The 56,014-nt window shown below is 39.3% G+C and overlaps 4 protein-coding genes and 3 non-coding genes across 7 annotated transcripts; 2 read left to right on the top strand and 5 right to left on the bottom strand.

The window, feature by feature from the left end:
* The first annotated feature begins 1,111 nt into the window (after positions 1-1,111).
* Positions 1,112-9,857, top strand: LOC119744483. Its single transcript, XM_038220419.1, has 5 exons — positions 1,112-1,674; positions 2,183-2,233; positions 2,651-2,715; positions 3,653-3,736; positions 7,933-9,857. Exons 1-5 carry the CDS (start codon positions 1,593-1,595, stop codon positions 7,972-7,974), a joined length of 324 nt encoding a protein of 107 aa, XP_038076347.1. The 5' UTR covers positions 1,112-1,592; the 3' UTR covers positions 7,975-9,857.
* A 1,768-nt stretch (positions 9,858-11,625) lies between these two features.
* LOC119744422 lies at positions 11,626-24,582 on the bottom strand. Its single transcript, XM_038220347.1, has 5 exons — positions 24,328-24,582; positions 21,115-21,183; positions 15,215-15,276; positions 14,721-14,801; positions 11,626-13,905 (listed from the first exon to the last, which is right to left on the bottom strand). The coding sequence occupies exons 1-5, from the start codon at positions 24,419-24,421 to the stop codon at positions 13,873-13,875; spliced, it is 339 nt and encodes a 112-aa protein (XP_038076275.1). The 5' UTR covers positions 24,422-24,582; the 3' UTR covers positions 11,626-13,872.
* Positions 24,583-34,084: 9,502 nt separating this feature from the next.
* Positions 34,085-41,750, bottom strand: LOC119745616 (60S ribosomal protein L4-like). The gene is made up of 10 exons (XM_038222104.1): positions 41,645-41,750; positions 39,721-39,898; positions 39,299-39,405; positions 38,592-38,730; positions 37,963-38,087; positions 37,334-37,463; positions 36,566-36,722; positions 35,905-35,988; positions 35,102-35,264; positions 34,085-34,614 (listed from the first exon to the last, which is right to left on the bottom strand). The coding sequence occupies exons 1-10, from the start codon at positions 41,645-41,647 to the stop codon at positions 34,534-34,536; spliced, it is 1,167 nt and encodes a 388-aa protein (XP_038078032.1). The 5' UTR covers positions 41,648-41,750; the 3' UTR covers positions 34,085-34,533.
* On the bottom strand, positions 35,727-35,800 carry LOC119718939. Its single transcript, XR_005269873.1, has one exon. It is a non-coding gene; the product is annotated as a small nucleolar RNA SNORD18 (small nucleolar RNA).
* Positions 36,348-36,421, bottom strand: LOC119718933. Its single transcript, XR_005269867.1, has one exon. It is a non-coding gene; the product is annotated as a small nucleolar RNA SNORD18 (small nucleolar RNA).
* LOC119718931 lies at positions 37,196-37,264 on the bottom strand. Its single transcript, XR_005269866.1, has one exon. It is a non-coding gene; the product is annotated as a small nucleolar RNA SNORD18 (small nucleolar RNA).
* A 470-nt stretch (positions 41,751-42,220) lies between the features above and the next one.
* On the top strand, positions 42,221-51,427 carry LOC119745874 (protein zwilch homolog). The gene is made up of 14 exons (XM_038222522.1): positions 42,221-42,381; positions 42,938-43,106; positions 43,514-43,647; positions 44,076-44,308; positions 44,504-44,583; positions 44,787-44,954; positions 45,106-45,177; positions 45,833-45,967; positions 46,128-46,325; positions 46,526-46,682; positions 46,954-47,125; positions 48,168-48,263; positions 49,194-49,303; positions 50,448-51,427. The coding sequence occupies exons 1-14, from the start codon at positions 42,332-42,334 to the stop codon at positions 50,531-50,533; spliced, it is 1,860 nt and encodes a 619-aa protein (XP_038078450.1). The 5' UTR covers positions 42,221-42,331; the 3' UTR covers positions 50,534-51,427.
* Positions 51,428-56,014: the final 4,587 nt, after the last annotated feature.

Consider the following 56,014-nt stretch of genomic DNA (forward strand, 5'->3'; position numbering starts at 1 on the left):
CCGGAAACCAAGACATGTTTTTTTTCAAATTGCAAGGGCAGGCTCGCCAGACGGAAGTCAATAAACATCAGGAAAACAACGACAGGAAACCAGATGTTAATTGTTTAACCAAAGCAATGTTTCACTTGCAGTTAATTGTGTATATACAGTTCGAAATGTAAAGTACGGCGCGTGTGATCCGCTCGGCACAAAAAGTCGCTTTTTAAAATGTATAAATCTTTGTTTTGAAAATTTACAAAAGGAAGATTTATCATTTCACCGTTTATCTCAAATTACTCCGAAGAAGATTTTTGTTATTATTGAATGTCTTTTTCTTAACTTTTCAAAACATTAACGATTTTCTGTTGGGGAAGCGAGAACCGCTCAATTACGACTCTAAAAGGAACGTTTTTTGTTTTGTTTATTTTTTACGAGAAGAGGCCGTTCAATAACAATGAAGAGAAACCTGTTGTAATAACAAAAGTGTATTTTATTGCCCATGTGTCTGGGCTACATTGAATGGTAATACATAGGGCCTACAATTGAAGTAGCGGAACCATGGGCGTCGTCAGGATTTTTTTCCGGGGGCAAAGCACATTTCCCCCAAAAATTCCTTAACTTTTTCTACATATTCTCAATTTATCATTTTTTCAAGCGTGGGCAGGGGAACATTTGCCCTAACAACCTTCCCCCAATTAAATTAACGGCAATTATGGCTTCACATCTCTTTTCTATTGTTTTCCCTTTTCCAGGGAGGGGGGGGGGCGCAATTCCTCCTTACCCCCACCCCTCGCGACGCCCATGAGCGGACATTATTTATTCAGGTATTATTATAACTTGTTTTTGAAAGATTTAGGGGAACTTATTATTAATTAATAATTCATCAGATTTAGTAGAAAATAACGCGCAAAATACAAACCCTGCCCTGAGTGCAGTCGAGCCCTCAGACTTACACTCGGCCTCAGTGAGATTTGGGAAGAAAGAACAGTTCTAGAAAAAAAAAAGTCTTATCCTTCAGAAATTTTGTTTGGGTCATGCGCATGCGCCGTTGTATCTTAGTGATCATTTCAAGAGAAATTTGGTCCCACGCAGAATATACGCGTTGAAGTGTCGGGAGCCATGCCATGCACACCCGCAGCGTATTGGTTTAGCAGCCAAGCTTGGGAATCCACTAATTCCATATCATCATCAGAGAAGAGGGAAAACAAAACGATCTACTATCACAGGCTAGGAGTGACATTTCTCCAGCTATTATTCGTCATACCTGCCATCAATCAATTAGTCATCCTCCAGTGGGCCAACCTGCACACATCTTGTGCCGTGCTGGGAGTGTTTATATTTAAACCAATCACAATCGGAGATAAGTTGTTCGGTCCGTCGTTTATTTCGCCTGGGTGCGTCCACGCCTGCCACTGGCTGCATAGATCTCGCCAGCCATTCGGCGCATACCCACTCAAGAAATTACTGAATTTTGTCCGCCAGACAAGATATTTTCAAGTTTATGAAAACTTCTCTGCTGTTTCCCTTTCTGTCTCTTTGATAATAACGAGGCTCGGATAATTTCCATTACGTTTACGGGAGGACTTGTGCCCAGCCTTGGGGAGGACATTCCAATGGCGTGCAGCAGATTGTCTTACGGTATTTTGGCTGTCATGATGTGTCTGGCTCTGATAACATCAATAAGTGCAGCACACAGTAAGTAAACGACTTAGAAATCGACAGTTCGCTGATTGTTATTTCCTAGAGAGAAAACTCCGTCCTTTTTTTTCAAAGAAATGAAATTGTCAAATTCAGTGAAGGAAAACATTGTTTGACTTGTTGCTCAGAAAAATTAAAAATCGTCCCCTAGAGAGAATATAGTTGTATTGAATAGTGCATTAATTTATAAACTGCATGATTTACTGTTTTTTATAAAGATTTTTTTGGCGAGCCATTAAAGACGATTTTACCGTTATTAAGATATGTTTAATTTAATATCCAGATCTTTCGTGTCTATGTAGTGTTCTGTGAGGACTAAGTAATTGCAGAAACCAAGTCTGTGACTTCAGTTGTTTGCTTTATCCAGAGTTGATTAATTAAGGGTTGTTCACGGAATGTATAACCAAAAAAAGAGAGAAAAATACAGAGGAAACATGTTGCCCTTGTCACCCGTTTGATTTACGGAGGTGAGGTATTTATAATCACATTTTGTTTTTAACTCCAGGGTGCGATACTTGCAACAATGCCCGGTGCCAAGAAGTATGTGGTGGTTCACGTGAGTATTGACATTAATTATCAAAATAATGAAGAGAAATGAAAACGTAAATTTAAATGTAAATTATGCTGCGTTCTGGAATCTTCATATAGATCAGTGTACTTTTATTTTTAGCCATATACCTGAAGAAGAAATCTCATGACAAAGCAGACATAATGGCCTATGAAAAGGGCCTTTGTTGTAAATATTTTTTTGAGAGTTAGAGTACCGCAAAACATGGACTTAAAAGTGTCTAATAGAGGGGTGTATCCGCGGCATGCGCCGTTCTTGTATTTGTATTGCCCAAAGGCACTTCACTTACCGTGGTTTCAAAAGGCCATTGTGGCAATGGTCTACTTTCCTCCGAGGGGAATACCCGTCAGAGCATAATGGAGATAGATATCCTCGGTAATTCTAAACTCACGTGTTTTATTGCAGTTGGAGTGGTGGGCAAGCGTACTTTGCCCAGGTATCCAGACTTCGCTGCCTATATTCAAGATCAGGTAAGCTGAGGCTTATATACCTTTATCATGCTGACACCATTTCAGCCATGTTCCCTGTATCAAATAAACGTACTGAATTATGTTTTCTGTGCAAAAAGGAACCAGACTATTTTTCCTTCCAGCCTCGCTTTGGTTACGTTAATTTGTGTGTTAAAAAATCAAGATGGCCGACACAAGATAATGGTCTATTGGCTGGTCCCAGAAGGCCAGCCGAGTGTCACGTTTGTACCTATCGCACTGACTGACTGACTGACTAACTGACTGACTGTCACTTAATGTGGTTGTAGACTGATGAAGATAGCCGGGCAGTGCTATCGAATAGGTTCACTCCGCAATGAATGGTCAAATCCTGCCAATTGTAATGCATAAAAAGACTTCCAGTGAATAGACATTCTAAATCATCGCTCTGGGGCTGCTAAGATTGTCTTGTTAGTGGATCATCGACCCATATCTAGTTTGCATTTCATCCTATTAATTCTGGAGGAAATCCTATATTATTTTTATCAGTTCATTGCAAATTATCATCACTCGAGGTCTTGCATTCTGACGTCACAATATTTTGTTTTGTAATTTGTATAGATCTCTTCAATATTCGACCAATGTCTAATACCAAACTATTACCTGCCGATTTACTTAAACGAGCTCTTGACTGTATGTCTACTCGAATTGTCATCTACAATAAAATACACTACTCTGCCAACCAGTCAAGAAATCGACTTAGCATTAATTTTCTTACAAGTTCCAATTGTACTTTGAGAATCAATGTGAGGTTATTCTAAGGCTTTTGTAGCCGTCCTTGTACATCGTCTTGTGGGCTAAGTTGACCAAGTCTCATAAAGGCGTTTAAATAGCATAAGCATAACCAAAAATAGAGACATTTTTTGTTTTTACCTCTGGTTGTGATTGATATTTTCGTTATTGGGCCGATTTTCTTCAGATTCAAAAGCGGGAACCAGAATCGTGTGGAATGTTGGACATTTATCGTGCAGTTCCTCCGTCCTGCTATGCCAAACTGGACTGGGTAAGCTCTCATCTTTTTATATTTTAAACTACGACCAAACCCATGGAGAGCCCTCTAGAAATTTAGGCTCCTCAAGCCCCCCCCCCTTCAAATTGGGCCCTTGTTATGCCGATGCAGTACATCGGCTTACATGTTCCTTTTTAAAGTACAAAATGTATACTGTAGGGCCTACTGCTTTATTGCGTATAGTGAGGATTCCAAGGTTTCTCTGAGCAAAACAATGGGCAGAAAAATAGGGACATTACATAAAAAACTTTCACAAAATCCCATCCTATTTGGAAGGATATGGAACTGCTTGAATTAAGAACATAACAAAATTTCACAAAATACCTTATGAATATTGTATCATTGATTAATAATATATAATTTTACTGATGAAAAATGTCAGTAAAACAAATAATTCATGATACAAAAATTATAATATAACCTTGCTCAAGTATGTTTCTTCGTTTAAATACACGCATGCACTTGGCATGATCAACGATTATTGCAAATTATGTACAGAGTAGAAATCCATTTGGTATTGTTTGATAGCTGCATGCATGGCTGATGCAGCACAACAGGCCTACGGCTTGTTAACTAGCTGACTCTAGATGGAGCGTTGGGGCCACATTTCGCCTGACTTGCCCAGACCACTCATAGATCAACACAATAATCACAAGATAACTACAAAAGGATTGACCTAACTTTGGGGTGAATGTTTTGCTTGCTAAATATTTTCACCCACGCTCTTTCGTAGCATCAGTTTGATAGACGGAAATTTGATAAAAGCTTGACGCACGTTGTGCTGTGACATCCAGCGTTTTATTGCATTTCTGTTTTTAATTATAAATTCGTCTCTCTTTTCAGCACAAGGCGTTACATCATAACAATCTTTCGTAATTCTTAAAATAACCAAAGACGAAATAAACAACACGTTTACCAAAACAAAATAACAAAACAAAAACTACAGGATGGCAAAAGTAAATGCAAAGACTGTGGTTCTTACCCAAACTACATTTTTAAAATTTCTTTCCACAAAGTAATACATTTGAAAAACAACCCTACTCCCTTGTTGAGTTACCCTAAGAATAAAACGTTATAAGATCGGTTTAATAAAATGTAAAGTTTTTCTCGAGTAGTAAAAATAAAAATTGGGGTACATGAATCGAAAATCTTTTTTTTTCTTGGGGGGGGGGGGGGGGGTTAAAAACATGGGACCGCGGTAAAGGCTTGAAGAATAGGAAGTCCTTAAAATATGAAATATATGTGGACTGATTTTTACCGTCAGGTAACTCTCGTACATGCAAACGCCTCATTCCTGTGTGTTTTTAGTCCTTGAATTCAAATCCGTTGTTTCTTTTAGAGAGAAAAATATCTCTACGACTCCAAAAGCATCGAAGATGGAAACCCGTAGTCGAGTGCTACGTGTATCTCAGTGAAATGACAGTGTTTATTGTCAGTTTGATTGTCACCACTTTTTACAAATCAAATTAATTTTTTCTCACATTTATATCGAGTTATCTTCGCAAGTTGGCAAGTTGTGCATACATAACCATGCAATGAATATAGTACATCTCTGTTATTTTTTATGATGGAGTAACCTTGACTGTCCAAAAAAATGTTTAAACAATGAAAGGAGTGCACATTAACATATATCCTACCTATTGTATTCAAGGGCGGATGCAGAACTCAATTTGTTTTGGGGGCCAAACAATGTTTGGTCCCCCAAAAAGTGGGTCCAAAAAATTACGGCGTGGGGTTCGGGGCCCGCTAAAGCCCCTGTCACACTTGTCCGAATCGTCACTCCGTTCATGTTCCGAGTAAAACATTGTGGATTCGGTGTTTAATCGGTTTGAACTGAACTCAAACGGGTTTCCCTCGGTTTTCCTCGGTTTTCCAACGCTATATACTCGTGTACGTTCGGTGATGCACTGAGGAACTCGGAGAAATTATTGAACCTGTTTAGTCATTTCTCCGAATTGTCGCGGCAACCTCAATACGGACGGTATCCGGTATACACACGGAATATGCACGGAATGCACGGAATACACACTGTACTCATTCGTTGCCATTCGTTGCAATGCGGAATAGGTACGGAAGAGTACGGAACAGGCCTCCGATTCCGATCGATAACCGTATGTATTCAGAGTTCATTCCGAACCCATACCATTGTAATGCCGATCAAAAAAAGGACGCACCGAATATAAACGGAATGCTCGGAAAGCGGTCGGTCTTGAGATCAATGAGTTTATTAGGCATGTCCGGTGATGATCGGAGAGGTTCTGAATATAAACGGATTGCAATCGGAATAGCAACTTATTAGATCCGGAATAAGACCGGATTATGATCGGTGTATTTTCATTTCTGGCTGGTTTTTGACATTTCTCTCCGAACGTGTCCGAATTAATAATATTTCAGATCGGTTTATGAACGGAATTATAGATTCGGACAAGTGTGACAGGGGCTTAAAGGGCCGCTAAAAAGCCCCGAAATTTTTTGGTATTCTAGATTTCTGTGGTGCGATCTGAGGCAATTTCTGACCACTTTGATAAACTATTTTTGAGGACAAGATGGTGTCGTACGCAGAGCCTGCCTTTAAAAATTGGGTTCTTTTGGGGGTTTGGAGGGGGGGCGGGGCAATGGCCCCCGTTGGCTCCCCCCCCCCGATCCGCCCTTGATTACATCGAGTTCCCTTCTTGAATGATCCTCCTTAGTGGGCGTTCGCCTACGAAGCCGCCTCCCCCGCGAAGCAGGCGAGGCAAACGACACCTCCTGACACAAAACATCCCCTCTCAAACAAAAGGCGGGGGAAGGAATTGTATAAACTGAATAGCTCTAATTTCGCATTCTTGTCGCTGTAATTTTGAAAAATTGTCGATTGTCAATCGATTCTGTATAATTCCTCCATACGACACCGAGTCCTCAACTTCTTAAAACATTGCCACTATTATTCAGAATACAAGTCAATACACTAACTGAGTATGTACAAATTCTACACTGCGCTGTAGCCAAAGAGGAGTATTCACCATTCTAAAGCTTCCGCCCTTGTATTATTTACCCACAAAAATCAAACGACTGACATATTTCCACAATAAATTTGAAGGACGTAGTGCACTGATCCAATCAGATAAGCCAACTTGGAATCCAGCTTTGACCCTTCACCTTTCTTGGGATACAGTGAAGATAAAAAGACTACTTCCTTAAAAGCACAGAGCTTGACAATTCCTGCGTCTTAGCCTGTTAATTAAATTCATCGGGCATCGATTTTGTGGCTTTCCCTCGTGCAAACCCCTCCGTATCAATGTTGCTTGATTCACTCACAACCAGAGGCAGTTTGGACACCCCTTCTTCACTCCCCAAGCATCAGCTGCCGACAAATATCTCAGGCATCTTGCAAGACACTCAATTTATATCAAGGCGCTGCATCTGCAACCTGCTGACCCGTGTATTGCACTATTGCTTGATAAGGAAAAAAACACATCCGCTAACTCAGTGTACACACAAATTATGTTATACAATAGTGGGTAATTTCTTCCGTAAGGGTTTCAAATGCAATTGGAGGCATTCTCCAATGCAACACATTTTGTTGCCAGCTTCACTTCATCTTCAGCTTCGATATCATTTAGAAGCCTTGCGTGATGAAGTAAAAATGATATATTGTTTGTCCCCATATCATTATAATTTTATGTTCAGCAGCAAAACAAAATCCCTAGTACGCATTCCGTGTATTTCTCACCAGGCATCTTTGAATGCACCTAGATTTTGAAGAAAAAAAAGGTCACAAAAAAGCGGGTTAACGCCATAAAAGAGACAATCGCTATTGATTTTTCAATGGGAAAAAACGAAACGAGTTGTAGTGTTGAATCAATTCAAGATGTATTGCTAAAATGAAACTGAAACGGATATCCATAATATTGCTTTTCCTTTAACAGAACTTGTATGGCAAATTTGCTGGTCAGAAACACCCGTTCAAAAAAATTGGAACGGTAAACTTTTTTATTTGTAGAAAAACACTGTCTGAAATGAGATATATTAATAACATTGGCCTTCTTTTCTTCCATTGTGCCCTTGCCTACTTCATTTGACTCTGTTTTTTTTATTGGATTTATAGTCTTTCTGTTTCCTTTTCCTCCTCCTCCTCCTCCCTCCTTAATTCTCCTCATATTTATTTCCTCCTGTTTTTGATTTTTCCTCTTTTGGGTTGTCACTTGCAGTTGGTGAGCAAGGCAGAGGATTATCTTCTCCATGACGAGTAGGAGGAAACGTGCTGAAAGCCTGCACGATGCACTGACGAATCAACTACACCTTGCGTGCACACATCGACAATCTACTGATCAGAGAACGAATTTCTCGATTCGAAAACTCGTCTTGAATGGAAGGAAAAATCTTTCATTTGATTGAAAAAATTATAGTTTCATTTACAACTCTATCAAAACGTCTTAACGGAATGTTGTTTCGGATTTAGGCATTTAGATTTTAGAATTTCGATCTATAGGTATTAGTCAAGATTCATGATTTTCAAAAGAGGTTTGATGTTTTGGATTGTAGATTCATGTAAACTTGTTCAGAAAAGATCCGACCCATACTTTGGGTGGTTTTAAATCTGATTAATGTATATTTTGCTAAGGTTTGTTTAAAGGTGCTCTACCCATACTCTGGAACATACTCGGTTTTTTTTTCTCCTCACGAATTGGTAGGATTTATCTAAAAATATTTTTTTGATTTTTCAACCCTCTGAAAATATGCTTTTATTTTTGATTGCTTTTACGCCCATATCGCAAAAATATGTGTCTGGATTATTATCATGCCGAATATAATATGAAATGTGTAAAGCACTAAGTCCGCAATTAAACGTTGTTGGATGAGATTGCTAGATGTCTTATTTAAAAATTAAAAATAAATAACTTTTGGTTTGCTTGGAAAAAAAGACAATTAAACAGACATCTATCCACGGAAGAGCAACGTTAAAACAACTTTTGAGTTATAAGGTGGATTAAGTCTCAAGCTTATCTTTCCGTTTTAACATTGTGTTTTGCTAATATTGCTAAAACTAAAGTGCCTTTGTGAATTATGTACAATACAACATGCACAGAAAATATAGATTTCTGCACACACACAAATTGTGGCCTGTCTGTGGTGAATAATAGACTATATAGTTCGAACGAACAACAAGCAAGAATTCCTGAATTTCTTTTGTTCGTGTAAATTATTTATTTTGTTCTTTGACATCATTTTCAAATTCAATGAATTCATTAGTGCGAAGAGCTGCATGGTCACACGTTGTCATGATAGATATTAATTTACAGTAATTTATATTATAAACTGAACTATTGACACGATTGAGGCTCCAACAAGTGTGGCGGCCTGATGATTGGTATGGTTCACTGCGCCGCAATGGTTACACAGGTCGATTGCAATTATCAAAATAACGATTCGACACAGTCATATCGAGCTAAAGTATTTTTTAACCTTCGTTCTTTTATTGCCTTAAAAAAATAATATTTTAACAAAAATACGAAATCATCACACAATGAGAAGTGTCCCTATTTGGTTGGTGCCAGACTTTAAAACATGGAGGGGGGTGCATGGCAAGGGAGGGGCAAAGAGATAATTTGGGTGGGCAACAAAGAAAAGTCACCAGCCGTGGGAAAAAAACCCGAAAATCGGGGGAGCCTAATTGGTAAATCACCCATTAATGGGCGATTTGTACACGATATAATTTTTTTCAACTATTTTGTTTACTTTCTAAATAAACATAATAACATATAAATGTAAAAACTTACATGTTCTGGCAAAATATCGTAATCATGTGATCAATTTCATCTCATGACTGGAACAAACTTTACAACAGAAACCTCAGCACAAGCAGAAAATCATTAGTTTCTTTATCATGAACAGTTTAAAGCTGATGGTATTTCTGTTTGCCTAAATTCTTATTAAACTTTTTATCAAAACAATTATTGACGAGGTGTATTGACGGGGGATACCCCGAGCGGATCCGCTTATCCCCCGTCCGGATCCGCTAATGTGGATGCATGACAGTTGATATACATGCCAAACATTGAGAACAACAGAAGTGTGCAAATGTTTCGATTTGACTTTCGAACCTTAATGAGCCTGACATCGTCATAATCAGGCTGATACAAAGTGCATGTCGTTGTTTTATAATGCGTCAATGGACTTTTCTCATGAGCATTAATTATCTGACTAAAATACACGTCCAACTAACTAAAAAAATGATGTCACAGGGTTTCCGTCATTATTTTGTTTACTGTATGCCAAAATGAATCATCGAACCGAGACAATTATTGGCTTTAATTATGTGTTGTCCTATATTTTTTTCTCGTGAGGCTCCCGTAATGGCTCTAGATCTCCCGAGATCTCGAGAGTTTCCATCGATTCTTTACCAAATCTCGACACTCGATCCACTGCCTAGTTAAATCAATTCTGTCCATTTGGGTTTCCAAATGAAATAACATCAGTGCACTGCCAGCCTAGTCCGCGGTAGCTTTGGTTTAGGATTACTCGTAGAATATCGCATAACCATCAATGATAAGACGGGAAATCCAACCTGACACCTGAGGGCGGGCTATAGCCTAGAGGGGGTTCAACAGATCAATAATAAACAGAAAATTGCTCTGTGTTGTCCATGATGGGACGTATGCGGATTACAACCGCTCGAGAAACTTAAGCATTGCTAAGTACTTGTCTCATTGCAGTCCCCTCTGAAGATTGAATGAAAAATCGTTACAAGACCAACGTTCCCCCGCACCTTGTGAATCAAAAACGAAGGGAGAGAATTCAACAATAAAAAAATCTTTATTTATTTAAATTGATGCAGGCGTCCGTGTTGAAAATGATAGCGCGCGTGACGTAGCTGAAGACTCCAGAGGAAAACCTACTCAAAAAGTAACGAGTGAGGGCGGTATGTACACTCACTGATTTTGCACTGGAGATCATTTCGTGGAATTTTTGGCAGGAAATTATGATTTGCCTCATGACAGGACAGTAGCCCTTTGGTTCATTATACGCTATTGGATCCATGTGCGCTTTTCTATGGGCTCCGCGCACAAGTACCCCCTCAACGATAACAAAGTGAAAGTTGGCGGAGACTACTCGGAGGGTCAATGGAACGCATTGCCGACGACACCTGAAGCTCATCCGAAGACGCCATGGCTTGTGCACATTCAGAATAAAATAAAATGTGATGCGTACAATGACAAGTACGCGCACGTCGCACGAGATGTGTCTCGTCAATGGCGCTCTCGAATTAGGTTTTTTTTTTCAACCTCGTCCCAGGGCTTACCTTATTTTCAACCTCGTTTCCAATAGTAAGCGACGGGATGGGCAGTTGCTTCCTGTATCCTGATTCGATAGCGCAATTAGAAGATTTATATCGTGAACTTGGTGTTCAAATTTCCTACGTGTATTACGTGTTTTCACGTTCTTTGTTGTTATTACATCCACACCTTCGCAAAAATAATCCTTTTATTTCCAATTTGCTCATATTAATATGAAATGTGATACTGCATATTGGCATGATAAGATTGCAACATTTTAACTTAACAAAAAAACCGCGACAAATTGAAAGGTTTTTTTGTACCCAGACACCTCATACAACAAACAAACGCTGATGTAAAGCACAGTCAGGAACCAGACTGTTCCTCATTGGCTACGACACCCCGGGAACGAGGTTGACAAAGATTTAATAACAAAAAGGCGTTCTTTAAAGAGAAGAAGTGACGTCATTATGTCACAGGTTTTATCAGAAGGGTCGAAGGACAGTGAGTAGGCATTTAGCATGGCTGCATCACCCAGTACGCTATTAGCATTACCTTTGACATAACTGTGACTCCATACCGTTTCAAAAAGGGTGTGGCGTTTAGAAACGTAGTCAATCAAAGATATTAGTTACATTACCAAAAATGCCAGTCCGTCAATAGTGGTCATACTTTATTCAATAAATCAACAGATACTTTAATAATATGCGCAACAGAAGTAAAGTCACAATAGCATTTCGATAATCGTCTTAAGATAGGCTCATTTAGTGTTCAATCATTGAAAATGTGAGTCTATAATATCTAGGCACGCATATGATATGAGGGCGCCCTCATAAACGATCGAAGCGTTATTGTTAAACCCTTACCCTGTTTTATACCAAAAACCACGAGGCGTATGAAACCATGATTTTTTGACGATGACTATTTCAGAGGCATTCGAAAAGCCGAGCCTTAGGCATACGAACACACCAAAGACTTGGTTTACATCTACTTTTTAAATCACGAAAATTCGTTAACAACTACTGAATAGCGCCCTCTATCATCAATTCAAGAAACACTTGTTCAAGCTACTAGCTCGTACCTATACCACCAATCATAGGGCAATGGTGACGAGCTCGTCATTTTGAGGTCTCCCATTAGATATATATATTTTTATCTTAAACTTTGACTCGGATTCAGCACTTTAGCGTGTCTATGGATTTACATGGCTGTGGTGGTTTGCTGCCCATAATGCTCAGTAGCGGATCGGGGAGGGGGAGGGGGGTTGGCGCACCCCCCCCCCCCCCCTGCAGCCGCTGACTAATGTTATGATACTTGTAAAATTTGGCCAAATAATAAACGGATTGAAAATTGACCCCCCGGAAATCTAGATCCTCCCTGACTGCTGCAAAGTTACGTTTCCGCCGCAATATTTTGTAATTATAGTGATTTATAGCCGCCACCATGGGGCAATGGGCATTACATTGGAGAAACTAAAATCACGACTGCACATTGACGCGTGTATTTTGGTGAGGGCAAGGTACATTAAGACACTGCGGTGAGTTCCGTTTTCTGTGCACAGTAATGTCACTTCTCTGAATACAATTACATCAGACTAAAAGCTAAACTATATAAGTCATATTATTATAATTCCTATCTGTAGAAGTCTTCAAAGCCATGTTATAAAGTCAATGTCCAAGACAGTCCAGACACTAGACAATATTATATCAATATATAATGGCTGCCTGATAGCCGTCCTATGACGCATGCGATTTGAAAAGTGATTAGGTTGTTCGATTAATAGGTTTAATGTGCTTAATATCAATATAATGCTGTCATACTACATGGCACATAAGCATTCAAAGATTTACATCACAATTTGACAATAGTCACATTATCTACATAATAAGTCTACACTTATACAGAAATAACTTCGATTTGTTTTCGGCATAAAGTAGCAATAAAAGCGGAGCACGTCGTCCAATACAGTCTTCGTCTTGAAATATCTATTACACATCCATAAAATAACACTGGACATCTGAAGAATTGGTAGTAATGCAAAATCTTTATGTTACCTATAACAGAATAATTCTCAGTAATTTGATAACACGTGACGTCAATGTTTTGCTGTTGTCAACTGGAGTTACTATATTTTTTTCAATGGCGGCGTCCTTCGTCTTCACGTCATGAATGACGATTTGTGACGTCGTTAAGCTTTCTAAAATGCATTGCGTTTATGCTACATGCTAAAAATTTTATATCATATTTTAAACGTGAAGAATAATAATGTGATTGACAGTACATGCAATAAGAGCTTTATAATTTTTTTAAAATTAAATTCAGACATCTTTTCTTTACTTTGTAGAGTCTCATTCAAACGAATTTCTATCGAAAAAGACCAAAATAGTAAATTATATGAAGCCCTTCTATAAACGAGTCAGCTTTCAAATTACCTTACAATGAATTTATAGGCGTAAACAGAATTGATTGTCATTTCTTGTTGGTAAAATTTTTCAACAAAGTCAAGTTGTTCATGAGCAGTCTTTGTCATCACCTGTGATAAAACTTCACACATATTGTAACTCTAAACAACAGTGTTCTTTCATTTCATTTTTCAAAAATAAAATCCCAAATTAAAGTAAAACACATTAGCGTCATAGTCTGCTTGGCCACTCGTCTTGTGATTTCACATTAATAATTTTGACGTTGTAGTCATTTCTGATAGTTTCCAAAAAGTAATTTCATTGCTTAATTCGTTAATTATTTAAGTTGTTATGCTTAAACCATAAAAGTTCAAGTTTCAAATTGATAATTGCAACTGTGTGAGTTTATTGTCTCCGTGAGGAAAAACGTGGGTCCTCTCTCCTTGCTGTTCCCATTGCATCAAGAATTGTTCTATCGGTTCATGCTCAAGACCAGCTCTAAAACCTGAAGATATAAAATAAGAGACATCTTAATTTAAAAAGTCACAGTGTTTTTTTTTTAATTTCCCTATCTTATTAACCTTAATTTCATTAATTAGCTTCAAAGTATTATTTTGTTACTGGTGGTACTTACCTTCATTCTTTTTCTTTAGTTAAATATGACTTTATTGCACTTATATTATCCCACTTTGTATTTAATGAATGAAAGGTTTGCGGAAACACCATGTGGGAATAATTTCTCAAACTAAGAGAATGGTTCTGAAAAGAACTACAGGTATAAACTCTGATTCTTTGTATTGGTTTATTGGAGAAAATATATTTCTACTGAATTGCATGTTTAAAGAAAGGTTGTAAAACAAAATGCACTTATATAAAGAACGCACTTCTACACATCCGCATTTTCCACTGCTTATGGACGCTATTAAGGCAATTGTTTATTTGTTTCTTTCTTCTCTTTTTTCTTTTTCAAGCAAAGGCTAGGGCCCTCTGTCTTTTTGCTTCTTCGGTGTTCAACTGCGTATCTAGTCAAGGAACCATTTTGTGGGCCTTTAATGTCCAGACCAAAGGTGGAATCCAAACTTTGGCTTCAAATAATTCGGTTGATGTAATTATAGCAGAAAATGAACCCATGCATATTGATCCGGAGGCCCCCCCCCCCGTCATGTACCACGTAGTGGTGCAGATGTAATTTTTACTGACAAGAGCGATGTACGCCTATTGTGTAAGGACGTCATTACAGTTGTATTCATTTAACAACGTTTTTGAACATTATAACCATTAGGAAGTAACGTGCGGTGGATAAGGAGGGTTGTGAATCACCTCGAAAACTTGCTCTTGTAGGTCATGAGGCAGGCTGCCGATCACTGCATCCAGATAGCACTCTTTCGTCATCAGTCCTCTCTGAAGGAAAGTAGGTGAAAATAGCCAGTTCGTTACAGGACTTTGTAGCCTAATTACACTGTTTAATGACACCGCGGTAGCTTTTTGTAAGGAGAAAACTTGCACAACGTTTAGCAGACAAGGGCCCGTAATTTGCCAAGAACGATAATGTGCTTAGCAAAAATAAGTTGCCATCCAATCGTGCTTGTGACTTCTCGGCTGGCAGCATTTCTGCTAAATAGCTCCACGGGATTGGGCCATCTCAGCTCTAAGCAGCTCATTACTGCCCGATTCTTGTCCTAAACATCAAATCCAAGATCTTTACGTGTCCAACTTTAAAGCAGATGCATTTTGAACTCGGCTGAGCGATATAGCTAGTAATTTGCAACACTGTTTAAATAATGATTTGTATAACAAAGAAACAACATCATTACGTCATTCAAGTTGTTTGAATCCCTGTCGTCTCTCCATGCATTGTTTTCTGTCCTCTTGCCGACTAAAGACAAAGAAAGAATGACAAAAAAAGCAACCATAAAGTGGTGATGAGTCCTCCAATAAAGTTTAGTAACACAATAATCTAATTGCTTAACAATGCTGAAAGAAAGTGTTATTTTTTTTGTATCACTCCAGCACAAGTTGTTGACTGATGATCGTTACTTTATGTGATAGGCCAATGAATGAATGAAGTATATACATCAGTCTGTAGTCATCACTAAATACCATTCTGTACAGTATGGTAAAATAGAAACGAAACGTTTGAGGCAAGACATAAAGTTTCAATGTTACGCTTTTATATAAAATGTTTGAGGATGTTTATTCACAATCGGATAAAGAAGAATTAAGAGAAATCGCAAACTTTCTGGACGTTTGCTCAATTGTCACATTTGTGACCAAATAACCAAAAGTAGCTTTTAGTGGAAATCGGTAGGTGAACTAGTTTGAGATATTGCTCATCCATCCAAGAAGATGTACCGCGCCTACTCTATAGTGGCTTTCTTCTCCACGGGAGTAATAACATCGTCAGAGTCCTGGCCTCGGATATCCAACCTGATGCGCGCCCTGTCCAACTTGAAAGCTCACTAATTAAATGATTGAAAGTACATGGTAGAGGCATTGAGTCAGCCACCCTAAACGCTTGTAATTTGTGATTCGATTCCCATTTCCGGGCCGCACTGCATTACCAGAAAACCATAATGATAGAACCGAGTGATGCCTGTTTTCTTCTTTACAAATCACACTGCTAATGTTAAGTGATGAAGACTTTCCGCACGCTATATGCGTACTGGCGGCAGCATGACGAAGTAGGCTTGGCTCTTTAGATTTTTTAAAGTGTAAATTGGGTTCACTAGGGGGAAAAGACATTATACATTTACTGGCCATGTACTGAGAAGATAAGATTTGATGCGGAAAGTTAGATGTTCGTATGGCTTATGTCAATGTATTGGAGTCAAATACGAGTCATTTGAACGAAAAACCACGGTTCCTTTTAATAAATAGTTTACTTTTTAGTATGAAATGTTACCATCAAAATTTACGATCCACTGATTGCAAATTTATCTTCGGCAAGTTTTGACGAGAAATGAAAAGGTCGAGGTTGTTTTACCAACACTCTAAAGTCAACGCTACAAACCAAAGTGATTGAACAAGATAAGTGTAGCTAACTAGTTACCAATAGTTAACTCAAGCTCTCGAGCTCTGAATTGAAATGTGGTTGCATCTAGAGGAGATCGCTGATGGTTTTAGCTTTCTAATTTGTACAACCATGATCTCAAATGCTCGGGCAAGTTTGATTTTTTCTATTCACATGACTACATTTTCAAAAAGTGTACATCCAGCGTACGCACACCTATATTTTGTATATTAAAATTAGATCTGGGTCTTTAAAGAAAAGTTAGTTTTAGGCATTAATAGGCCTACAGATGGAATAAGGCAGGCCTGCACTATTTATGCAGAGGGAAACGCAGAGGTCGCGATCCGATCGATAACTTCATGCTTATTAAACAGCTGATGTGATTGGCTATTGCTTCATCAAGTTCATGGACGCACTTCAAACAGTGTGATTGGTTTATGATGCCTCATTTCATTTGTCCTTGGCCAATCAGATAATCATTCCATTCGCTTCTATTCTCCCGTCTACTTTAAAACACCCGACAAGAAATGTCAAATGTCATGTGGGGGGTCATTTCCTATAAACATGACAGCGAGGCAGCTTTTTGTTGGTGAGATGATGCGTGTTACTACTATAGAGCCTGAAAGTTGACCCCTGGTGGCGTGCTTCCAGAATTTCTCGAATGGGAAAGTAGCGGAAAAAAGTGGGAGTTTTAAAAACAGTTTTAGTACATTGATTTCTTATGAAAATCACCCTGGGAAAAGGCCTTTGTAAAATTGTTACTTGCATCTCAATCCATGGAAACTGAAAAATCGCATGACGTGAAAGAGAAATATCGTGCCAAAAACTGACCTCCAACTTCTAAAATACATGTGGACTATTGGAACTCGGTGCACTTGTACAGAGATGAAATTTTTTAGTCATTGGGTAAAAACTGAAACTTAAATAGGAGACTAACATGTCTTTTGGGACACACTTTTTTTTTAATAACATTGAAGGACTAATTGACATTTGCAAACAAATCTAAAATGACCGTTGATAAGAACTGTATTCAAGCAAGCCTGACTAAATCTAGAGTCCATCGGATGTACGTACGTACATCTTCGTGTCGTTATCATTTTCGTTCTTACGCAAGTACGCGATATGAAAACAAACGTAAACGAACAAAGAGACCTATAGGTACGAAAATCCGGATTTGAAAGGTTGTAAGAAAATTCGTTTTTACCCATCTCCAACTGATTTCTCATCATTTTTTCTTGTGGAATGCCGAGATAAAATTCCAACATGAATGTTTCTTAGGGTGATTACGGTTAGAAATAATTCTGTCAAAAATTATAGCAAGAGAAAGAGCAACCCCGTGTAAAATGCCCATAGAAGGGTCGCGGAGGGGTCCGGAAGCTCAAAGACAGAATGGCGTACTTTCGGGCTTTATTCTTGTGTTTCTGTCTTTGTTTTTGTATTTTGTTATTTTGTCGTTCTTGTGTATATAACACTTCAGACTTCGAAGAAAGTCGCAAGTTCTTGTTGCAGTTGTGAAGGGAAACTAAGATACCAAAAACACAATTTACAATCTCGCATTGCAGTTTTTTTCGGAGAAGGTTGCTTCCTATATACCTTATTGGAAAATTCAATGTGTTGACAACATTTAAGTCGTGGTAATTCACGCAGCAGATAACGTAGGTGCATCAATGATAAAATACACAGAAGGGAGTAAAAAACGTGTGGTCACCGAGAACACAGTGAGTTTTATTCCTTAATGGAAATCTTGGTGTTTATCTGCATATTGTTGACCCGTTTGGCCTCCCATCCAGCGTCTTGGAGTCCCTACCCATCCGGTTTTGGATCTCTTCAGACCTCGGCACGAGGGAGTCCTTGGGATGGTGCTATCGAAGAAAAACACGGTACCACAAGTCTGCGGTTACGGTACACTCACGTCAGTAAAATCCAGGAATTTCCTAAACGCAATCATTTAAATACTGAAGAAATATAACGGCTAATGCAAACCACAATGACGAAAAATAATGACGCAACTTGGCGTTTATGACGGACTTTGCTTAAAAGACAAATATAAAGCAGGCGCCCGAAGTTCGTGTCTATTAAGAACAGTTTCATCTCAAGGCATTGTGAGGATTCTGCTACAGTAAAGTTGTCTTAATGCTAGTTTGTCCGAATCCTATCGTTTTCCTTAGTTTGGCAGTGTCATCGGTTAGGCTTCTTTCAAACAACCTGTCTTGAAGTTGAATGCAATCGACCGTTTAAATATAGTGATATTATTAAACATCCTGACAACACATGAAGAGACTAATGTCATATTAATAGAGATTAATGTGTCATGATCAATGACCAGAATAATTATGTGCATGCAGCTTAAATTTGTTATAAGTTTTTTAAACAATATTCCACTCAACGTTTCACATCATTACATTTCCCTGTGATATGAAGATTGTCGTATTGTCCATCAGAATTCACTTTCAATAATGCATTTTCTCATTACATAAATTGTATATAATAAAGAATTTTACAATTTTACAACATAAAAGATAAATGTGATCACGAACAAAATGGTCGCAACTATACACGCGTTGGATAGGAATACGTGCAAGAGGACCAAAAAAGAGAAAAAAGATGGCCCCACCTGATGAATTGCAATTGAGTCATTTTGCTTTAATCACCTTCATAAATCAGTAAGGCTTTCAAGCACTTTGGTTCCTACCCATAAAACCGACCATCCTCGATACTCGCGCTCGTGTTCTTTATTATCTGGTCAGACAGTTATACAGAGGCCAAGCGATTCATTCATTACGAACGGACTCACTCAGGGGAACTACAGGATTCCTACGTGGCTTTGCAAATCATGCGATTGGCCTATATAATAATATACCTAACAAAGTTTGGCCGCAACTTGAGCCGTGTTTGTCTCGGTTTGCGATGCTGGCTTCTGGCGAAACGACTGTTGTTTGTGGGCCCTCTTGTAGCCGCTTATTATCTGCACTAAGTGGCAAGTTGTTGGCAGCGCGTCGCAGTTGATTCTCTTACTGCTAGAAAGGCCTGTCGATTAACTGCATCCTACAAGACAGTAATTTGTCAAAGAGGTCTGCTCAATGTATAATGCGTCCTTGGAATATCCTTGGCACCATATGAATCCTGCGTTAATATATGACAAATGGAATTATCGCAAGTTCAATTTCAAATCAGATAAATATTGTTCGTTTATCTCTAGTGAAATCATCTCAAAATGAAAGGATTGGGAAATTTTACTCTGACTGTTCACCCAATATAATTATTCTCACAGTTTAAACATAGGCCTACTGGTCCACGGATTTCCTTTTCCTTGGTGTACTAGTCTGGCCACAGTTCACCTATCGCAATACAATTGACTAATCCAGCAAGTCTTTCTTAGACAAGCAGAAGAATCTGATGTCAGAGATATAATGCCTCAGCAGCCTCTCACTAAGTCGAAAGCTAATCCTAAAGTACAAGTACCCAACTTGGTGTAACGAAGTCTTTAATTTGTCTCTCAGAAATCAGCCAGAGATTAAGTCCTATACAAATGGCCGTGAAGTGAAGGCTAGCTTGACTCATGGATGAATGGAGTCCCCTTGCCAGAAGGTTCGAGTCGCAAGGATATTTAGGAAAGGTTGACGTGAAACAACTAACTTTATTTACCTATATGTGCATGCATCCAATAATACGATTCCACAGCCTCTACACCCTATCACTCTGACTATACATGCGCTTGGTCGCTTACTAGACTTAACCAGGCATATTTTCGCTGATGGGTAGACATTTCTGCGGAAACCAAGCTATCCTTGATATAACTTTGGTAAGTAAATGAACTGACAGTCGTGTACAAAGACACAAATCATGTACTTTCGGTGCAGGGACGTGCAGAAAACCGATTATTCTAACATAAGAGGGAGAATTTCGGATGACTTGCATGGTAACCGGTGTCTTATGAAATCCGGACTCAGTCATTATACAGACCAAAACGTGACATTTTGTGCTTTTGATGTTTCTGTGTACTGAACGTGCGCAGTGTGGTAAAGGATTGCGTTTTAAATTGGGTCCAGACTTCAAGACATACCATTATACACCAATCGGCTTAATAATAAACCTTTGGAAGGAAACTGTCGTGCTTAAGAAGGGCTTGAAATCCCTGCTGAACGACATCAACCTTGAAATCCACTTCCAAATAAAATAGCCGACATATCCCAGACGGAAGTATTTTTATTTATTGCCGACGTCTCTTCCAAAAAAAAAATTCATATGTGTACAGCACAATACCTTAAGATGTCTTCAATCCAATGAAAAATAGTTCAGATCAACAGGCTTTGAAGGAGTAAGTGCTGTTTACTCGATACGCATTATGTCTTGAAGTGGAAAACCCCATCACAAATGAAATCGACCATACGGAAAACCGTGCGTGTAAAAAGGCTTTTTATTCTGATCCCCCAAGGCAGAGCTGAGATTTTGTTCCAACGGTTAAGTTTGGTAGAGTGATTTCTCTCACTTCGGGCTTTTATACGCATTTAGGTCGTGTATAGTGCTGCTTATTCGTCGCAGCCGCAGTTTTTTCCCAGTCTCTGTTTTGCAGTAAGCATGAAAGGGGATAAATCGTGGATATGACGCGTGTGAATAAATCCATTTTGTACCTCTTTCAAAATGTCTGTTTGAATTTTGTAAGATTTACTGGAAACTGAATCTAAAAAAAAAATGTCTACTCACCTCTTCGGTTGCAAACCCTACAAATGGGCGTGCTGACGTCTACACATTCGACATTTGAACACGAAATTCCTGAAAATTAAAAAGATGATTATTTATCAATTTATGTGCTGCATGTAACGAGACAAATGTACTTGAACTTGTGGACCAATAAATGAATATTGAAATTGAAATTGAAAACAAAAAATCAGTACCTAATAAATATCTCAGTTAAAATACTTAAAAATATTAATGGAACCAGGGTACCTCAAAAGGGCACTGTAATTTGCCAAGCCCTAAAAAAGATGGAAAGAAAAACGACGAAGAATCGTTCAGGTTTTTAGAGGAAGTTGGGAGGGGGCAGCCCGCCGCAATTATATGCCAGGGGATTCATTTTTGGACTAGACACCAAAACTGCATTCTGACCTGGGAAGGTGGGGGGGGGGGGGGTATTCGAAACCAAGATCGTAGAAATGAGAGACCGGGAACTTAAGCTGAGTCAACAAAAAGGGATAATTTGGAGTTACATTTTGGATCACTTCTTATTTGCTATAATGCCGTCTTTTCTTATTTCGTTCATGGAAAATTTAAGGGAGACCGAGTCAATTTATAGGGAAGTTTCCATAGATATCGAAAACAATGGGTCCAAATAAGCAACCTCGTATTCATGATTATTTCCTTTGAAATAAACGAAAATCAAATAAAAACGATCAATTCCTCTCTAACAGTCTTCGTTGCTATGCATTAATGCAGAGGCGTCAGCTCATGGCCACAAAAGTGACAAATTGGAAAATGATTTGTGAAAACCGCCACTTTGCAGATATTCAGAGGTAAATAACTGCTGCATTACGGGGCTTATTGGGGCATATTACCGGGCTTATTGGATTATTGTTTTCAAAACTCACGCTATTTTTGAATTTTTTTTTCTTCAATTTTGTAGCAGTTTTTCTGATACCAGTACCATAGAGTGTAAACCTTTTATTAATGCCATTGCTAATACCATGCACTTTTTCAGTACTAAAAGCTTCTTTCCAGTCGACAAAGTAAAATCGACCTTGAATCTTAAAAGCTAATTGTTGATATTGCTGTGCTACCTTTAATGTTCCTCTATATAGTCATTTCACGCTAAAGCGTATTTTCCTCATTAAATGCCTTAACATCTATTGTGCTATGAATGGATGGTATCGACATTGGCTCGGTACTCACGGGCATAGAGTCATGATGGATCGAAATTAATTTTGGCACAGTAGATCGAACCAAGGTTGTCTTGCTTGGAATAACGGCGGAGTCAGGAATAATGGCAGTTAGGGAATAAGTTGGGTATCCTTATGACGTTAATGCACTCTCCAATTTCCATTTTTATTTTCACTTTGGGGGCTATAGTTCTTGATTATCTGGTTCTTTTCTCGCAGTTTGCGCCTCCCTTCTTCCACATAATGTGTCCATCTGTCTCAAGCCTTTTTTATCATCGACAAACACATTTTTATTTTAAACACCAGCATCAAAATTTGTGTAAATTGTCTTAAGGTAAAAAATTTAACCGGAAAGTCAGCATTACATTATAACTATCCATATACATGAAACATTATCTTGGACTTAGAGTTACACCAAGTGACATGTTATGCTGAAAAACAGGATCAATTTCCTCGATGCAATCAAATCAATGCGGAATTTCCAAAAATTGACATTAACAACAAATGATGAAAGAATAGAGGGCATTTTCGGGTAACACCATGTGGAAAGAAATATCTTCTTGGAAGAAGTGTGGTTCTGAAAAGTCATAAAAACAGAAGTACGTTTGCATGCCTCAAGGAAAACTGAAATTGGAGCAATATCTGGCAGACCAAATACTTATATATGACATACGAGAATATGCCCTCCTCTTTAAAACGCGATTAAGTTGCATTTGAATTTCACGATGACATCTCAAATTCAGCAAGTGATGGACACTGAGTGTCCTCTCTGCCAATCACAACAATTCAATTAAAGAAGCCGCCGACTATACAGCGAGCCGCTGGTGTGTGGTGTTTGCACGGTACATCAGGGTTAAATATACCCGCCAGGAGTGTCCGACGGCTCTACGAAAACATTCTAATTGGTTTTGCAGCTTTGATTTGGATTTCCCGTTTTCGTCTCGTTTTAATTTCCGCAACTCGAAGAGGTAAGAGTAATTGATGGAGTTACAACTTTGTATTTAAAGGTACCTTCCTTGGGGAAAACATCTTAAGGCGTTCCTTTTTACCCTTTTTACCAAGGTTCATGTTACGAATCGACATGCTCAATGAATAACTTAAATCCTTATACCATCACTAATATTCACTTGATACGACACATTTACATGAAAATGAACAACTTTGTATCATTGCATACGAGCATCATTAAAAGCAAAAGGTTTGCTCGACAAATAAGGAAATATTAACCCAAGGAACGAGACTGCCTGGACTTTATTTCCTTTGAAAAGTCGTTTACACAAAATTAAAATGCTAATAAGTCTTCAAATTTATTTCAATATGTTTTTTTCTACGTAATTTTTTTTTGGTTTTTACTATAGAAAGCTTTTATAAATTTACGGAAAGGCTTTTGGATGATAAAGTTGATTGTCAAACAAAATGATATGATCACATCCGACATTTTCTGTAACCCAATTTGATGTAAGCCTACTCTGAAGTTATTTTATTTTAATGGTATAAAGGCAACTAAAGATTATTTCTTTTCAAATGGCAGAAAATCGTTTGTTATCCGTTAGTCCAAAGAGCCACCGCGGTAAATCTAAGCACACTTCAAAAATAGCGATGCTATCCACATAAGACCAGCAGTATAACATTTAATACGCCACTGGTTCTTATAGGGATACCGCCGGTGTTAAAATTTAGACATCACATTTAGCGAAGTGTTGTCTTAAAAATCTAATCGATTTGACTATAGAAACGGTCTAAGTAAGCCAGAGTGTAAGTAAAAATTAGTCAAAATAATAATTCACTCTCCGTGATTATTGAGATAAAAAGTTTGCGCCTGAAGGAATTTAAGTCTTAATCTAATCGAAATCTAAAACGATCGCCATGAGTTTTCTAAAACTAATACATGTATGACATTCCATCAGCTCTCAAGAAACCAGTCAGTATTTTGACTACGGTTTGAAAAGTGGTGTGCACAAATCAAGAATGCTTATGTGATCTCATGGGGCCAGTGGGCAAGCAAAATTGCATTTTGAACGGATAGGAAAAGTGACATCCTTACCATTTACTGTCGATGTGTTTAGGACGAGGGCCGCTGCCAAAACCACCAGCACAATCATCTTGAGAGAAGGCCACCTCATTGTCATACAGCCCATGACTACCAAACACTTGGCACTTGCAATCCCTCTGAACCAACCGATCCGTCTGCAAACACCAACAATTGGCTGTGTTTTGTTTTGGTTGTTTGGTGACGTTCAAAAACGCAAATTGCTCTATTTCAACACTGAGCTCAGATCGTAATGAGCACTGTTGCGTCTAACGGCCGTTTATGTACTGAGCGCAATCGGAAGGCGTGAATTTTATTTGTACCCTTTTTGGGGTATTAACAACCATACGCATGCGCAAACGCATTTCTATCAGCCATTTTATAGTTCCAATTACGACATATTGCTTGCGGAAACGATTTGAAAGAGAAGGGATCAAACCTGCTTGTTGAAGTTAGCATACCTGGAGACTTATTACCCGACAGTAATCACGTGATTGAATTTAAAAAAAACCCAAGAGAGATCGTTGGTGTCCAGTTCAACCTGATTAAGCTTATTGCCGCATGCCCTCGGACAACACCGAGTGTTCAGTGTTAATGAACTTGTGTCGGTGATGCAAATCAAAATTTGATTTAATCTCGTGTTGCACATGTATATACCTTCGACCACGTGGTAAGCGTTTAGGCATGCGCGTTTCGCTTGTAACTGAACAAGGATGCAGGAAAAAAAATCGGTTTGCCTGACCACATGCAGATCTCTTTAAGTTCATCCATTAATCTTCGGTTTCGTTCATTGTGGTGACGCGAAATAATGAAGACTGAATTTGATTTCAAAGAATATGTCAGCGGTAAGCTCTATACGTGATCAGTTTTTGGATTCTTTGGGCCGTTTTACGCAGGCATAGATATATGAACAATGATAGGAGAATATGCAACAGGTGCCTGATAACTGAACTCATGTAACATCATAACAAGTGGTGTAAGTATAGGGCCACGGGGGACGAGTCTTCCAGTGGACACCCCTCCCCCATGCACCCATTTAAAATCTTGAGTTTTACAAAACAAATGATGTGAAATATTGAAATGATACGTTTCATTGTCTGAAAGAGTCTCCGTGAAAAATTAAAGCACCCGGTCCCCCGCCAGATGTTTGCTTCTAGTTAGGCAGCTGCAGATATAAGTCAACTAACATGTACTTATTCTGTATATGCGTGCATAGCAACTTCACTTGTGAAGTACATGTTAAACTGGTTTTGGGTATGGCCATCGCAATGCTTAGGACCAGCAATGCATTTTATTTTAGGTAAACTAGTTTTAAAGGTGTATGCACACGTACCACATTAACTTTCCCTGGGAAAATGAAATTTGATCATATTTTCTGCCTATATGCCTTAATCTGTTAGTTCAACAACAACTATGTATTATACAAGTTGAAACGATTGAATTCCATTTACAGTTCGAATGTCCCGTGCCTACGTGCAAATGCAGCCGGGTTTTTGGTATGTTTGATTGGTTTCACGTAGCCTTTTATATCCGGATTTTTTTCTCGAGCCAAAAACAGTTAAGTATGTAAGAGGATATACGAAAACCATATCAACGTTCAGGCTTGCTTATACTGCAGTCGATCTAACTCTTTTGACAGCCGTGAAATTAGGTAACCTTTCAGAGAAGATAATGGTAACAACTGGTGCAATTCGGGCGTGGTGAACCTGAAAAAAAGGGTAAGCCCCGATTTGGGCAGTGAAATGATTATTTTAGGAAAAAATGCCATCGTATGCCTAATCCAGTCACGGCATTCACAACCAGACTGTGAGTCTAGCAAACGAGTGGATGCCAGGAGAGTAGCTGACGTTCGTACGTCATCCAGATAATTTGCATAATAGAAGAAGGATTTGGGTTGAAAACGGAACTTTAGATTGGGTAAAACGTTGGGTAATGTGCTGTTTTTAGTATTCCAATCAAGGGCGTGTACAGGACCGTACTTTATTTTCCACTCACACCGCAGGGCCGTAGCCAGCCTGGTGGAGGGGGAGGGTAGTTTTTGCTGACACTTTTTTTTAGGGGGGGGGGGTCATTCGACCCGCGACCCCCCCCCCCGGCTACGGTCCTGCAACGTTGGCAGTGATTCATTTAGTTTTCCATGATGATGTACTGTGATAACGGTTCCCATGATTTCTCAAAAGTGTTGTTTTAATCGTATTTGGGAAAATAGAGGAAATGGCTTGTCAACTTGAGCCGGAAAATCATTAAAATTAAGAAGACATCTTTATCTCCACTGAATTTCACGGGCTAAAGGGAATTTTGGTCCACTTTACGATATTTTGCGCTACTTTCCATGATTTTTAATACTTAATTTATTATTATTTTTAAATGTTTTGTATGATGAATAAAAGGCAGATCACCATTTCAGTGACGAAAGGGAAACTTTGTTTCCTTTTTTTTCGTTTTTTAAAATATTTTGTAACATGGTGAAAATGAATGACGCCTTCATGCTCTTGAAATGGTTTACTCGTATATATGAGGAGTTGGAAAAGACTCCCAACACTAACAGTCAATTTTTTTGTAGACACTGAGTCCGAGGCCCAAAGTGGCTAAGCAATCGTCATTTGATATCCAGACCGTAGTACTCAATCCTCTGCAGAGAGAAAACCTCATTTTACGGCCGACCCGTCTCCCTGCGGGTCCGCTTTAATGGAACACTCACCCTCCCAAAACGACCCTTCACTTTTGGGGGTTGCAGGGAAGCAACGCTATGCCATAATAACGTGATTTGTCCATGCATACTTAAAACATATATTTGTGTTTTTTGCAGCTATCATGGGAATGTTTTGGGATAGAATGTTCTCAAAATTCTGATTTATTTTAAAAGAAACAGACCTCACCAACATTTTGTAGGAAAACATGAGGCAAAAGGCAATTAAAGGGAACAGAAGTCTTTCTTACCACCAATTTAAAAAAGGTCCTTTTGATAACATACTTTTAATTCGAAAATCCGAATAAAAAGAATGATTATAAGGTTAAGACAATATTAAACAAATTGGAATTCACAATGCCAAGATTTGATGAAAACGTACCGAGAACATGCGAGCCTCACTTACAAGAGGCATTGCCAATCTTGTTTCATCATTTTTATTTCAGTACGGTGCAAGAACGAACCGGTCGTTAATGTTGATGTATTAATATGACGAGCACATTCGAGGTAATAAACATTCACTTTGCAGGTTATTTGTCAAATGTACGTCAAAAACAACGTAGATGTCGGAAAAAAAGTGTGATTGAACAAAGATCAAATGCTTTTATCGACGTCATGGACTTCTGTGGTGAGCAAACAGCGGCAAGTTGAATGGCCAGACAGTTCCGCCAATTTCGTAGATCATGTGACATGGATTATCTTTGTTAATCTTTGATAAAAGCTCAACTTTGTTTTAAAAAGCCATCGTTATGAAGTTTCCGTGTTTTTTGATGGCCGTAAGAAATAATGTTTATTATCAAATAAACATATTGCCAAAAAAAAAAAATGAACGAGCAATGTACATTATATCAAAACTAAATCCAATGGAATAATTTCACAACAGTGCGCTATGTTAAATTACATATTTTCAAGCACTAAAATTTTTTTGTCAGAGTATTTTGCAGGTTTGGTGAGAAATATACTCAGTGCCGTGTAGGCTACTCGCAGTGTCAGTATAAACCTTTGGCTATGAGTGACGAACCACCTTCCATAATCAATGACATTTTGATACCTTCAAATTACGTCTTCCCCACTCAAAATAAAATCATTTCCAATCAAATAGGCTTCGGCTGAATAACTGTCATAGCCAGCAATGTTTTGCAACTCTGTATGAAATCGATGTGAATTTGAAAAACAGGATTGTAGACGCCAACTAGAGAAATATGCTGAATCGAAAGCACATATCAAGTAGCAGGAAGATGATTAAGTTATCCATTTGGGGAAAGAAAACTGTGCAGTGTATAAACGACATCATCACAATCTTGAACACGTACGTCTTATACCAACTTTGTTTTCTGAGAAAGAGAGGCAGTGTCGATACTAAGGACGCAAGTAGTGCACGTATGAGTGAATCTGCATGTCGATTTGTTTTCTCTGTTTTGTTGGATCATTCATCTTCACCCATCACACACTGCTTATTTTCAATGTTGCCGTGCGTTGAGGAAACCAGTGCGCCGATAACTGCTTAATCCTCCCCGCCTAAAACAGGTCTTTGACGCAATATTTAAAGGTCAGGCCTAAGCAAATTCTGTTCCCATGCACAAAGCGCTATAGCGAAGCCAATATTGCGTATGTAAGACGTCAAACGAGAAGCGTTTACAGTCGTCTTCACCGCTGCTTGTTTTAATCTTTCACTTTGGGATCATTTATTTCTCTAACGAATTACCCTGACTTTTCCTAGTCAGCTTGAGCAGTAATTATCGTTAGTATTGGTGGCTTCCTTACCACGCGTCGCAACTAATTAATGATCAGTGCTCGGCTTCTTGCTCCCGATCGGTTACAGACTTGTATACTTTCCCTTGTCAGGCACACTGAAAAGACAAACTGCATTCATTATATGATAGTTTCCTTTCAAAAGAATTAGGTACTCCCACGATGTCTTGTACATGTTCATAAAATAATAATCTTGCTCTTATTACACCTTTCCCCCGTGATCCAAGTAAAATTCAAGCTTACCCTATAATAAATAGCTTGAAATGACAAAGAAATAACTATATCTCACACATCTTGGCATGAGAGCATTACTCTATGAGACATTGTCAGTGCACTTATGCATTATTATAACTATTACTAAAAAAATACTGCACTGCGAATGTCACTTCTCGTGCTGTTATGGTTTCTTTCACAATAGTTTCCTTTTACATTCATGTCTGGTGTCGATTTAAGCACAATACTGGGACCATTAGATATAGTACGCTAAGGGACAGATATGCGGCTTGGAAAAAAGTTGCTTGTTAATTCACCATTTTGCGTGGTAATTTCATCTGGCACAGGACTGGTAATGCAACACGTAACGGGGGATTATAACTGACAAACGAATGTATTTGTCACTGTTCACTTCAAACGTATGCCATGGGACTTAAGACTGAACAGCTACAGGATTAGCGAGTGCAGTGGTCATCATGGAAACTGAAAATCGTACAATTTTAATCATCTCCGCTAACTTAGTGTATTACAATAGATCATTGCTTTTTGCTGCATGGTCCCAGAGGCCAAACCAAGCCTATATAGTTTCCTCTTTCTACCTGACTGACTGACTCACTGACCTACTCTCATTTGTAAGCTGGGAAGTACTATCGTATAGGATTACGCCGTAACGCCAAATGGATGAGCTAATTGATGGCAGTGCTATCCTATATCACGCCGTAACGCCAATGGGTCAGCTAATGGATCAGCTTCAATTTATGGGCAGACCAGAACGGACTTCCAGTGACTAGCTGTGACCAGTTTTGACTAGCTTGATCTCTCGTTTTTAATTTGCGGTTATTTTTTTATGTCTTGGAGTCGTATGATAGGGAGATGCGTTTGAGGTTGGAATAAGGTCATCATCCCAATTCCGAGCAACCGTTGCTAAGGAGGCGCACCCACACAGTCTCTCCTTCGTAAAAAAAACCCACTAAGTTTCTCGGTTTGGTCTCTGTGGTAAATGTCATCTCCATTTTCTGAACTATTCACGTTTTGCAAGTGAATCACGTCAATCTTCAAGTGAATATCTTCAAGGGGAATTAAGGTCAAGGCTAAAAGTGCTAGATGATAAATAATGGCCTACACGACTTTAAGCTACAAGTAGGAAATTCCCAGAAATGGTCATGATCCAAAAGGAAAATAACTTAGCAAAAAGTAACAATCATATAATTATTAGAAATCACATTAAAAAATTGCATAATTTCTCAGTGATGGCAGGAAGAAGGTAATGGACGAAACAATAAATAAAAAAAAGATGTGGCGACGCAGAAAGGCTGTGGTGAAATTAATGCCAATTATTTCAATGTATTCGAGGGAAAAGAAGGCCAGAGAAAATTTAATGGGCTTTTTCTGCCGCTTTTTTTTTTTACTAAAAGCAGTGATTAGTAATTCATGCAATTCATTTGTGCAAAACCCTTTTCCTGGATTTTAACTGAGAGAACCATTTATTATCATCATCGGTGACGCTAATTCAGTTTGGGTGTCGGCGTTTGAAGGGCGTCGGAAGAGATAGTCACCCGAGTTCGTCATTGAAACTTGAACGGTTTCTACCGCCCATTCGATTTTTATATTTTTCATCGTTATAATGCACGTCTATTTACCGTACGGAATAGTACCCCAAAAGTACCTCAGAAAGTATTGATTCACTTTTTTCCCATCTAAGCTGGCACAATAGAAACCCAAGGACTCCTATTATAGTCATTACTGCCACTTGAGCGGAGTCGTGGAAATCGTGCTGATCATCACTGCGTTTAAAATGTTATCGCAATTTTTAAAAAGTCCTCGCCCGGGGCTGCACGAGTACTAGAAATGGGCTAAAACTGGTTTTTGAAACTGGCAATTGCTGGTTTTTTTCTGAAGCTGCAAGACACGTACGTACCCCATGCTTGCGTCTGTATATTGCTGTAATATCGCCATTTTAAGACCATAATAATACTCATCGATTTGGTGACGATGTTTATGTGGGACTCCGTGTGCTTTAGGGCGTCGAACACACAGTGCGCACAATGGATCGCGCATTTGAAACGAAGATGTACGACATTTCATTAACGATGCATAAAGACGGAGTCGAGAAAAACAGTTAAGCAAACAACCCGACTGTCAGACAGACAAACAACAACAAATCAACAAACAACCAAAAAAAACAAAACCAGGAGAATAGACAGATCACAAATTTGCATTTCCAACCGAAGACGGGACCTGTTCATGGACTTCTGTGATTATTAGAATAATTGACCATTAGCGTATGCAGTTTTTATGTCTGATGAATCACACAATGCACTTATCAGCGACAATCCATCTTCATTTGCAATTCTGCAGTATAACTGCCGGACTAAATACTTCCGGGAACGCACAAAGATTAGGCCTACCATACGCCATTACCTGTTGATTAAAAACTACAGAGTTGGTCTACAAATAAAAACAAAACCGCTAGAAAAATGGAACAGCAAAAACAGTAGCAACAGCGGTACTCGAGTAAAAGCTTTAACAGCCTAAATGCACGCAAAAGTAACATTAGCACAAACAGAGAAAGACAGAAGAACAGCAATGGAAGAATGTCCAATGAGCAGCCAGCCGAGGTTCTGGCTGCTTATAGTCATCATGTATGACATGGCATGGGACCTTTTTTTAAATCAATGTAATATAGTTTAAACGATAATTTGAAATATCGTCTATAGCAGTTGCAAAGGGCAATTAGCATTCACAACATTAGTGGCTAGTTACCATGCCAACTTGCTGCAGTTCCAGCAGCTGCAACAGCAGCAGTATACATGCCAGGCAAGTTCTTTTGTTAGCACTGTCCAATGGTTTTTCCAGTCACGTGGGCAAAAAAATATGTTATCAACATTAATTGACTTTTAATGGATGTGGTGCCAGCACATGAGTGGGTCAGGAAAGGGATTTCAAATCAATTACGTGTTTTGGAGTTGGTGTACCTCACTATTAATTTGTTGTGACGTAAAAGACCTCCGTGCAAATAGTTATGAAGCTGACAAACGGGCCCAGAATCAAGAATGATGAATGAATCAAAAAGGCTTATAGGAAGTCGGAAAATAGCAGCAATCGCTCTGTCATAAACACACCCACATAATGAAAGACTTGTTTTAATTGAGGGTGCAACTCTAGAGACCTGGACTCGCAGAATTGCCGCAAAAAGGTGGGCAAGGGGCAAGCACAATTGGCGGAGAAGCTGGAAGATTTTTTTTTTTTTTAAGTCAGTGCCATGATTCTGGACGGTCTCAGGGTCCGGGGTGGGTTTGCTGCGGTGTTGGAGTCAAGGAGGAAGGAGTTAGTTGATGAGGTTTTGAGGTTTTGAAGCATGTGGCTCTAGTTCGGGAAAGCATCCCCCGCAGTAAAATTATGGTAATAATTCACATCGTTCATACGCAAGAGGCCACGCGTATGCCATACCCTACCTCTGAAATCAACCCTAATGGTATCTATTTGTATGTACCTCTTACCGGCATGCATAAAGAGTGGGTCTACAAGCGTCCTCTATTGAAGGCAGATATTAACTTATTATTTTATTAGTGGAATGGGCAGTACATCTTGAGAATTTTTAAAAACTACAGTTCTCTACACAAAACCGTCATATTGAAGCAAATACGAGGCTACAAGTGTGAAACCAAGACTCTTTCGTATCATTGTTGTGTATGTTTCTCACATTACTAAGAAACGACTCACTGCAGCCTCTTTCAACCAAACCAGACAAATTCAAAGGGTTGTTTTGAATTTTCTGCAGGCTGGGCCGGGCAAGCTCACGGGGGATCAGAAAGGAGCCTTGTTCTTATCAATTGTAGGCCCACTCCGTTTTCTTCCCCGTTACATGAGCCAATGACTCGAGAAAGGAAGCCCTTGTCAATAAGGTAGTTGGCCTTCTCAAGAGCGTGTATTTCATCAGTATCTGACCGAAGCCAGACGGCTCTTTAACCCTACGGCTGAGAGCCGTCTCTTGCAATATCCTGTAACTACCAACGCGGCACTGCAATGGTTTCTCAAACAAACCATGTACATGTACAATAATGCTGCCGTTCTTGCAATTTCAACCTGGCCCGTGAACTTATAAGGTGGGCCAAAAAAAAACATGCATTACCGTCGGAAAACAGTGTTCATTTTGTGAGTTTAACTAGTACAGTGCTCGGAGGCAACAGCGGCGATTTCTTGTCAACATTAGGGGCACGGTGGACCAGGAGCTTGGGAAATTCGAAAAGTACGGGGCGGGGGCTGGGGTGGACACAATCTGACTATAGAGGGCGCCTTTTAAAGCTGTATGCACATAATTACATGCTGCACTGTACCAGTGTCACGTACGGCTGGTGGCAAGTGTCGAAGACAGCTTTCAATTTTCATCACCGTACTTTTTTACCGCTCGGTACCTTTACGTGAGACGTGGTTTCGGTTTGTTAATGACTTTCTCAATTTATTATTCATTTCAGCAACATATCTCTTCTTATACCAGTACATTAAATACACGTGAATTTCATTTTTATTCTTCAAGGCTCGGTGTATAAGCCGCCCTGTGTATAAGCCGCAGTAAACATTTTCATGGGCAAAATAAACGTTTAAGCCGCGGCTTATATTCCGAAAATTACGGTACACGAATACACATTTACGTCCCCGCTCGAAAATTATTGGGCGGGGGGCGCAATCCCGGGATCCCTGTCCATGCTCGGAGGATATGTGAGAGAGGAAGACATGAACAATGTAATGCTACATCACAATGATAAATACGACAACATCCGAGTAAAGGGTGCTCACGGCAACACAATTTCAATACAAAATGCAAATGTTTTTTGCAAAAGTATTTAATTGCTTACGATTTCGGCAGTACGGTATTGAGGGGAAGGGAAGAGCAACTTGCTCCCCTCCTTCCAGGGGCATGCTGCTTAGCATTTTTTTTCAAGAAAATTAAAGTATCATCACCTCACAACTGCTACCAGCATTATTACCATTCTCATTTTTTTAAACCAATTTTAAACGACAAAATCATTATAGCTCAATCCCCCAGCCGACCCTGGACACAAAACCTAGACATGCTGCTGGGGTGAGCTTCTTGAAATAATTTAGACAAACACAATATTTTACTGAATTCAGAAACTTCAGTTTTTATTAGATGTGTATGTGGCTTTTTGCAGATTCTTGTAATTTTAGATTTCTGACCACTTCTAACCCGGGCAGCCTTATGAGCAGGACGATAATACAAACTTCATACTTTGAGCTTCAAAATGAAATCTTAACCAAATTATTCTAACTTGTTTGTTAAGAGAGACAACAAAAAGTGACTGTTTCAATAAATGCTGCTATGCTTATGTGTTTGATCCTTCATAAATGATTTCCACAATGTACTTCTTGGACTTCTTGTGACTTGTGCTTGATGCAAGATGAATACCACTTGAATAAATACTGTGGATTGTCCGTGGATGGATATCAATGTCAGAATGAAGCTGGGCAATTATCAAGTTCTTTCCAATTCTACTCTTGTTGTTACAGGCTGTGACACTGCACCGTGGTGATGTGAGGTTTGACATCTACTTCCCTTTGCCTTTGGGCTGTTTCTTGGCCTTGGCCTTGGTGGCCTCTGCAGGCTTCTTGGCATCAGCAGGTGCAATCTGTCAACAGAATGAGGGTCAATAAATTAACCAGATTTGCCTCATGATATAACAGACAATGGAAAATCCCATATAAGGGAATGAAATTCTCATATTTTGAAGGCAAACTTATGCACATTAACTAGTAATTCAGGCAGGTTCAGAGATTATCATGTGCAGATTAGTGCAGAGTGATATTAATGAGGCTTGGCCTTGTCTGCTTCGCGGGGTGGGCGACTTCTCCGCTGATTGCCCCGCCGATTGCCCCTTAGCAGGCGATCAACTCATGAACACACATACATTGTACTTTTATAGTATAGCCATGATGTGTTGACACAAAATACTCCTTAAAAAAGATCTAAATATTTACCCGAACAGTCCTGAATCCCCCAACGTTAATATGATGTTTCACACACCCAAGGGAGTTAGGACCATAAATGAATGTAAATTTGAATATTTGAGTTCTAATGGATTTTTCATATTGACTTAGCCTCAAAGCAGTACACACCCCACGTTTCTTGTCCAAGTAAGCCTGTTTCTGAGCCTTGGAGCGCTCCTCAGCCAGCTTAGCCTGTCGCTTCTGTGTCTTAGAGTAAGGGTTGAGCTTGAACATGACGCGAACATTCTTCAGCGGGTTCTTCTTCAGCACCTTGCGCTTGTTGGCATCCAACCTGGAGTGAAAATAGAATGATAATAAGTAAAATGTTTGGCTAATAACCTAAGTTTATGCAGTGGTTCAAGATCACTGCCATCTTCTCTGTCCTCACAGGTACCCATGTATACTCCTAGGTGGAGAAAGCAATTGTAGAAGTGTGTCTTGCCAAAGAACACAAAACCCATGAGCCCTACTGGTGTCTGCACTCCCATTCTACTGCACATGATGAATTGGGCTCACATGAATTGGGCAGAGAGAGAGAAACAGATAGGCGATCACAATCACTCTTTGAGAGGCACTGGGTACGAGTGAAATAAACAATAGCATCACAATGGCCAACAGAGATAAAAAAAAACTTTGACCATGTGTTCAATGTCTACCTTTCTTCTTTGCATTGCTTGAGATAAACAGCTAATATTTATACACACACCTAATGGCAAACGGTCTTTTCCATACCATGTATTTTTTTTTTCAAGCAGAGATCAGAACTTGAAAATCGTCAATGGTTACTCAGAAACACGGAACCAATATATAAAAAGTTCATCATATCTCCACTTGGTTACATCAATTACTTTAATAAAAGATTTCTTTAATCCATTACCATGGAAACATCATTTTTCAAAAATCTATTCTCATGGAAACCACAATGTGCTTACTTCTTGGGTCGGAGTGCTCGTCTGATCTCCTGACTCTTTAGCAGACGGTTAAGGTCAGAGTTCATCATCATCGGCATCGGCAGGCTGTTGAAGACAATATGAGAAATATTTGTACATGTTTACTTGCTAATTATTAATAAATGTGGATTGATTGAAGGAACATTCAACGTAACCACCTGTGCACAGGAATGGTACCATCTCACACCCCTTCGTTGGCAAAAAACCTACATTGTGACATGGCATTTTGAAACAAAATAGCCTTTGAAATTTTAAAGATTAAGATTATTTATTCGTCGTGCATTAAAAAGAAAAGTTACATGAAAATTGTTTTCCTGATGTACAAGTTTTTTAGACACGTAGAATTTCAAAAGACAAAAGGACAACCATCAAAAAGGCTTAATGGCAAACGGTCTTTTTTTTTTGATGTATTTTTTTTTCAAGCAGAGATCAGAACTTGAAGATCGTCAATGGTTACTCAGAAACACGGAACCAATTTATAAAATATTCATCATATCTCCACTTGGTTACATCAACTACTTTAATGAAAGATTTCTTCGATCAGATCAGTGTGCAGATATCAGTTATATCACATATCGTCCAGTAGTTGACCAACGGTCACTGATCCGACATGCTCAAGGATTGCAGTTGATCTTTGGCTTACTTGTAGTTCTTCTTTTCTGCTGATGGTTTCTTCCATGTGCCATAGAGCGAGTCTAGTCTACGGAAGGCGCTTTCAGTCCAGATGCAGAATCGGCCGACATGACCACCGGGAGCCAGCCTGAGCAGGTTCATCTTGGTCACATTCATCAGCTTGATTCCTAAATAAAAACAAACCATTCACAGAATGCTTAATACACTCCCAAATTCTTCATAATCCATCACGACGTCTGGGTAGATTTGACAGAATTGTATCGAGTCCCACTACAGTTAACATGGGGCTTCATGCACCGTTTGTTTACAGCACAATGCAGGATTTTTGTATTCCAGATCCCGAACCGTTCTGGTAAAAATGCCTGTGGGGATGGAGACTAAGTCACAGGATGAAAATGACATGGTACATATAATTCATGTCAAACTGACTGGTAATGAGTCAATACCACCATTAATCTGAACCAACTTCAACCTATTTCATTCAAACCCAGGAATTGCCATTTGATTCAAACCCAGGAATTGCAGTATATTAATCTCTTTTATTTTGCCAGCAATAACACAAAAGAGGCACTAGACATTAGCTCTCACCCATGTGAACTAATTCTACTGGTAACAAATACGACTTGCATTTCCAATGAATGGGATCAGCAATACATCAGCAATCACATGTCATCAGAAACACGGACTAAGTATTATCTCATCATATCCCTTTACAAACGAACAGCAATTAATAAATGAGACCATCCTGACAATATGAATCGAAGGCAATTCGACTGACCTGGGATGTTTCTGAAGGCTCGTGTGATTCCGTTGTCCTTCTCAAAGATAATGAGGGGACCCAGACGTTGGACGTGTCGCCGGTTACGCATCTTGCCCTTACCAGCTCGGATACGCTTGGACTTGTACACCTGTTAATGGTCAGGCCAGAAGCAATCCATGAAAATAAAAAGTTCTTGAGGACGACTATATACCCATTAAGATTTTCTTCTAAGTTTCTTAATGAACAAAAATTGACAAAACAACTGACTAGGTATGTCCTTATTATTTAAACTTGGGCAAATAAAATTGACTCGGCAAGATTCGCCCCCGAGACCTCCGATATGTCTTACATGTACTCTAGTGACTGAGGTGTCTTGCCGTGTATTGGGGACCTAACTAAGTTGGTAGACTGCCAGTAGAGTGTTCTGAATGTCTAGGATTTGAATCTTGCATCAGTCAATGTTTAATTTTCCGCCAGAGATTTTGCACACATGGGACTATACTAAAAAGAACAGTATTCAAACCGTGAAATTATATTATAAATAACAGCTTTTGGAACAGAGGAGGGTGCCAGATGTATTTTTTTTTGCTCCTACAATTCTGAGGAAACTTTTGATCTTTGGCACCGAGTGGAGATCCTAGGCTCACCTTCTTGATGTCTGCCCAAGCCTTGAACTTCTTGAGGAAAAGGACAGCTTCCTTGGTGCGCTTGTAATCCTGAACGGCATCACTCACGACAAGGGGAACCTCAGGGATGCGATCGATGACGTGACCTGATAACGCAATTCAATTCAACTTATTTGTAATTGTTCAATAATTCATCCAGACCCAGTCAAGTCCCAAGTTTTTTTTCAAAATTAACTATGACAAAGGCATTCCTTAAATGTGTTTGATAAACAAACACATTCCTTCACGATTGCTCATCCCCTGTTTACACTTGTAATTAGACCTGTGAACTGACTCTAAGATTGAATTGTAATCAGACTTGTGATGTAGTTGTTATCTACCACAAGTACTTTGACTACACCACTGTAACTCAGAGTAGGCAGGTGTGAGTTCTTAGCTTAAAATATAAAACAAATTATACTTAAAGAGGGTCAAATCTGACATTTATCAGCAAATACCTGAACAAGACCATTGCGTCACACTATTGTTGTAGTTAAATGGCTTTGGATTTTCACTATGTTACAATGTTGTTCATATCCATAGCCGGATCCAAACATCCTGAGTTAGACACCTTGTCGCTCCAGTACAATTGTGGAAATGCAATTACTGACCCTTTGACATGACTAGAGCTGGCACAGCAGTAGCAGCCAGAGCAGAGCACATGGCGTAACGTTTCTGGTTAACGTTGGTGCGGCAATGCCACTTCCGCCAGATCTTGGTAGGGGCAAACATGCGTCCACCACGACACATCTAGAGATATCACAAGTCAAGGCAAACTGGCAGCAATAGGAATACGGGGAAGCACTCTTAAAGGTATACACACTATGTGAGGGTTTCTATGTTAAACCTAAGCTCTCCCAAGTCCCCTTTAAAATCTGCCAGCTTTGAAGGATTTTGAAGGATTGAAGAAGACAGAACCTATCACCTAAACTAACTCGATTACTTCAAACAAAAACCCTCTTTGTGCAGGATTTGTGGGGAAAAGCACGGGTCAGGATTTTACCAGAGATCAGAAACATTTCTTGATTGACGTCACAGTACTGTCGGAAACACGGACGTTTTGATCATCATTTCTCCGGAATACTAAGACTTGACTTGACTTGACCTTTTAGCTAAAGTTGAACTTCATATTAAAGTTCCTGTATTTTAGGACTTGGAAAGGTTTCCTAAAATACATGAAACATGGGGCATTAAGATCTATATAACGTAATAGCTGATGAGATGTACCTCTTCAATCCTGCTGGATTTCAAAGGACCCGAAAAAGTGACGGATTAATCATTATGAGGTACACAATGTTTGGAGGTTTTCAAAGGATACGTTTCCAAATGCAGCTTGACCAGATCGATGAGTACCTCCACCACGGACACGGGGGATACGAGCCACGGCACGTCCAGTTCCCCACGACTCTGCACTGGTCTGATGACCTGTCAACAAAAGACATCCATTTTAAGATGAGTAAGCAACTTACATTGAGTGTCACTATCTGATCACTTTGTTTAAATGGTTGAGACAAAGCCTGATCTGACTGCAACATTGCCAAAAACTTGATGTATTTTTCATGTTTGAATTGGGTACAAAAAATGAAACCTGTTCAAATCAAAGAACCTTAAGTTTCAAGTCAACTGTTGTAATTTGCTTGGTTCAGATCAGCAGGATGCACGCTGCTGTGATTTAACAAAGTGCTACAGGAATCCGAAGACAAAAAATACAGATTCTTAAAAAAAAAAAAAAATTAATACCTGCTAGCTTGTTGACAGCATAGGGTTGGCGGCTGTTTTTACGCATGTTAGTGTGGACAAAGTTGACAATGTCAGGGCGGATGGGGGCCTTGAAGATAGCTGGCAACTTGACATTAGTGCCACTTGCTTCATTCTTCTCGGTGTAAACCGTGATTAGGGGGCGTGCAGCAGCAACAGCCTGAACAGGACCAGGGAAAAAAACAACAATGAATTAGAGAAAGGCTATTCTCATCATCACGGCTTGGCTTTGCAAGCGAAGATTATGAAGGTTGTCCATGTCGAATGCAAGCACGCTGATGGCTCAGGAGACCTATCCAGGAGACAGATCCTACTGCAGCGGCTGCAGATACAAGATTGATCATTGGGCTTGGCCTGGGGGTTCTTTCGACGGTCTCTCTTGTCCTCAGCAAGCTTCCTTCTGTTGGGATTTGTTAGTGATTCCTAACAAAATTGGAAATGTTTTTCTTGCATTTGTTGCTTTAAAAAAAAAAACGTTTACATGTATTTGACTATTTCCATTTGATTAGGCCAAGTAAAAAAAAAAAAACATGTTTAGCGTCCTGCCTTTTGGAAAAAGGAAGGAGGCCTCTTTTTTCTTCTCAAGATGGCCACCAGCTTTTTTCTTAAATGGCCGCCGCCAGGCGCCACTTTTCTTGGGCTCAGGAAATTACGTAGGGCCTATCAGCTTTCTAAATTCTATAGTGCTATATGCATGGGACTCGGGAGCAACTATAGAATGCAGGGCCACACCGGAGCAAGGTTTTTTAATTTGCTTGGAGGCGTGGATGGATAGGAGTAATAGATATGCAAACCTGCAAAAAGTGCTAAGTACAGCGAATGCACTTGTCTTCTAAGCTTCTCATGAAGGATCGGAAGGGAGGGCGTGCTTGTAAATGTGTTGGGGGCACTGTCTGGAGTGGCGGAGGCGCGGAGTCGGGGAGTCGCAGAGTCCAGTCGCGGAGACGCGGGGCACTGGAGTGGCGGAGGCGCAGAGTCGCCGAGTCGCAGAGACTCGCGCCGATAGAGGGCGCAATTCTCGGCGGAATTTTTTTGAGAACGAAGCATCCGTATCCATTTTAAATGGGCTCGCAAATTAGGAAGGGAGGAGGGCGACGGGGCACTAACTGGAGTGGCGGAGGCGCGGAGTCGGGGAGTCGCAGAGTCCAGTCGCGGAGACGCTGGGCACTGGAGTGCAGTGGCGGAGGCGCAGAGTCGCGGAGTCGCAGAGACGCGCACCGATAGAGGGCGCAATTCTCGGAGATATCGACGGCGGCTCCACGACTCCACGATCGATTTTCGGAGGTAGGTCAACTGCGGCTCCACGCCTCCACGCAGCCGTACGGAGGCGTAGATGTAGAGTAAAGTGGCCCTGCATTCTATAGTTGTACCTATGCATGAATTATGGGCTAGATGCAACAGAAAGAGGCCAAAATCATGTCACAGTTTAAACATTTTAATTTTGGGGGTTTTTTTCCAACCAAAAAAAAGGAGGCGGCCTCCAAAAAGGAAGTGGGTGGGGACGCTAAACTTTTTTTTTTCGATTTGGCCTTTGATTCTTTGAACTTGAAGTTAAATTTAGTCATTTAATTATTTTCTATCTATGCATAAATTTCCAAAAGATTGTTTAAATATAACTCATCCTTGACGAATAACTCTAATGAATAATGATTGACTGCAATAAGTGGTCATCAGAAATATCGGTCGAAATAAAAATGCACGTGTCGCCCAATCAAACCTAATGCAAGATGGCGGCGACCACGATTGCACTCATTTCATTTCACGTAACACACTATCACTAAATTTGTCTGTAATTTGACCATTAAGCGTCCAAAAATATTCATTGTATTGTAGAAGAATTTCATCAATGGCTATTCATGTTCATAAAACCAACATCCCTTTTCCAAGATTTGTCTTAAATTCTCACCATATTGAAGTTTTTGGGGGCAGTTTTTATCTGCCTACACGATTTTCGGCTGCCACGGGATAAGAGGATGAATACAGGATTCACAATTAGTGATTAGGTCGAACTCGTGAATACAATTTTATAGAGATGATATAGTAGAAAAGCAGACAAAAATTGTGAGAAACGACTACGATGCTAGAAAATTGGATCAAAATAAACCTCAAAGTCATCTCAGATTCCTCTTAAATGAATTAATATGATCCAAAACCTTTGTACGAACTACTTTTTTACCGGGGTACAAGCATAAAAATTGTAAGCTCTTTTTCAAACATCGGAACCATCTTCTGTGGGTCTATAACTAGATCGAAAATCATTTAGAAGCTTTTAAGTTTTATGCCCAAACTAAATAAACGTAGAAAGAAAACTGTACAAGACGGCCTCGTAATATATTATATACTCCTAAAAACGTGGCATGGATCCTAATATTGGCCAGAATCCCCCAAGTTATGGGGTAAAACTCCTTGCAGCCGAGTCTGCAGACGAAGCAGAGGTTTCGAAAACCTAAAACATGTTCGCAGAATACTCAAAAGAGGGCGCTAGCGGCTGATATCGATCCCATGATGCTCTGCGACATGTTGCGCCAAGTTTGTCTTGTTTGTTTTGCGAATAAAATAGATAGCAAAATAAATTTCTTCTTTTCTGGGCAATATGAAAAATTTCAGAGCAGATGTAAAGAATTTCCTGGAATCAGTTAAAGAGTAAGAATTTTTTCATGTTTTGTCTAGAGTGTGTAAAATTGTGAGAGCAAATGTTTTCAAAATTTGTCCAGTTTCCGGACAGTTCAACTATAACTTGATTTGCACTACTACTGGCGTGACTGGACTGCCACTGTCATGACTGTGCCAGTACTGTGACTGTGTGCCACTGCATGAAAATATTCTGTAATTTTTAGTGTCAAAGTATTATTATTTTTAAAGCTCTAAATTTCCCACAAAATTTCAAACTTATCAAAGACAAAGTGTTTAATAATATTAATAATCATATAGGAATCCTTAAAAAATAAACAATATTTTGTTTGATTTTTGAATCAGCATTTTTTCTCTCATTACAAAAAAGTCATGATTTTTTCCAACATGTCCGAGCCATGCATGTCTAGGCCCACACCACAAGGTGACCACACAGCCTGCCGTAACACATTGGTAAAAAAGCCAATGTCAAACAAATGTTCGCTCCCACCTATAAAGTATAATGCATCGGAATCATCAGTATGTTATTTTTTTATTAAATTAAATCCTTGATGATTGAATTTTGCAGACTTTTATCAAAATATCAGAATGATGTGCAGGCAAGTGTCATCTTCAAAGACTACAAGTTGTCCCTTGTGGACTCTGAATCGCAAGAATTAGCAGAACTACTTGGATCTGCTCAAAATCCTCAGAGGAATGCAAACGTTATCTTAGTTCAGCAGGATGACTCTTTCAAGGTTTGTTGATTGTCAATCATTCATAATCATTCATATTGTCAAGGGGGGTGCATATACCTATATTATAGTGTGTATATTGCACTGACAACTGGAATGGGATCTCTGCAGTAACATCTTGCTAAATAATTTTGTCTCTTGATTGGCTTTAGAGCATGTCATGTGTTGGATAGTTTTGTTCATTGTTTTCATGCCCATATTACATGTAAATACTACAGCAACATCAATCTAAAAAGATCTACTGCAAAAAAAACGTGTGCAACTAACCTTATTTATGGAATAGAATACTTTGCCTCAGCATGGATCAACTCAGGAAGGATATAGTTTTATTAAACCACTGAGAGCAGTCATTATTTGTAGAATATATGTTGTCATTCTTGTTGCTCTTTGTCGTTGTTCACTATGCTCAGTACTTCGGAAAAGATGAAAATAGTTTGGCAGATGAGTCACTAGATGACACGGATAGATCCTATGTTGGCAGCAATGGCGGCAAAGATCCAGAAGAATGCAGATCCTTTAGCCCGGTAACTCTGGACAATGCTAGGTAAATTAGTTTAAAAAGCCAGTTGTCCACACTTAACACAATCAAAGTTCCATTCAATCAAAGTTCCATTGATTGAATTTTGTAAATAAGCTATGAAAGGCAAATATGCCCTATGAAAGGGGAGGTTTTACACCCCCCCCCCCCAACACACACACACACACCCAAAATGAAGACCAAGGTTAAAGCTTGGAAATGTTAATTCCATCACCTACAGAACACTTGCCGTCTTACTGGGCACTTGTTCTCCTATTTAGTTGCTATCAACTGTGGACCATTTGTTGAAACATGTCAGTTCACTAGGTTGAAATTATAGTTAGCTATGTTTGCAATGTCCAATATGATGGAACTAATAGCATTTGAAAGGTGCATGTTGTCAAAATTTTGTTTTATCAGGAATGAGTAATCACTTGCCAAATTTGATACTACAGATATGTGCTGTCTCTCCACAATGTATGCAACAACCCACACCTTGCCTCATTACGCGGCGCAGACGAAGAGGCAGAGAATACATTACCAGAAATGGTGGTGTGCTGCGATGGAAAGGACCCAGACCACATCGCTGTGATGGCATGCTCATCAGCCAATCAGAAGGCAAGGTCATCAGGGGAGGGTAAAGGTCAAAGGTCACCTGGTGTGTCAGTGACAACTGTGTCATGCTTTGGTAAGTGTGCTTAAATTTCTGTCACTGAAGATGAGTATCCAATTTGATGCAGTGCTGAGCAAAGACGTTTGTTGAGCACAGAAAAAAAATGTCAGCAAAACAGATTTTGGGGCTTTTTAAAATTGCATATGGCTTTGGAATTGGATTTGCTATTATTGGTTGATGCAAAATGTTACTATTTCACTCTTTCTTTAGGCCCTGTGACATCCAAGTCTAATCTACTGACTGTTGATCAGGTAATACAACAGAATGGAGGACAGCCACACAAGGATGATGTAAGCAAGTCTTTTTTTGATCTCTTTAATATCTGTCAGATATGAAATCAGAGTTCTGCTAGGGTTGGAATCAAACCAGAGTCCTCTTGTTACTCATAGTTTATAAACAATTAGCTTGGTGACTCTCGACAGGCCTAAGATAACATTACAGTTCTGCCTTTATACCAATCTGATCAGTTTGTTTTCTTGTGCCTCTATTTTAGGTGACTACCTCTGCATTTGCCCAGTATGAGATTGTGGGAATGACATACCATGAGATGTCAGTCCTGGAGCCAGCCAGTCACTCTCATTATACGTCGGTCACTATGGATTGCAGCTGGGAGCATGTCAAGGGCATGTTGGAGAAACCTCACAGTGCCAAATGCAATGTGGTGAGTGTGCAATCCTCAATTTCATTTATCTTAATATTGATCTCTGCAAAACATAATTAGATATTCATAGAATTGTAACAAAGACTGCCATTTTTTAAAATTTACAACAAAGTGGATAATCTTATCGTAAAATTTGTAAATTTATTTCCAGCATGTGAGTGCTGTACCAGGAGATATGAGAAGTGCAGCCTACAGTGTGTATAGAGAGCTCGCAACATTAGTGGTATGTGATAATATAACCCCCACCCTATTCTCAAACTGACCCCCTAGGGCCCCTCTCCCCTCCTCATAACACCCCATGTCACTACACATCAGCTGGTTCACCCAGGGTGTAAATCTGGAAGTGTGGGGGAATGGCCTGTAGGATCATCCCACCCCCATCCCCCACCCACCCACGAAACTCCACAATTTTTGCTTACAACACACAAGAATAAAAAAAATTTTTAAGAAAAGTTGAATGAAAAAAAGAACCCTAGACCTCAAGCAGAAATTCAAATTTAGTTTAAAAAGTATTGGTAGAAACTGCCAGGCATGGACATAAATAAAGCTAGTGTCTTATGGTGTCTTGCCCTATACAGGTTTTACTCAAAATGTGCAAGTTGTTTTGGGGATACCTGGTAGTTAAATGAAAGTATGGAAGTACAAAATGTAATATGATTAAAAAGTATGTTACTGAAAGCAACAAATCTATTGTTACCAATATCACATCCCGGTGTAAGTTTGAATAAGTGGTATATTTAGGAATTCTGATTCAAAGTGATGAATAAATGCTATCATTTTAAAAACATGTGACTGAAAGTTTTTTATTGAATTACTGGGAAAATATGATGATCTTGTGACTTATTATAAACTTATACTTTAGTTTGTTATTTTTGAAGGGTTTTGTTGAGGGATTAAAAACAGAAGAACTGGAATGGAATACGAAGGAGTCATCAGGTGAATCAGTAGAGGAGGCTGTAACCAGACTGATAGAGAGAGAGAAGCAAGGGCCACAGAGAAAGCAGCAGCCCCAGGTGAAGTCAAACTGACCAGGTTGAGTCCATTAAATCAGGGCACACAGTTAAGAAGGAAAATGAGAGATGATTTCACTGCTGATTGTATGTATTCCTTACCAGCACCAAGCCAGTCACAGGTATTTGCATAATTCTTTCCATCCTCTTGTCCTTGTTCTAGGTTGAAACATCCCTTGAGAGCGGTGAGACTGATTTTGATTCCGTCCTCCGTGGTTACGTCATTCCTGAGCGTCAAGACCTCTACTTCTCAGAGAGTCTCTGGAGTATCTTGTGGTCCAAGGCAACGTGTTACAACGACGCCATCAAAGCCTTCTCCACCGTCTTCTGGGAACTCAAGACTGGAGAACTACAGCCTATTGTAAGAGTAAATCTGATGTCGGACCAAATCCGATGTCAAATTTTTGGACAAGCAAAAACATAATCTGGCATGGAAAAACTGATTTGAATCATTCTTGGCAACTAAATCTTTATCACAGCTTCATCACTTTAGTTCTGAATTGTAAAAACCTCAAATCTTTGTCATTATCTATTGAATTGTTTTACTGCTTGCTTGCACAGGTGCATAGTGATAACCAGAGCACCTTAGCTAAAGCCATCCGTGCTTCCTACCAACAACAGATGCACACAGTCAGTGTGGATGAAGTGGCTACACTGACCATGCTGGTTGAGATTGGTCTGGACAAACTCAGACGAGACTACACCAACTTCTTCATCGGTAGGTCTTCAACCATCATCTGGTCCTTTAACTTGGAGCTTGTAGACAAGTATTAAAACAAGACTTTTGTAAAGCCTAGTAAAGTTAGTCTCAGACCAGTATCTGTCTAGCCATGGAATGGCTGGCAGTCTGTTCATGCATCTGGTCTTCACGATGGGTCCAGGTTAGCACATTCACAGGGCAATCTTAAACGATAGAAGTGCCCAGAAAGACCTATGATGTCAAAGTATGGTTTTAAGATTGGTCCAAACTTTCTTCTGTCTCATTTTAGCCAGTGAGTTGACAACATTGAACCAGCTTCAGTGGTTTCTGCAATCCGGCGAGACTTGTCCATTGCCGGAGCAGGTGTCTCGTCTTCAAGCCTTGCATAACGTCTTAGAGGTTGCTGTGGTCTCAGTGACATCACTGAAACTACCTCCAGAGCACCGTAGAGTTCTTGTCAGGTAAGCGAGTACATTAGGACACGGCTAGAAACAATTGCACCTTCAATTGTTGCATGTGGGCTCCGCATTTGTAGATCAAGATGGTGTTTCGTGACCACTCATCACTACAGCTCATGTGTATGTGTAGGCCGCCCATTTTTTTTTTTCCAGTGGGCAGGTGAAGCAGTTTTCATAAATAATTCAGTAGTTTTGATGGGAAAATTTTTTTTTTTCTAAAGAGGAGCAGTGACAACAACACCATTGTTATAGACAATGTTACATTTATTTACAGAATTGTTTAATATGTTGTGGTCCCGTGATGCCCATTTTCAACAAACAGTTCTCTTCGGCACTGCATGTGTATCTCTTGAATAATGAATGGTTGAAAAGTGTTGACGTATATTGTCTAATATTGGCCAAATATCATGCCCAAGATGCTTGTTGCTTGTTGGCATGACGTCACAGTTCAAACGGTCTATACAATTATAGCAACTACATTACAGCATTTCAAAGAGCGGTTGTGTAGCTGCCACAGTAGTCTTGTGGATAGTGAGATGAGCTGTGGATTTCAAGATCCTGGTTTGAATCCACTAATGATCTTTTTTCTTTGACAGTTTGTGTGCTCCAAACTTATGATTAGGATAATTTTAATTTGAGTGAAATAATCAGAGAACCTGGATGTCTTGCAATAATTTCATCTCGACTACTGAATTATACATGGAATGACTCACGATCACTTGCCAATGGAAAGAAAATGTGCATGCTGGCCACACTGTGTGGCCTTTAAAAAAAAATTGTTTCCATGCGAGCATGTACATGTATGTGTTTGTAATGAGCCTATCCTCAAATGCATGTAAAAAATGTATTTGCCTTCATAGGGTTGCATTAATTATGAAAAAAACAATTATCAAAATTATATATTTCAAATTTTTTTGATAATTGTCAAAATTAGATTAAAATTTTTCTTTATTGGACACCATTCCAAGCCCAGCAATGATTTAAAGATTGTGTGCAAAGTGTTTAATCTTAGAGGCGTATTGTTTTCTTTGTATTTTGTCCCCAGGTCAGCCTTAGCCTTCTACCAGTCTCACCCTCATGATGACATGCATACATTCACTCTCCCCGTCCAGGCAACTACAGTACAAAGCTTGTATACAAGGTAACATTGCACACAGGTTTTCTCATGTAATGTGCTTCACAGCATATGGTTCACCCTAGGGACCCATACACCCCACGCACCATTAGTGGGTACATGAATAATGCACTATGCAGAGTCCTTATATGGTGGTACGTGCACTTCTGAAATGTGTCCGTTTTGATAGAAACTGTTCTTAAGTAATGAAATTTCACAACCTTAATCCGTGATATATCATGTCTAATGTCTCTTGACTATCTGATCAGCATCATTAGTTTCTCCACAGTTCTATCGTACTTCTCTGAGCTCGTCTCAAGGTCTAGAAATGTACCGCTACCTCCTGTGCTTCATTATGGCTTATTGCCCATGCATCATTAACCATGACATAGTACACTGCAAAATGATAAAATATTCACTAATAATTGCTGGGCTTTAACAACCTGTAGGCTGTGGTTCGTTTCATCCTCGCTTTGAATCGAGGTCATTTCCATCATGAATTGGTAATCATTGCCATTACAGTTGATTGCACATGAGCTGCTCTGTCATGTCGCTCGGTGAAATAGAACAAGACAAGTCAAGCCTATTAAAGCTAGTCCCAGAGTGCACATAACTCTATTCAGGTGATTCAGAATGGCTTTTCACTGGAAGTTGGTTTTCACGTACCAGTATCTGGTCTGCACAATAAGCTGGCTTATATATTGAGCCCATTCATATCACTGGTGTTATGGGGTAATCCTACACGATAGCACTGCCCAGCTTACAAGCGACAGTCAGTATAAAATTGCTTAAAGCAATAGTCCCTTTTTTTTTGGGGGGGGGGTGTGTTTATAATTAACTCCTAGCAGTATCTAGGGTGCATCTTTCGTCAGCAAATACATTTCTTTGCCAACATCTTCTTCCAAGCAACTTCATGATATTAGTTTTTGGATGATCATTTTTTGTGTGTGTGTCTAGCTTCCAACCCTCTTTGTGGCGATTAACAGTAAAGGGTGGTTCAGGCACCAGTGTTTCCTATCAACTGTCAATGAAGCTACCCTTATCTCATATAACTGGACTAGACCAAGGTAAAATTCCTCTATTTTTTGAATTTTTATTTTTCTAAAAAGTTTCAGTCAGTCATGGTTATTTCATTGTATGCTTGCTCCCTTTTTTGTGTTTTGAATTTTTATTTGAAATGTACAAAAACATGTACAGTTTTGTAATATATAAGAATGATTGCCATTGTAAGGAACAAAGAAAAACCTTTTATCGCTGTGTGCCAAAGTGCTTTGTTCACGTCCAGTCCTTGGTAAAAATGCAGATTTTTTTGTCAAGAATTCTGGCAAATTTATATTAAATTATTGGCAATTTGTCCACGAATTTAGCTCGGCAGAGAACGGCCCAAAGCAATTATTGCATCAAACGCATGAACAGTTTCTAGTGCACTTTTGAAAAGATTCCATGAAAAAAACACGCGGCCAGGCATGCAAGGACATTGACATGAGTTCACTTTGTGCCACCACCAAAAAAAAAGCAGAAAGAAAAAAACCCGATCAGATTATCCTGCTGCTTTTGCAAACTCTGTGTATTGTCTCACTCGGCTTTGATCAAATTACAGGCCAGCAATGCAAACAAAGCTGAGGCAAAAGCTGAGTCACTCTCACGTGCGCACTTCATTAAAAGTGAATTTCTTTTTTTCCCCCTATGAGTGAAAGACATGAGATTGGCAAACATAAAAATTTAAACTGAACAGTGAACCGTATGCTTTACAGTGCATTGCACGTTGCAACCAAGTTGTAAAAATCACAGCTAGATTTTCTTACTAATTCATGTCTAAAGACTAATTTGGTCTGGTGTGAATGGGGAACACCAGTCTGACACGGCAGGGAGAATCAAAAGAACTTCTAATCATTCTCTGCAAATCTTGCCAAACATTGGTGCAGAATATTCATGTTGTCGATATGAAGCAAAGATGTGTAATGTATTCTATAAAAGTGTATAACAAAAGACAGAAGACAACAGTTTGTATCAGTGTAATTTGAAAGAAATTGTCCCATTGGAACTGACTCATGTATTGAAAAAACTCAGTGATGAAAACAGAAGAAAAAAATTCTTTAAGACTACATAATATTTAGGAAAACACTGCCATCTTTGCCGGGAGCAAGACCAAAAATGTAAACGACCTTATATTATCTTTTTTTTTTTTTCTTTAATTGTCATCCTCTGCAGATATAAGTATGGGAGACCTTACCAGCGCTGGTTCTTTCTGTTACTATGTGACTCACACAAAAGAAAGTACTGCTTCATTTCTATGACGATAAGAAACATTGAACTGACCGAACTCTACTGAAGCAAACTCATGCGGCAGCAACTTTGACCTAGAGGGTGCTCTTCAACATGATGAGAAAAACACCAATATCCCATACCAGACCCCCCGACAGTTTTCACAATGTTCAGTCTTGTCCCAGTTTGAATGTGGTTTACTTCTATATAGCATGGGCCATTCTATAACGCGGTCCAGCCTTGACATTAAGAAGCTTATAGCACAGAGTGAAGACCGTATACGTTCCACACTACACATGCTATCACTGCCATATGGTCCCAAAATCCAGATCCATGTACACATGTATAGCTTATGGGCTAAATTCTGTTTATTGCAGTAGCTGCCGTTTAACCATACCAATAAAATGAACAAGTTAAAAAAAAGCATAACAGCTAAAAACGAAACATTGTTTATCTTTTAACTTCACATTGTCATAGCTTTCTGTTATTTCCAAATGTATTGTGTTGTTAATTTATGTAACAACATGGTTAACAACATGGTTATCAGTCATAAGCTATAATAAGAATAATAATAATAATTTGGGAGGCTAATCATCCTTACTCGCAGCTGGTATGCTGAATTGCGAAGGACGCGGCTACTACGTTTTTCATATTAACTATGATTTATTTTTCATTGATTTTCCAACATAATGCTCGTTTTCCTCTTTGTAAATATTAATTTTGTCTTTTTCTATACATTTATATGAACAATCTTGCTCTGTTACATATGTATCCTACGTGCACACATTAAACAGCATAGATATGTACATGGAGCCGTTTCTTATACATTTCTTTTTTTGAATGTCATTTATTTTGTAATTTAATAATTACTGATTTGAGAGGTTGTTATCTGATGTAAATTACAGTCTTGCGGATGTTGTCTCAGACTTTTGCTCCTTGTGTATTCATAATCCCCATTCAAGCTTCCTCAGTCCTGCCTTCTTGCAGTCATAAATTCTCTCCATCACCATATGGGAGATATAATTACTCCCTCCACGAAAAAACATTACATTACTAGTCATCGTGTTCAGCAATTACTGAATCTACTGCGCTGTATCGGGAGAATAAAGTCATTACGTGTACATGTATAGCTCTCCAGACAATATGGATTGAATTTTAATCGACCACATTGCTGCAGGCTACATTTCCTAAAGATCTGTAAATCCTGCATATCCCGTATCTGGAAATCAAGACACTTCTTTCCACGTTTCCCAGTTGTTCATGTTTACAGTCTTTAATTTGATGGAGGCGAGCGCATTTACTGTTCTTTAAATTAGTATATATTTTTTTCGATTTGATTATATTGCGAGATTGCACAAAAAAATATTGACGTTTCGTCAAAACTGCCCGCCAACGTCTTAACCAAATCCCCCTTGAATAACAACTTCCTCAAGATCCTCAGGGTCGAGCTATAAATGAGATACCTAATCCAGACTCAATTCCCAATCTTATTCATCCAAACATTCCGACTTTGCAAATCCCTCCTTGCACAATCTCCGCTGAACACGTCTCATCCGTCCCCCGGCCGACAGTCCTGCTGAAATATTAAAGCAACAAACAAGGGGCTTCATTCAATAAAACAAGAAATCTCCCTTCATCAGCCCGCTTCGACGGGGGCCCTAACACCGCAAGCTTCAATACAATCACCGCCACACAGGCTGCTTATCCTCTAACGACACGCGCGTTTCTATGTTCGCATCTCTTTATAGCAGTTGCCATAGTAACGGATGCAAGAGTACGTCAGTAGGAGCAGTATCGTACGTCAGCGTGGATTGTAAGGTGGGGGGGTGTCTCTCGGCTCAGGAGCAGCAGCTTAAAGCGTTTACGGTTGGTGTTGTTGAGCAATTGGCTCGTCTTTAATGGTCGCCATCCCGGTGCACGGTGCCGCTGGGATGGAGTGTGGTGCTGTCCCCAGACTGGTTATAGATGAGTCAATTGATGGCTGATTTCGCACAGGTGATGGAGTAAATTAAATTTGTCGCCTCTCCCTGTCCGGGGACTCCAGTGATAATGGGACTATGTGTGTTAATTTGATGGAGACCTGCTGCTGAAAAACAGTCTGGTTATCTCAGAAACATCGGGAAACTCGCGTTTTATCACGTACGGAGTTGAGAACAAGAAAAATGGACTAAAAAAAATAAGGACAAGCAGACTAAAAAGAATGTCAAAGGTTTTTTTCGTGGACTGAAGGAAATCTGCCCTTTGAAAATGTTGATTCCAAAAAAACAAAAAACAAATTTGCCTGATGACTCCAGTATGCTCACCGCATGACTGACACTTAGAGACTTAGATATACAATGTACATGTACTGGCAATTTATAAATTATCATCAAACAAGACAGTCATGTTATCGTTCGTAATGCACAATGAGCATCCCTTGTCCAAATAAATGTTGATAGCAATATAGCCGTAATTTTGTTCATATATTTATTTTAATTCATTGGTAATAAGAAAACGACATTTGGTCTTTGTACGCGTGTAAAGTTATTTTGCAAGCGGGACGGACTGCATTTCTTTGTCATTTTTCTCGTCTAAAAAAAACTGCCGGCGGCAAAGTCGGATATTTTTCTTGTCTCCTCAAGCGATGACGTCAACGATGGTTTCCACCTCTTGATCAAGTTTCGCATTGCCACGGTTATGTCGAGTGGAGTAACTCGATGCAGCCTGTGGATTACGTACGGGAAGAGACGTGGCAAGCAAGCAGCTAGGTATAGCGACGCCAATAAATGCCAAAGCATCCGCCTTGTGTTGCTTACATAACGAGTCTGTTTAAAGGTTGAGTCTGGCATTTGGGTTTGTGTGCGTGTCTGCCTGCTGTTTGGCTAGATTGCTGTATCAACCGTCAAGGGTAATTACACCTAGTGTTAGTCTCCTCACGTCGTCCACAGTGTGCGATTCTGCATTACAAATGGCAACATTAAGGGGAAAAACATACCTATATCTCCTTGTCACATTTCAAGGTTGTGACATTACACAATGCTTCGTACATAGGATCATTTGCTCTTTATGCAAGTTTTCCATATGAAACAACAAAATTGCTTATATCTCAACCACTTATAGGGCGCATAGCAACGATAAGATCAAGGTTGACTGATAAAGAGAGACCATTAAGTATGTTTTGGGGGTCCTAATTCCGTTCCCAGCACGTGGAAAGTGGGCCCGATTTTTTAAAACCAAGCTTCAGTGAGTGTTTTCTTTTGATCGAAGTCATTTCTAGCGGAATAATTTTACAGAGTGGTTAGAAGTAGCCCTGCCTTCACTTTGCAAAGGTTTAGCTAATCGTTAATTTGATACATAATGTTTGCGGGTATTAATTACCAATGTCCAATGTGCCTTTAAGAAGACAGGAAATAGGCGCCTTTTGGTAAAATTACTGCTCAAATCTGCGTATTCTGGCAACGCACTCTTTTGTGATCACAACTTAGTCGGGCGAGGCCCGTGTATTAAAAGAAAACCTTCTCCATTAAAGTCTTCATAATTTCTTGATTACTAATTGTTCTAAAGCAACATACTCGAGTACATTAAATGTTAATGTGTCGGGAGCAATACAACTATCGATGAAAGCACAGTGACAGTGGCGTTTGACCGACTACACTCGTTAATTATGAACACAAGCTGACCAAGTCGTTCCCGATTCACTTTAAATTATGAGCGTGGAGTAAAATCTTGGTGGCCCCCAGGGTATTGGATGAATAATGGACGGTATGGCAGGAACAGGCACGTCTGGCACGCTCTAAATTACCCCCGAATCTATAACGACCACAAAGACCTTACATTCGTTCACCAGATTTTTTTCTTAACCTTATGCCACTTTCCCTGAATTCCCTCTAATCTTCGCCAACGCTTGCAAAATTGCATATGTGAGTCATTGCACTGCTCATAGTGTCACGTTAGCAATTTAACACCGTTTATCTTAATGTACTTCAAAATTATTAATTTTTCCCGCGGAAGCCTTTTTAATTATTTTTTTTGGGGGGGGGATCAGATTAAGGTTTTTCTTGTAGAGTAGCGATTTAATTCTGTGATCATATTGCTAAGAACATTCATCACCAATGTGACGTAAGACTATCATTACGGTTAACAAAAGATAGTAACAGTAGACCGTACCTCTCCTGAATTGGCTGTACTGAGGGGGCCTAATTGCAAGAGTCGATGAAATAATCTTTAAATGCTTAGGTTCTTGTCTTATATAAACCAACTCCTTTGATGATGAAAAATTGAAAAAAGCAGCCTTTAATTTCGATATACATTTACGTCCATATTACTCAGAGAAATCGCAAAGATTTGTTTTACGAACTCGTTACATAGGAAATCAAAATTGTAATTTTCAAAACATTAATGCTTTGTTCGTTGGCGGCGCTTTTGCAAATTCGAGGTTTTTTTTACAAATGGCCGAAAAAAACGATGTTGTACTCCCAGAACTTTTGAACATCGTGTGTAACTTTTTGGTTAGATTAAGCATAATTTAAGCTAAAACTCTACTTAATACGTTCCTCCTTCGTTGGAGTTGGTCTTTAAGTTCATTGACACTATAATCAGTGAAGCTCTGCACTTTTAATTCTACCATTTTTCTGAACATTATGCATTATTTATTATCATTGTGCATAAGTTCTTTTGCTTTGAACCGATCATTAATACTAAGCAAAATGAGCTTGTCAATGTTTGATAGCCACTATAGGTTTCCGCACCTGCTAAAGACTGTCGCGGCGTTAGACCCGGCCCTGAACACAAGGAGATCGTGTGGCGAATTGAACACCATCAAACAAATATGAAGTATGGTTCACTGTTTCCCTTCAATCTTCATTTCTATTCCGAGGTTTTTTCCATTAATAAAACACTACCAGTCAGATCTCTAGAAAAGGCTAAAGCAGATTAATGGTTTTTGCCATGGCAACCGAGCACGTGATATGACGTCAGCCTTTGCCTCATTCTTGTCAGTCAATGATAATGAAGAGTACAGTATTTTAATTTTGGAAACCATTATCTGAGCTGACGGTAACGAAGTCATTTCCTTTACCACAAACATAAGATCATTATAGTATATCTAGGCCCGAAGATTACCTTAAAGGGACTGCACGTCATGGAAGAAACAATGAAATCGATTTCTTAGAAGAGCGCCCTCAAGCGATTGTTTATGAAGTTGTTTTCAGTGGCCTAATGTAGAGTACATGTACATTGTTATTACACAAATCGTGGAATGAAATAAGAGTTGACATAATGAAAATGCTGAGTGTGACTTGGGAGTAGAAATGACAGGTCACATCTTGAACAGATTCACTTACATCTTAAGAGATAACAGTCACGGATGACCTGATGTCATTGACTCGGTGAAGAGGTCACTTTAAGTTCATCGTGAAAACCCCCCAGCGTACTCACACGACACCACTTTTCAGGAAACATTAAGTATGAGTAAAGACCTGATTTGACACGTATGGGTAGATATTATCGGACAAAGAGTGAAAAAAGACACGTGA

This window comes from Patiria miniata, unplaced genomic scaffold (assembly GCF_015706575.1).
Source record: "Patiria miniata isolate m_02_andy unplaced genomic scaffold, ASM1570657v1 HiC_scaffold_7, whole genome shotgun sequence".
In the NCBI taxonomy this organism is placed as follows: domain Eukaryota; kingdom Metazoa; phylum Echinodermata; class Asteroidea; order Valvatida; family Asterinidae; genus Patiria; species Patiria miniata.

Excerpts from the sequence above, each read along its gene's own strand:
- LOC119744483 (XM_038220419.1), top strand. The coding sequence starts at position 1,593 with ATGGCGTGCAGCAGATTGTCTTACGGTATTTTGGCTGTCATGATGTGT. Across the intron at positions 2,234-2,650 it reads AGAAGTATGTGGTGGTTCAC|TTGGAGTGGTGGGCAAGCGT; the intron begins GTGAGTATTGAC and ends GTTTTATTGCAG. Across the intron at positions 2,716-3,652 it reads CTGCCTATATTCAAGATCAG|ATTCAAAAGCGGGAACCAGA; the intron begins GTAAGCTGAGGC and ends GATTTTCTTCAG.
- LOC119744422 (XM_038220347.1), bottom strand. The coding sequence starts at position 24,421 with ATGGGCTGTATGACAATGAGGTGGCCTTCTCTCAAGATGATTGTGCTG. Across the intron at positions 21,184-24,327 it reads AAACACATCGACAGTAAATG|GAATTTCGTGTTCAAATGTC; the intron begins GTAAGGATGTCA and ends TTTAATTTTCAG. Across the intron at positions 13,906-14,720 it reads TACAAGAGCAAGTTTTCGAG|GTTTTAGAGCTGGTCTTGAG; the intron begins GTGATTCACAAC and ends TTATATCTTCAG.
- LOC119745616 (XM_038222104.1), bottom strand. Across the intron at positions 39,406-39,720 it reads TGCTGTCAACAAGCTAGCAG|GTCATCAGACCAGTGCAGAG; the intron begins GTATTAATTTTT and ends TTTTGTTGACAG. Across the intron at positions 35,989-36,565 it reads GCAGAAAAGAAGAACTACAA|CCTGCCGATGCCGATGATGA; the intron begins GTAAGCCAAAGA and ends TGTCTTCAACAG.
- LOC119745874 (XM_038222522.1), top strand. The coding sequence starts at position 42,332 with ATGAAAAATTTCAGAGCAGATGTAAAGAATTTCCTGGAATCAGTTAAA. Across the intron at positions 44,584-44,786 it reads GACAGCCACACAAGGATGAT|GTGACTACCTCTGCATTTGC; the intron begins GTAAGCAAGTCT and ends CCTCTATTTTAG. Across the intron at positions 49,304-50,447 it reads TATAACTGGACTAGACCAAG|ATATAAGTATGGGAGACCTT; the intron begins GTAAAATTCCTC and ends CATCCTCTGCAG.